The sequence below is a fragment of the Dasypus novemcinctus genome, chromosome 6 (genome assembly GCF_030445035.2).
Source record: "Dasypus novemcinctus isolate mDasNov1 chromosome 6, mDasNov1.1.hap2, whole genome shotgun sequence".
Lineage (NCBI taxonomy): Eukaryota > Metazoa > Chordata > Mammalia > Cingulata > Dasypodidae > Dasypus > Dasypus novemcinctus.
This window is the reverse complement of record NC_080678.1, coordinates 99,283,528-99,354,767: the sequence shown is the minus strand read 5'-3', so window position 1 is coordinate 99,354,767 and position 71,240 is coordinate 99,283,528. Positions and strand designations below refer to the sequence as shown.

Genomic DNA, 71,240 nt, shown 5'->3' with positions numbered 1-71,240 from the left:
AGGCCTTGCTTTCTTTCTGTAGTCTAGACCCTCCTTCAAAATCATCTCAAACTGGGAACTTTCCTAGATGGTGTGTGTGAGTTGATGACTCTTGCTTCCTATAAATATTCTTGTAATTGTAATTCTTTTGAAGGCCCTTTTCAGTCAGGGCAAGAAGAAAAGAGTAGAGAGAAGTGTTAGCATTAGCTAGGAAAAGGAGGGGCCTTGTACTTTTTACTGTGGGCTGCGAAGAGTAAAGTCTGTACTGTGGGTGCATTTTCAGAAGCTAGAGCTTTGCAGTCCAGAAGTTGCCCAATGCTAGAGAGGACCCAGAGTGCCTGCACCTCCTGCAAAGGGCAGAGCAGGTGCTTTGTGATTGGAGATGGGTTCTTATCCATGCTAGCCCCAGAAAGTGTGGCCAACGACTTGACCTGCCTGACCCTCAGTTATCCCATCTGTGAAATGATAGTAACACTGGGTCATCAGGTTGTCCTGGAATTCGAAGTCATGCATAAAAAGTGCCTGGGATATAAATACCCCATAAATGATAGTCCTGATATCTTTAGAACCATCTGCCCTTAGTTTCCTCATTGTCTGCTGGCAGTTTTATTTATTTACATTTTTTTAAAAAAGATAAATATATCACACGACTCTTACATTAAAAAATGCAAGTTCCCATATACCACACTCCCCACCCCCCACCCCCACTCCTCCCACATCAACATCCTTTTTTATCAGTAAGGCACATTCATTGCATTTGGTGAATACACCTTGGAGCACTGCCCTGCTGACCGTTTTAGACACAGCCTAGAGGAGGCAGTAAAGAGGGAGGGGAGGAGAAGATTGCTCTTGGTTGTATAGCAATGTCTGTAAACAGGACATTGATAATTGTTTTAGTTTCCTCATTGCTAAAGCAAATACCATACAGTGGGTTGGATTACACAAAAAGCCAGCTAACAGGGAGGTTAAGAAGGTCAACCACCACACCAGGGAGCCAAGAGTGCTTACAACTGCAAACAGGAGAACTGTATCCATCATCCAAGTGGAAGCTAAGCCCCTTCTTGATACAAAGGTGGAGTGGACATAACCATCCCAGGGTCCACAGGAGGAGGAGTGGAGTATGGATTAGAGCAGACTTGCTGATGCTCTATTCTGGAATTGTGATTAGTGATGGAAGTAAATGTGGCATTGAGGTGGAGAAAGTGGCCATGGTGGCTGCTGGGGGTGGGGAGTGGGAAGAAGAGATGTGATGTGGGGGCATTTTCAGGACTTGGAGCTCTCCTGGGTGATACTGCGGGGACAGTTACTGGACATTGTATGTCCTCCCATGGCCCACTGGGTGGACTGGGGGAGAGTATGAACTTAAATGTGGACCATTGACCATGTGGTGCAGCAATGCTCAGAGATGTGTTCACCAAGAGCAGTGAGTGTACCATGATGTTGGAGGCTGTTGTTGTAGGAGGAGTGGGGTAAGGGGGGTGTGGAGTATATGCGGACCTCATATTTTTTTAATGTAACATTGAAAAATAAAGACAAAAATTTATTGGCTGAGAGAGGTCCAAGCCAAGATGATGCTTTCTTCCCGAAGACTGGCCTCCCAGGGCAGGCTGTCTAGGTCTTTGGTCCTGAGCCCCTATGTCATGATGCAATACACATAGCAGCCTCTCCTGGTCTCCCCCTTCTCTTCTAGGCTCTGTTGACTTTTACCTTCCAGCTGCTCCCTTTGTGGCTTTTTCTCTGTGTCCTTACCTAAAGGTCTTCAGTAACAGGATTAGGACCCATTCTGGACCACATACTATCTGAGGCAACCTCATCAACGTCCTTTTCCTCAAGGGTTCATACCCAGAGTAATGGATTTAGTTTCAGAACATGTTTTTTATGGATACAGAGCTCCAAACTGCCCAATGGTACATTAATTGCTGGAAGGGAAAGGAAGGGCCTCCCTGTGGGTTGGTCCCTCTGATGCATGGCATAGGGGAGACGTGAATGGTCACAGATCCAGGGAGAGAGCCAGCAGGGAACAAGGAGGCCTGGGGCCAGCCTTGCCCCCATGACTTACCTCTGCAGGCCCTCAGACTGCAGGCCTGCATGGAACCTAGGCACCAGCCACTTCCCTCCATAACTTGAGTCATGCCCAGCTCCACAAAGCTGTACACAACAGATCTATGGACATGCAAAGACCTTGAACCCAGGGGAGATACATAGATATGAGCAGCTTCCCACCTGGCCAGAAGGGGCTCTGAGCCTCAGCCTCCTCCAACCACCTCACTTCTTCCAGGCACTGAACACAACCTGGAGAAGCTTCTCCATTTACTCAGAGGGAGAAAGAGCCTGAAAGTGTGGGTGGGAGGGCCTGTGGCTTTCCCCGCTGGTCAGCACCTGATAGGCTCAGCCAGCCAATCCATCACCCCCATTCCTGGCCCTCTCGGCTCCTCCAGTGTCCACACCTCTGTCTGCCTGGGGCTGACTTGGCTTCAGCACTGGAAGGTCCCAGTCCAGGAAGCTCCTCTGACCTGGGCAAATGGGCTGGGGGCGCCCCCCTGCCCTGCTCACCAGATGCACTGTGGGGCCTGAGGGCTGCTGCTCTCCAAGGCTGTGTCTGGGAGGGAGGCACCTGTTAGAGAGGCTGCTGGAATTGGGGGACAGGTAGAAACTCTGCTTGCCCGACAGGGCACCTCATCCCCCTGACCCATGCCCTCTTTTCCTCAGGTCGATGTTTGTGGGAAAAAGCTGGAGGAGCATTTACATCTTTGTTGCTGACATCGTGAATAAATTAAAGAAGTATGGCTTCTCCGAGCTGCGGGCCCCTTGGGCTGTGGGAGCTCGGCCCCGGCCAGGCAGAGCACACATCCCTTGGAGCCTCCAGGGGCCTGCACGTCCCTCGGGTGGGAGCCCTGAGCCCAGGGCTCTGAACCAGAGCAGAGGACAGATGGACAGATGCCAGTGGACACCCCCTGTGGTGGCCGAGGGGTGGTGCCAAGGGGGAGGAGCTCAGTAAAGTCCATCCATGGCCAGGACAGGGAGGTGGTGACCAGCTCCCCAGAGAGGGCTAATTGCTGGAGGAGGGGTGATGGGGGAGGGAAGATGGGGGAGGGAAAGGAGGGACAGAGCTACAAGAATATCACAGTAGAAGGGAGACACCTCAGAGATGCGAGTGCAGGTCTCGATGTCACTGCAGGTGTGTGTAGGTGTGTGCAGGTGTGCACATGTGTGTGCAGGTAGGCGCATCTTCTGGGGTGTTGGGCTCTAGGGGTGGGCAGAATGCCATCCTGGCACCCGCTCTTGCGTGAAGCCTCCAAGTCCTTCACTCAAGTTGTCGGCACTGCCTGGTGGGGAGTGGACCCAGACGTGAGACATGGTGGGGAGGGGGCGGCTGGGCTGTGGCCTGGCCTGGCTGCGTGGGCATGCGGCTTCCAGCTGTGAGTGGCCTCTCATGAGTGGGTGCTTCCTCACAGCCCGAAAATGCGGATTGCCTTCATCACGTTCGACTCTCAGGGCTACGTGTCCATGGACCTCACGTCAGACGAGTAAGACCCCCTGATGCCCTCAGCAGACCCGGAGGCCCCCCAGGGCAGTGAGGAATGAGCCCCAGCATCAGGCTGGCCCTCACCCAGGACCCAGGTTCCTTGGGGATGCCTGGCACCTGGCACTGTCTCCCCCAGTGTTCTCTCCTCACCCCTTCCCCTGTCTCCCTTCTGTCCCAAGCAGCCCCTGGCAGCATGTCCCTTCATCAGAGTCTCTGAAGAGTCCAGGGACCCAGGGGGGCTGGTGGAGACTCGTGCGTGTCCTGTCCCAGCCCTGCCTGTGCTGTGAGCCCAGCTCTGTGCCTGCTCATCCCACTCTAGATTTGGGGGGGCAGGGTCTGAACCAGGTGGGACGATGGGGGCAGTCAGGGTGCTGGAGCAAAGGGTCCAGGGAAGCCAGAGTGGGTCAAAAGAGGAGCCCAAGGGCAGGGTCCCCCAGGCATGGGGTAGGCACAGCTGGGGACACATGGTGGCCTGGATGGGGTCACAAAGCCTGGGGGTGGGGCTGGCAAAGTGCCTGGTGGCCGCAGGGTCCAGGCACATGGGGACGCCAGTGCTGGGGCCCCATCCCGAGTGGGGAGCCCAAAGGAGCCTTGGGTACATGTCAGCCTGGGGGTGGCACCTGGGGATGGAGCAGAGCATGCTGCCCGCAACTTGGAGGGAAGGCAGGGCAGCAGGAGTAGCAGGAGGCAGCACCTGTGGGGGGTGCCAGGGGGGCCAATCCTCCCCATGATGCTCCAGGAGGAGCTGCAAGGGCTGATGCTCTGGGCAGCGTGAGAGTGTGGAGGGGGAGTGGGTGTCATGTGAGTTTGGAGGTGGGAGGAAGCAAGTCTTGGAAGGCCCCTGGGTGGGGCCGTGTTGTCCAGGGGGAGCTGACCTGGGGTAGGAAGGCCCCCCCAGGCAGGAGGCTGCAGGAACTGTGCAGGAGGGACACGTGCAGGGAGCCCCGAGTCCTCAAGCAGCAGCCCTGGGTGCGCGTGGCCTGCAGCAGAGCTGGGGCAGCCTGGGACTGGTGCTCCCACAGGTGCTCCCTGCTGGAGCTGAGGAGGGGTGGGGCAGAGGGGTGGGGTGGGGCCTGAAGGGGCCCTGGGCCTGGGAGCAGAGGGAGCCTGACCCCCTGGGGTGTGTGTGGAGAGCGTGGGGCCGCGGGTGGCAGGTGCAGGGTCCTGGAGGGTCTGCTGTGGGGGCAGAGGCCAGAGCATAGGGACTGGGTGGCCCCAGCTGGGCTGTCAGGAGAGTGAGACCAGAGGGGGGATCCTAGGGCAAGAGGCACCTGCAGGAGGAGGGGCTTGCCCAGGGAGGTGGAGCCTGCACAGCAGCCTCCAGGGGTCCCACCCCACCTCCTGAGCTGGGCGGGCCTGTGAGGCCACCCCCACTACCCCCCCTCTGCCCACAGTCCACCCTCCTCCCAGCTTTCGGCCTTTCTCCCCCAGCAGCCCAGGAACCCTCTTAGGCCTATTTGCTGCTTCCTCTAGCACTGACACAAGCATCTAGTGGCACTGAGCTCCCCCCCAGGGGGCTGCTGAACAGGGGAGGGGGTGGGCAGTGCAAAAGGAGGACAAGCTTCCCCAAACACAGCCTCCAGTGGGCCGCCTGCCGGGGGTCCCCCAGGAGTTCCACAGAAACACTGGTCCCTCGTGAGTGCTGCCTTGCAGCTGCACGTGCAGGGAAGCCCCCACTGTGGAGTGGATGGTCAGATGCAGGGCCCCTGGGGCTGGGTGCTCGGTGCTGTGGGTCAGGGATGCAACCAGCAAGCCAGGCCGAGCCCATGGGGACAGCGGAGCCCTGTCTGCATGTGAGATGCACCCGCGTCCTTTCACGTCCACGCAGAGTGATGGTGGGAGGGCCACGCCCACCTCCACTGCCTTCTCCATGTTGCGTTTCAGAGAATATCTTCAACAAGGTCTCCGGAGACTCATGCGTGAGCGTAATCTGGTGTCATCTTCCTACATGAATGTAGGACTAGAGAAGGTACAGCTGCTGGAGCCCGGGGAGTTCATCCCTCTGTATCACATTCTTGGAGGGCTCCTTGTTCATCTAACCCCCTTGTCCAACATTTCCTTCTTTTGTTGCAGGCAAATATGATGATGAGAAAATCCAGCTCTCAAGGTAAGCCCCCTCCTGCCCTCCGTGTTCTCAGGGGTCGAGGGCAAAGCCGGGCTTGGGCATCAGCGCGTTCGCGTCCCGATCCCTCCCCCATGTTCTAGCTCTGAGCCGGAGGAAGTTCCTTATGGTCTCTGAGTTAGAATCTTCCACTGTACAAGGAGGCTAAGATAATACCCACCTCGCCTTTATGAGAACTAAGGTATCTGCCTGCACCTTTTGTTTTGAGAGGCTGCAGGTGCATCCAGGTGAGGCCACTTCCCTCTCTGACCTGCAGTTGGGGAAAAAAAAGGAAGCAGACGAGGGTCCCACGCAGACATAGGGTGTGATTTATGGGACGTCTTCTCGATTGCCACCCTTTGTTGCCTGCTGCACCCGCTGAGCTGCACTGTGGCTTTCGGCTCTTCTTCCTTCCACCCTGTGCCTTCCTCCCTGATGGTGTTGGGTGCTGTCCACAGACCAGTACTGACGTCCTTCCAGGCTTCTCAGGGGGCTGCACTGGGGTTTGCAGAGCCCTTGGATGGGCACATGGGCCCCGTCCAGGGCCTTGGCCAGGGGCCCTGGGGCCCAGGACACTGGCAAGAACCCCCAGGCCAGCCCAGATCAGGGATCCCTTACCCTAAACCTGCCGCCCACCCATTACAGCAGGTCAGCCTGTGGTCTCCCTGCTGTTCTGGAGTCTTGCACCTGTCAGGTGCACGAGCTGGGTTTCCCTTCCTGGCACAGGTGGTACCATCTGGTGGGGGGGTGGGGCAGTCTGGCAGGAGGGGCCCTTCGATGGGCTCAGTCTCCTGTCTGCCAGGTGGGTCCTGGGCAAAGGCCCTTCTCTGCTGAAAGCCTGCAGAGTAGGGTGCCTGGCACATGCATCCCAGTGAGCTGCCCACGCCTTGCCTGCAAGGACTTGGTGTGGGGCACTGGGCCGTGCCCCAGCACGGGCAGCCCTGAAGTTCTGCCACCGTGGCTCCCTGGTGCACCCCAGGTGCCCTTCCCACCTGACCCCTCTTTGCTTGTCCTCCAGGTAGGAAGGTCACCAGAGTGGTCTATGCTCTGACGGCTGCAAAAATACCTGAAGGGGCAGACTGGCTGGCTGCAGAGGAAGTGAGTCCAATCCATCATTACAGCCATTATGCTGCACTGATTCTGGGGAATTCTACTCAACGCCTTCTTTCTCTTAGGCTCGAAAGGCTCGGAAGATGGGAGCGATCGTTTTTGCCATTGGTGCAAACGAGTTTGAGCAAAAACAGGTAAGTGAGAACAGGTAATGCAGGGGCTGCCCTTGAGCCTGGTTTGGGGCAGGTGTCAGAGGCTGCTTCCCCGAGTAGCCGAGGGATGCCATCCTAACCCCCTGCAATTACTTGGGTCTACCCCATCCACTTTAAAGGATGGAGTTGGTGGGCTCGGTTCCACCCCAGCTGAGGGTGGAGGCTGCCCCCATGAGTTCTGCTGCAGATGAAGGATCTAGTTCCAGGGAAACACTGCCCAGACCCTGACGTGTTGGCCAGGCACTGTCCCATTTGTGGAACCAGCTGCTCCTTCCATGCCCTGGCTGTGCATCCCAACTACCTCCTCTCCCTTGTAGCTGGAAGGAATTGCACATTCCAAGGACCATGTGTTTGGGGTCCCTGATCTGAACTCCCTGTCAAGCATCATTTCCCAGGTGAGTGGGAACTGGACGTGAGAAGCCCGATGGGTGTGAGAAGCTGAAAGTGAGGAGGGGCTTGTCGATAATCTCCCCAGAGCTCACATACTGCCCTTCTGCCCACTGTGGATTCTAGGTAATTGAGAAGAGCTGTATCAAAATTAAATCTCTGGAGCCTACCAGTGTCTGCATGGGAGGTAAGGGCTGAGGTGTCACTGGTGTAGACAGAGGTATATGTGTGCATGTATATGTACATCCATGTGTGTATGTGGATATGCATGGGTGTATGTGTGTGAATATATATGGGTGTGAATGTTTGCATGTGTGTGCCTTTTCATGAGTGTATATATGTGCATGTGGGTGTTGGCATGTGTTTGTGTGTGTGTGTATGTACATGTGTTGTTGTGGTGGTTGAGGCTGTATAGACCCCATAAAAGCATGTTCTTAAAGCTATTCCATTCTTGTGGGTGTGAACCTAATGTATGTAGGGCCTTTCCCTTTTGAGGAGGTTACTTCAATTATGGCATAGCCCAGGGTTGTTCTCTGTCCTATACCAGGACTTGTTTAAAGTGAATGAAATTCAGAAGAAGAGAGAGACAACAACAGAAGCAAGATACTGGAAATAAGGACACCCAGAAGAGAAGGGAGAGATCAGCAGATGCACCATGTGCCATGCGACATACATTGGAGTCCAGGATCATCAGTAGGTGGTCTTCAGAAAGGATACTTCAGAACTGTAATCTGAAAGCAAATAAATCCCCACTCGAAAAGCCAACCCATTTCTGGTATGTTGCTTTTGGCAGCCTAGCAAACTGTAACAGATTTTGGTAATAAGAAAGTGGGTAACTGCTATTGCAAATACCAAAAATGTTTAAAAAGCTGTTAGATGGGACAACCAGCAAAATGGCAACAGAATAAGGAGCTCCTGGAGTCAGTTTGTGCTACAGGGCTGTTAGTAACCCCCCAGAGCTGTCTAAGTCACCTGTTTGGGGCTTCCAGGAGACCAGACAAATATCCTGCAACATCAGGAGCTATTCTGTGTCTAGAACTGGAAGTTCCACTTCCAAAAACCAGGAAGAGATGTTTGGGCACCAAATTCAACTACTAAATAGAAAATTCAGCAGATTCAAATATAATCCTAAGAACTGCTAAAACTTGAGCCAGTCCAAGTTTGAAAGAGGCCAGTAGCCACCATTTTGACTCCATCCCCCTGGATGAGGGTAAGCCAGGTTGACTGAAAATTACAGTGAAGGTAGGGACCAGCTTCTTTCACCAAGATCATCCTGCAGTCCTAGCCTATGCTTCAGCCCCACCTCTAGCAGAGAGGAAGCTGGCAGGCCCTGCACCAGCCTCTCTGAGTAACTGTGGGTTCATTTGGTTGGCACGGACCAAATAGTCAGAAGTCTACCAGGTCATCTGTCATCATTTTGGGCCTGCATGGCATAGATTGCTGCCCACACCTGCAGCTTGATCTCCTCCCCAGGCAGGGAAGAAAGGGGCGTGGAGCTTCATTAGTCTCTCTGGGCAACTGCAGTCTAGGCCTGTATGACTTGGATTATTATACAAGGGTGCGGCTCTGTCCCTACCCCTGGCAAAGGAGAAAACTGGGAGAAGCATCATCAGTCCCTGGGGCAATGAGGGTAGCTTGACCCTCCACAGCTTACAGCACCAATGACATCCTTGGCTTGTACTAAATGACAAACAAGGGAGAAAATACAAGAGCCCTAAAGAGAGAAACTGCACCCAGAATAAATACATTTAGTAGCCACATGCCAAGCAGCAACAAAAATTCCAATCCACACCAAGAAACAGGAAGATATGGCCCAGTTAAAGGAACAAGACAAGCCTCCACATTACATAAAGGAGTTAAGACATCTAATCATAGATATTCAAACAAACCTCAATAAATTTAATGAGATGGCTAAGGAGACTTGGGATGCTAAAAAGACATTGGATGAGCACAAAGAAGAATTTGAAAGCATACATAGAACAATAGCAGATCTTATGGGAATGAAAGGTGCAATAAATGAAATTAAAAATACACTGGAATTATATAATAGCAGATTTGAAGATGCGGAAGGAAGGATTGGTCAGCTTGAAGAAATGAACTCTAAAAGCAAACACACAAAAGAATAGATGAAGAAAAGAATGGAAAAAATTGAACATGGTCTTGGGGAACTAAATAACAGCAAGAGAAGTGCAAACATTCATGTCATGGGTGTCCCAGAAGGAGAAGAGAAGGAAAGGGGGCATAAGGAATATTTGAAGAAATACTGGTAGGAAATTTCCCAACCCTATTGAAGAATATAGATATCCATGTCCAAGGAGCGCAAAGTACTCCCAACTGAATAAATCCAAATAGACCAACTGTGAGGCACATACTAAGCAGAATGTCAAATGCCAAAGTCGAAGGGAGAATTCTGAGAATAGCAAGAGAAAAGCAATGCATAACATGTAAAGGATACCCAAGAAGACTAAGTGCCAATTTCTCATTAGAAACCACAGAGGCAGGAAGACAGTGGTATGATATATTTAAGATACTGCAAGAGGAAAATTTTCCAGCCAAGAATCTTATATCCAGCAAGATTGTCTTTCAGAAATGAGGGTAAGTTTAGAACATTCACAGGTAAACAGAGACTGAGAGAGTTTGTAACCAAGAAATCAGCTTTGCAGGAAATACTAAAGGGAGTGCAGGAGCCTGAAAAGAAAAGACAGGAGAGAGAGGCTTAAGAGAGATTCTACAAATGAAGAACATATTAGTAAAAGTAAGTAAAAGTGCAAAAAGAATAGTGAAAATAAAATAGAAAAGATAAAACCTAAATATTTAGAAATAAACTTAACAATGTAAAGCATTTTTATTCAGAAACCTGCAACTCATTGTTAAAAGAAAAAAAAAAAAAAAGACCTAAATAACTGGAAGAACATTCCATGCTCACAGATTGGAAAACTAAATATCATTAAAGATATCAATTCTACTCAAACTAATAAACAGATTCAATGCAAACCTGATAAAAATTCTATCAGCCTTTAAAAAATAAATGGAAAACACACTTATCAAATTTATTTGGAAAGGTAAGGGGTCTTTAATAGCCAGAAACATCTTAAAAGGAAAAGTGAAGTTGGTGGACTCTCACTTCCAGTCTTTAATTCATATTACCTAGCTACAGTGGTAAAATAGCATGGTCCTGGCATAAAGACAGACACATAGACCGATGGATCCAGACTGATGGTTCAAAAATAAGACCCTCACATCTATGATCTAGTTACTTTTGACAAGCCTGTCAAACACCTCCAACTCGAGCAGAACAGTCCTTTCAACAAATGGTGCTGAGAGAACTAGATTTTCATAGTCAAAAGAAGGAAAGAGGACACCCCTGTATCTCACACTTTCTACAAAAATTAACTCAAAATGGATCAAAAATCTAAATGTAAAAGCAGGAGCCATAAAGTTTCTAGAAGAAAATGTAGGAAAATGTTTTTAAGACCTGGTGGTAGGTGGTGGAGTCTTAAAGGAGATAAGAGGAGGACTGAGGTATACCACTGATGTTTAATGTATGTAAAAGTTTTAATTAACCTTACTGTAAAAGTGTGGAACTGTATAGAGTTGAAGGTACCACATTATAGTGAGTAACAGCTGGTTTATAAATGGGAATGTGGCTGAAAAGGGTAGTCTAGGAATGTAAATGCCAATTGACAGAAAGCTAGAGAATTAACTAGGGACTAAATAACACAGTAAAACCAGAGGTGGATGGGAATTGTGGTTGATGGTACAGATGCAAGAGTTCTATGTGAGCTACAGCAGAAGTACATCACTATTGCAGGTTGGTGGGAATGTTGTGAAGCATGGGAAAACAATTGGAGTGACCTATGTGCTGTGGTTAACAGCAGTGATGTAATATTCATGCATCTATGTTAAAGATGTACTGTGTTGATACTGTTTGAGTATGGAAAAAGTGTGCCAAATATATGCTATGGACCTAGTAATGATCGATGATATTGTCTGATAATCTGTGGCAAATGTTCCACCATGGTGTGATGTGTTGACAGAGGGATGCTGTATAAGCATTCTGTACATGTACATGATTGTTTTGTAAGTTTGTAACTTCTATCATAAAAATACATTAAAAACATAATAGCAGGGTAGTATGGGGGAAAAATATACCAAATAAAAGATAAGGACTATGGTTAGGAGTAAGATTTTGAAGAAATTCTTTCATAATTTGTAACAGATGTCTCACAACAATGCAAAATGTTGGTGGTGAGTTGATGTATGAGACCCCTGTATGATGTTATGCATGTTTGCTTTGTAAGTTCCCAACTTTTCTATACACATATAATTTATGTGTGTTCATGTATAAATGATATAAACATAAAAAATAATAATAGGGTGGGTTAGGGAAAAATAAACCAAATGTAAGATTCTTTGGTTAGTAATATTTTAAGGATGCTCTTTAATCATGAGTAAAAAATGCTCCACAACAATGTAAGGTATTGGTGATAGGATGAGGTATGAGAGCCCTGTATGAGGTTTATATGTTTCTTACACTATTTCTTTATCTATGTTTATGCATGAGTGATATAATTCAATAATGTTAAAAAATACAAAAAAAAGAAAAAAGCTGTTAAATGGGATAAAAATGTAGAGGTGGAAGAATTGGGTGGTGCTTGATAGAAAAGGCCCAGAGTACTTTGAAGAGATTGTTGGTAGAAACACAAATGCTAAAGGAACTTCCGATGAGGCCTTAGTCAGAGATGATGAATGTGTCGTTGCAAACTGGAAGAAAGGCGATCCTTGTTTTAAAGTGGCAGAGAATTTGGCAAAGTTGAGTCCTGATATCATATGGAAGATGATAGAATTTGGAAATGGCAAGCTTGGAAATGTAGCTGAGGAGATTTGAGACTAAATGTAGAAAATGCAGCCTGGCTTCTCCTTGAAGCTCATAGTAAAATGTGAGAGGAAAGGGATAAGTGAGGACTGAACTGATGGGCACAAAGAGAGCAGATATTGATGACTTGGTAAATTCTGAGCTTCTGGAAAGCAAGTCCCCAGAGAATAGTGCCCCATGTGAAAACATCGCTGAACAGGAAGCTGGTCATCAGTGTGCATCAGGACTGGGAATGCAACCATCCAGGGAGGATCTCCAGAAGGTCCTTTGTCTTATGGCCTGGACCCCAGTGTTCTACCTGTGAAACCAACAAGTTTTTTGCAAAATCTGTATGAATGGAGCCATTACCAGTTTGGTCTATAAAGAACAGAAATGGGGTAGATTGATGGAAAAATGACTTCAAAGGCACAACCATGGCAGCCGAGGTCTGCACTGTAGACAGTATTCAGCCAAGAGAGCAGACCAGCCCTGCCATGTAGAAGGTGTGAGTACACCCAGGAGCCTGAAGGTCAGCCGTGCCATGTGGAGGTGTGAGAACGCCTGGGAGCTTGGAGGTCAGCCCTGCCATGTGGAGGTGTGAGTAAACACAGGAGCTTTGAGCTCAGCCCTGCCATGTGGAAGGTGTGAGTACACAGAGAACTTGGAGTTCAGCCCTGCCATGTGGAAGGTGCGAGTATACCCGGGAGCCTGGAGGTCAGCCCTGCCATGTGGAAGGTGTGAGTACACCTGGGAGCTTGGAGGTCAGCCCTGCCATGTGGAAGGTGTGAGTACAATGAGAGATTGGAGTTCAGTCCTGACATGTGGAAGGTGCGAGTACACCCGGGAGCCTGGAGGTCAGCCCTGCCATGTGGAAGGTGTGAGTATGCCCAGGAGCTTGGAGGTCAGCTCTGCTATGTGGAAGGTGTGAGTACACCTGGGAACTTGGAGGTCAGCCCTACTATGTGAAGGTGTGAGTACACCCAGGAGCTTGGAGGCAGCAACCTTTTGTCTTGTTGTTGGAAGAGTGCTACCACCCGAGATTTCTCAGATGCCTTGGGGATGATGGAGAGACTATTTGCCACCCAGATGCTTGACAAGTTGGGGCTGAGAGCTGGCTGTCACCTCAATATTTGATGATGCTGGAGCCTTCACCCCAGTGTTTGGGGTGGGCAGGGATCCTGTCAAACACCTGGAAAGGGTGGGGCTTCTGATGTACTAGGGCCTGAGGTCACACCGTTGTTCCATAATGACTCTCAGACCTGGAAATCTCATGGGTCTTCCCTGAAGGGTTTCGGAATTGTTTGGGACCCATGACCCCTGTTTTCCTTTCAGTTTCTCCCTATGGCAGTGGGAATGTTTGCCCTATGACTATCCCTTCTGTGTCTCTTGAAAGCAGGTAACTTGTTCTCTGAGTCCCCAGGTCCACAGCCAGAGGAATTGTGCCCCATGACAGATGACAGCTGTAACTGATTTTGATAAGAAGTTTACTTAATATTGTTACTGAAATGAATTAAGGCTTCTGGGATGTTGTGATGGAATGAATGTATTTCAATATGGCAAGAACATGTCTTTTTGGAGTTCACGGGGTGGAGTGTGATGGTTTGAACCTGTGTAGACCCCAGAAAAGTACATTCTTAAAACTGATCCATTCCTGTGGGTGTGGACCTGTAGTAAGTAGGGTCTTTTGATGAGGTTCCTTCAGTTAAGGCCTGGCCTTCAGTTAAGGCCTGGGTCTTAATCCTCTTATTGGAGTCCCTTATAAGATAATGAAACCAACACAAAGAGAGAAAGCCATGGAGGGAAGAAGCTGGAAGCAACACAGCCTGGAAGAGGAGGGAGACCAGCAGATGCGACCAAGGACCTTGCGGTGTGACAGAGGAGGCTAGGGTCACTGGCAGGCGGTCTTCAGGAGGAAGGTACCATCTTGATGGTGCCTTGATTTGGACCTTTCCAAGGCTCAGAACAATGAACTTGTATGCTGATAAATCCCCACTGTAAAAGCCAACCCATTTCTGGTATATTGCTTTTGGCAGCCTAGTGGACCAGAACAATTATGTGTGTGCAGGCATGCTTTTGTGCACAGATACGAGTATAAGAGGAGCATGAACCTGTATGTGTGTATGCGTGCATGTTTGTGTGTATGTGTTTCAGACTTCATATGTGTGTGTATGTGGATATCATCATGTGCATACATGTATGTGTATGTGTGTATTTGGGTTGTGTATGTGTGCATGTGTGTGCATGCACACATATCCATTTATGTTTGTGTGTTCATGGGCATGTGTGAGAATCATGTTTGTGTATGTATCTGTCTATGTGCATGCAGTGTGTGTGTGTATTTGCAATGTATGCATGTGTACGTGTGAGCATGAATATGTGTGTTTGGATGTGTGGTGTGTGCACATATGCATGTGTATGTGCCTTTGTTTATATTTGGGTGTCTATATGTGTGTGCATGTGTTTGTGTGTGTGTGAATGTGTGTGGTGTGTGAGTGTGTTTGAAGTGTGCAGGAAGTTGCTCATTTCTGAGTGGCTCTGTGAGGGTGCTTGTGGGTATCTGTGTGCAAGTACATTTGTCCCCTCTCAAAAAAAAATGTTTACAAACAAGAAGAAAGGAAAAGCATATTTAGAGCCCCCTCGACACAGCACCAGCCAGTGGAGCACAGGAACACATGAGACACACATCACACAGAAGCAATTAGCCATAATCCCCGCCGTGCAAAACTGAGTGGCCATTTGAAACCTGCAAGTCACAGCATCAGAGGATGGGGAACCTGACACACGTGGCTCAGGCATGGAGGAAAGACATGGCCAAGCCCGACGTCAAGCATGCCCCAGCTCAGCGCAGGGGGAGAAGGGCCTCCCAGCCTGGCAGGGGCACCCGCTGATCGGCCGGCAGCTGCCTCCTCCCTGAGGTGGAATCCTGAGTCCCGCGCCCACCCGGGAACTGGGCAGGAGCCCTCTCCCCGGCCACGGCCGCAGGCCCCTGCTGAGCGTGGCCAGTGGGGACCTGCTTGGCAGTGACTTTTGGTGCTGGGTCTGCGAGTGGGAGGCCCTCCCTGCCTGGGCTGAGCTCTGCTCTCACCTGTAAAGCAAGGGGTGACTGCCCACTGCCAGCATCCCATGGCTTTAGGGAGCCCCTTGGGATTTCAGGGGCGGAGCTCACCCTAAGGAGAGGCCTGGCAGGGCACAGTCAGGGTTTCTAAGAATCAGTGGTGAGAAGAGGCTGCTTGGAGGTGGTGTCCCCCAGAGGTGGTGTCCCCACAGCTGCTTCCTTGCCTGAGTCCCCTTGGGTGTTTGTTCTGGGGCAGCCTGTCTTGAAAGGAAGAGCCAAGGGAACACAGCCCTGAGTGCATCCTCACAAGCCTGTTCCATATTGTCCTTGCAGAAAGCCCTGATATCATGGTTCACGGAAGAGGCTTTGTGAATGCCCTGAATAAGAAGGACATTATTTGCAGATTCAAGTTCAGCAGAACCAAGTTCAAAGGTAAGTACCTGCCCAGATGCGTCTGAGTCCCGAGTGACCCCACAGCACGTGTTGCTTCTGAGACACCCAGCCTTGCCTGTCCTTGCTGGCCTCTTTCAGTGGATGTAGTAGGGTCAGAGGCAGTGTGCCATGCAGGGTCAGATGGGCCAGGGGCCTGACCCCCTCCCACCCTGACCAGAAACAGACCCCAGGCACCTGGAGCAGGGCTGAGCTCCACCTCAAAGGGCATCCTCCCCAGGGCCAAGACAGTGGGCACAGGAGGCTCTGGGGGCATGGGCAGCCAGCCTGGGCCCTGCACCCTTTCTGGGCCACTGGCCCCTGTAGGGAAGGTGGCTCATCCTGAGCTGAGATGAGGAGCCCCAGCCAGGCATGTGCTCCAGAGTCTGAGGCCCAGGCCCCAGGGCCTTGGCTCCTGAGCCTGTTTTCTTTCCTATAACACGGGCCATGGTCATGGCAAGATCTCATAGTAGAGGGGGAGGTGCCCTCGAGGGCGTAATAATTGTGTGAAAATGTAAGAAGCAGCCTATTACTTGGCAGGACTGAGGTGCCAGGCATGTGGCCAAGGGTGAGCAGCCTTAGGAAGCAGAGGGCCTGGCAGGCAGCCCCCAGGGAGCTGGGGTTGGGTGGGCCTTCCCCAGAGCCTGGGCTGCTGGGCAGCCTTCAGCACCCTCTGCCTGCCAGCTCCTCGCTGCCTCCGGTTGTTATGGTTGCATTTTCCTGAGTCAGTGCCTTGCCTGGCCACCTGGTAGACCCAGAACTGCTCCCTTCTCCAGCACTGGTGGGCATCTGCTCCTCTAGGTGGGCAGAGCACGGGGAGGACCTTGGCGCTGGCTCTCCACCCAGCACGTGGGTGATGTGCCCAGGGAGTGCTGTTCCCCTTTACCTGCCCTTCCCCAGGGGGGGTGGGCCTGAGCCCCCCAGTGCTGACGGCCAAAACCATGGAGGGTGCCTTCTAGTTCAGCTAGAAGAGAGTTCCTGGTACAGGCGGAGCCCATCTGATGGCCCTGGAAATGCTTCTGGGTCCTTCCAAAGAGGGCCAGGGGTTCCTGTGCTCCCTTGGGGATCCCTGGTGTCCCCTCCGAGGCAGTGCTGGGCACCGGGCACCCGGTCACACCACGTGGGCAGAGCCAGGGCATGTGGCACGTCATGAGCAGCTCTGATGTGCTGAGAAGAATTTGTCTTGTTCCTTCCAATCACGTTTTCCTCTTACTAAAACACCTGGGAAAACTTTTGGAAAACTGAGAAATGAGAAGAAAAATTTAATAGCCAGTGTGGCCCCCTGTTCCACGAGTTCTGTCTTTAGCATGTTGTTTTCATGACAGCGGGAAGGCCTGTGAATTCAGGTGATGAGCTCATTCTGGGCGGCCCCTCCCTCCTGATCTGCCCGCCTTGCCCCTCACACAGCTGTCTTGGCCATGAGCCATCTTGGCTGTGACTTGGCAGCACCTGCAGTGCCCTGCACTTCCTGCCCCTGAATGGACATGCTGTGGTCATCCACTCCCTGGGGCTCTGTTTTCCAGTGAATCCCAACCTTCCCACATTGCCTCAGCACCTACCTTGGAGATGAGTTTCCAGATCTGTCCAGATCACCAGTTTCTTGGCTCCTCTGACAATTGAGATGGGCCAACATGCCTGTCCCCATGGAAATGAACCGTTTTGTTGAGAAGAGCCCTGATCCATGGTGGAAAAGAGAAAAACAATCACAATTGTTAGAGATTCTTAATTATAAGATTGATGTGGCCACAGGGAAGTAGAGGAAAGAATAGAGAATAGAACATTACCCTGATCCCAAACCCAAGTAACTATTGTTTCCATTTTCAAATGCAGCATAGTGAAATTTATTTTCCTAAAATTTATGGAAGAAAAACAGACTGAACTGGAATCGAAGAAACTGTAATCCCCTACAGATATTTCTTCATGAGACCTATTCCTTAAATTAATGAAGTGGTTAGGGCCATAACTGAGGGTTCTGTTTCACTTTTGATCCATGTGTTTTAAAAATTAAGTTACTCAGGAAATAACACCTGGATGCCAGTCCCATCAAAATTAGTGAGCATTTCTAAACTGATAACAAACTTAGTTTTTTTTAAACAATTCTATTTTATTGAATCATATTAATAAAGCATAAAGCCTTCCAAAGGATATAATCAATGGTATTATAATCACATAATTGTGCCATTCATCACTTCAATCATTTTTGGAGCATTGTCATCATTCCAATAACAGCAATAATAATAAGAGTAAACAAACAACAAACAAACCAAACTCAACACATTTCAATCTATGCTTCACCTGCCATACACATAGCTGTTCCGCTCCTTCTGTCTAGTATATTTGCATTTATAGTGTGCATGCAGTATCACACATATTCATATTTTACCTGAGGTTTCACTGTTCTACAATCCCATGTTACATTTTTTAGCTTTGTTTCTAGTAATAAACATTATGATAAACATACCCTTTCAACCACTGTCATAGCCATATAATAGCTCTGCTAGTTAAAAATACCATGATGTGTTCTCACCTGTTCCACATTTTCTGTCTTTAGCATGTACTATTTTCACAATAGTATGTGCTAAAGACATTTATTTCCAAAGATTTACAAACAACCTTTTTACCAATTCTGTACAAATTAACCCTCAGCTCTCTATTCTCTAACCTCATTCTATTTTCTGGTGACCTATATTTTAATTATTAACCCCATGAGTTTACATAATACATTTTGTTCATAATAGTGCAGCTGTACAGTATTTGTCCTTTTGTGTCTGGTTTACTTCACTCATCATAATGTCCTCCAGTTTCATCCATGTTGTCACATGCTTTATGACTTCATTTCTTCTTAAAGCTGCTTAATATTCCATCATGTGTACACACCACAATTTGTTAATCCATTCATCAGTTGATGGACACCAGTGTTGTTTCCAACTTTTGGCCATCATGAATAATGCTATGAACATACGTCTGTTCTTGTCACTGCTCTCAGTTCTTCTGGGTATACACCCAGTTGTGGTATTGCCAGGTCACATGGCAAATGTATATTTGACTTCTTTAGAAACTGCCAAACAGTCCTCCACAGTGGCTATACCATTCTACATCTCCACCAACAGTGAATAAGCATTCCTATCTCTCCGCATCCTCTCCAACGCTTTCAATTTTCAGACTTTTTAATAACAGCCAGTGTAACAGATATGAAATGATATTTCATTGTAGTTTTGATTTACATTACCTTAATCACTAGTGCTGTATAACATTTTTTCATGTTTCTTTGCCATGTTTATTTCTTCTTTGGACAATTGTCTTTTCAAGTCTTTTGTCCATTTTTTCATTGGGTAGTTCTCCTTTCTATTGCTGAGTTATATGATCTCTTTATATAGCATGTATATTAAACTTTTATCAGATATGTGATTGCCAACTATTTTCTACCATTGAGTCAGCTGCCTTTTTACCCTTTGGACAAAATCCTTTGAGGTACAAAAGTGTTTAATTTTGAGGAGGTCCCATTTATCTTTCTCTTGTTGGTCATGCTTTTGGTGTAAAGTTTATGAAAATACAGCCTATCACAATATCTTGTAGATGCCTTCCTACATTTTCTTCTTTCTGTCTTTCTTTCTTTATTAATTTTAACAATGGGACATCATTAACTTTATTGACAAAGATTTTCTTACAGCTTCATTGAGACATAATTCTCATTCCATAAAGTTAAATGTTAAAAAAGGTACAATTCAGTGATTTTTAGTCCATTCACAGAGTTGTGCATCCATCACCACTATGAAATTCCACAACAATTTATTTTGGGAGTTATATGGTTCTCCCTTTTGTATGTAGGTCCTTGATCTGTTTTGATTTAATTTTTTAAAATAAGGTGTGAGATACAGATCCTCTTTCTTTCTTTTGGATATGGATATCCAGTTCTTCCAGCACCATTTATTAAAGAGACTGTTCTGGCTCAGCTGGGAGGACTTGAGTGCTTGTCAAAAGCCCCTTGCCTGTAGATGTGAGGATCTATTTCTGAGTTCTTGATTCATTGGTCAATCTGTCTATCTTTATGCCAGTAACATGTTGTTTTTAGCAATGTAGCTAAGTGTATGCTTAAAGTCAGGAAGTGAGAGTCCTCCAATTTTGCTCTTCTTTTTACAGACATTTTTGGTTAAGGAGGGCCCCTTACTCCTCCAAATAAATTTGATAATTGGCTTTTCCATTTCTGGAAGATAAAAAGGGTGCCAGGATTTTTAATGTAGTGTTGAATCTGTAAATCAGTTTGGGTAGAATTGACATCCTAACGATATTTAGTCTTTCAATCCAGGAACACAGAATGTCCTTACATTTATTGAAGTCTTCTTTGGTTTCTTTTAGCAATATACTAGTCTTTTGAATATAGGTCCTTTATGTCCTTGGTTAAGTTTATTCCCAAATATTTGATTCTTTTAATTGCAAATATGGAATTTGTTTTCTCATTTCCCCCTCAGATTCCACATCAGTAGTGTATAGAAATGCTATTGACTTTTGGGTATTAATCTTGTGTCCTGCCACTTTGCTGAACTTGTGTTTTAGTTTTAATAGCTGTGTTGTGGAATTTTCAGGAATTTCTAGAAATAGGATCATATCATCCGCAAATAGTGCAAGTTTTACTTCTTCCTTTCCTCTTTGGGTGCCTGTTATTTCTTTATCTAGCCTAATTGTTCTAGATAGAACTTCTAGCACAATGTTGAATAACAGTGATGACAGTGGGCATCCTTGTCTTGTTGGTGATCTCAGCAGGAAAGCTTTCAATCTTTCATCTTTGAATACAATGCTAACTAGTTTTTTCACTTATGTGTTTTACCATTTTGAGAAAGCTTTCTTCTATTCCTATCATTTGGAGCATTTTCTATCAAGAAAATGTGCTATATTTTGTCAAATGTCTTTTCTGCATCATTCAAAGGGATCATGTAATTCTTCTTCTTCAATTTATCAATGTGGTTTATTACACTAATTTTCTTGTGTTGACTCACCCTTGCATACCTGGGATAAAACCCACTTGATCATGGCATATAATCTTATTTTTTAAAATAAAGATTTATTTATTTGTTTGTTTATTTATTTTTAACTTGCTCCCAGATGGCTCCCTTGTCTGTCTGCCCATTGTGCTTTCTGTGTCTGCTCATCTTCTCCAGGAGGCACCAGGAAGAGAACCCAGGACCTTCCCCTTTGGGAAGCAAGTGCCCAAAGCCCTGAGACACATCCACTCCCTGCTGGCTGTGGTGTCTGCTCATTGTGGTGGTTGAGACTTCTGCTGATTATGGTGTCTGCTGATTGTGGCAGTCGGCTTGCTGTGGCAGTCTGCTTGTTGCAGTGGTTGCAGTATCTGCTTGTTAGAGTGGTTGCGTCTGCTCTTGCGGTGCCTGCTTGTTGCAGCATCAGCTCTCTGTGGTGTCTTCTTTAGGAAGCACTGGAAATCAAACCCAATTTGTTTAGTTCCTCATTGATTTCTCTTAACATTATTTTGTAGTTCTCTGCATGTAATTCCTGTACTTCTTTGGTTAAATTGATTCCTAGGTATTAGAATTTTTTCTTGCTATTGTAAATGGAATTTCCCCCCTGATTTCCTCTTCAGATTATTTAATATTAGTGTACAGAAACATTATTGATTTTTGCATGTTGATCTTATATCCTGCTACTTTGCTGAACTCATTTTCAAGTAACTTTGTCATAGACATTTCAGAATTTTCTAAATATAGTATCATGTCATCACAAATAGTGAGGGTTTTACTTCCTCTTTCTCTTTTGGATGTCTTTTTTTTTTATTTCTCTTGTCTAATGACTTTGGCTAGAACTCTGGCACAATGTTGAATAACAATGGTGACAGTGGGCATCCTTGTCTTATTCTTGATCTTGGAGGGAAAGCTTTCAAACTTTCCCAGTTAAGTACAGTGTTGACTATGAGTTTTTCATATATGCCTTTTGAGGGATTTTCCTTTTACTCTTAACTTTCAAAGTGTTTTTTTAATCCAGAAAGGATACTGGATTTTGTCAAATGCCTTTTCTGCATTAATTGAGATGATCATGTGTTTTCTTTCCCTTCAATTTGTTAATGTGTATTACATTGATTGATTTCTTATGTTGAACCACCTTTGCATACTAGTAATAAATCTCACTTGGTCATGATCTATAAGTCTTTTATATGTTAGGTTCTATTGCAAAGTATTTTGGTCAGAAATTTTTGCATCTATATTGATTAGAGATTGGTCTGTAATTTTCATTTCTTGCAGATTCTTTAACTGGTTTTGGTATTGGGATGATGCTGACTTCATAAAATATGTTGAGGAATTTTCCCTTCTCTTCAATTTTTGGAATAATTTAAACAGGATTGGTGTTAATTCTTCTCAAAATGCTTGGTAGAATTCACCTGTGAAGTTATCTAGTCCTGGACTTTTCTTTGTTAGGAGTTTTTTGATGACTGATTCAATATTCAAATGTGATTTAAGTTCTTGTATTTCTTGTAGCTTGTTGTAGCTGTGTAGGTTGTTTGTACATTTCTAGGAATTTGTCCATTTCATCGAGGTTGTCTAGTTTGTTTGCATACTATATTCTCTTATACTCCTTTTTATTTCTGCAGGGTCATAGCTGCATCCCTTTCATTTCTAGATTTGTTTATTTGCATCTTCTCTCTTCTTTGTTAGTCTAGCTAGGGGTTTGTCAGTTTTATTGATCTCAAATAACCAGCTTTTCATTTTGTTGATTTTCTCTATTTTTTTAATTCTCAATTTCATTTATTTCTGCTCTAATCTTTATTATTCCTTTCCTTCTGTTTGCTTTGGGAGTGGTTTGATGTCCTTTTTCTAGTTTCTCCAGTACAGCCTGTGCTGATTTTTGTTCTTTCTTCTTTTTAATATGGGTGTCTAGGGCTATAAATTTCCCCTCTCCAGACTGTCTTCAATGTAATGCATAACTTTTGATAAGTTGTGTTCTCATTTTCCTTTGTCTCAATATGCTTACTGACTTCACTTGCAATTTCTTCTTTTTTTTAAAGGACTCCCCTTCTTCTTTGCCCCCCTGTCTGCTCTCTGTGTCCACCGGCATCCTCGGTAGCACATGGAAACTGCGTCTCTTTTTTGTTATGTCATTTTACTGCATCAACTCTCCATGTGTGCGGTGCCACTCCTGGGTGGGCTGTGCTTTTTTCATGCAGGGTGGCTCTCCTTGTGCATGGGGCACCCCCATGTAGGGCCACCCTGCATGGCGTGGCACTCCTTGTGTGCAGCAGCTCTGTGCATGGGCCAGCTCACCGCATGTGTCAGGAGGTCCTGGGTATCGAACCCTGGACACTCCCATATGGTAACCAGACACTTTATTGGTTGAGCCATGTCTGCTTCCTGCAATTTCTTCTTTGTCTCATTGAATATTTAGGAGTGTGTTGCTTAGCTTCCACACATTTGTGAATTTCCTGAGTTCCTGTCTATTATTGATTTGAAGTTTCATTCCATTATGATCTGAGAAGGTGCTTTGTATAATTTCAGTCTCTTTGTATTTTTTGAGAAATGTATTGTGATCTACCATGTGGTCTATCCTGGAGAAAGATCCACGTGCCCTTGGGAAGAATTATAACCCACTGAGTTTGGGTGCAACATTCTGCATATGTCTGTTTGGCCTAACTCATATTGTTCAAGTTCTCTGTTTCTTTGTTGATCTTCTAATTGTTCTATCTAATGATATGATTAGTGTGCCAAAGTCTCCAACTGTTATGGTAGAGGTGTCTATTTCTCCCTTCGGTTTTGTCAGAGTTTGCCTCATGTATTTTGGGGCACCCTGGCTAGGTGCATAGACATTTATGACTGTTATTTCTTCCTGGTGGATGGTCCTTATATTAATATATAATGGTCTTCTCTATTTCTTATAACTTTTTTTTTTTGCAATTAAAGTCAGTTTTGTCCAATATAGCTACCTCTGCTCTTTTTTGGGTTACTGTTTGTGTGAAGCATCTTTTTCCAATCTTTCACTTTCAGCTGGTTTGTATCCCTGGGTCTAAGGTGAAGCTCTAGTAAGCAACATATTGATGTTTCTTTCTATTTATTTTTTATTTTTTATTTTTGGATGTTTCTTTTTAAAAAATCCATTCTGTCAGCCTATATCTTTTGACTGGGGAGTTTAATCCATTCATATTCAATAATACTATTGTATGTACATTATTTACTTATACCATTTTATTCTTTGGTTTTCATGTATCAAAGATTTGTTTTCATCTTTTTATTCTTTTGGTTATCCTTTCTGCTATTCCTTCTATCCTGTTTTCCAAACCTCTCTCTCCTGTCTTTTTCTTTCAGGCTATAAATCTTTCTTTAATATTTTCTGCAAAGGTGGATCCTTTTTGTTTTTTTAATGAATTCTCTTAGTTTCTATTTGTTTGTGAATGTTTTAAACTCACCTTCATATTTGAGGGACAATTATGCTGCATAAAGGATTCTCAGCTGGCAGTTTTTCTCTTTCAGTGCTCTAATTGTATCATATCATACTGCTGTCTTCTTACCTCCATGGTTTCTGAAGAGAAATCTGCACTAGGTCTTACTGGGTGTTCCTTGTATGTGATGATTTGTTTCTCCCTTGTTGCTCTCAGAATTTTCTCTGTATCTTTGACATTTGACATTCTGAGTAGTATGACTCTTGGAGTGGGTCTATTCAGATTTATTCTGATTGAGATACACTGAGCTTCTTGGACATGTAAGTTCATTTCTTTTGTGTGAGTTGGGAAATTTTCAGCTCTTATATCCTCAAATATTCTTTCAGCCCCTTTTCCCTTCTTTTCTCCTTCTGGAATTCCCTTGACACATATGTTGTTGCATTTCATGTTATCATTCAACTCCGAGCCCCTGCTCTATTTTTCCATTCTTTTCTTTCTTTCTTCTTTTTTCTCTTCAATTTCAGCTTTCTGTCTTCTATTTGACTTATTCTTTCTCCAGTCATTTTTAATCTACTCTTGTATGCCTCTAATGTGGTTTTGATCTTACCTATTGTGTCTTTCATTCCCATGAGCTCTGTTACATTTCTGTTCAGGTTTTTAAATTCTTCTTTGTGTTAGCTCAGTATCTTCTATTGTAATATTATTTTTATTTTTAAAGAAGTTTGGATTACATAAATGTCACATAAAAATTATAGGGAATTCCCATATGTCCCATCCTCTCCCCCTTCCACATTTTTTTAATTTAACAACATCTTTCATTAGTGTGGTACATTTGTTACAATTGAAGAACACATACTGAAGCATTGCTACTACCCATGGATTATATTTACATTATAGTTTACCCTCTGCCCTGCTCAATCTTATAGGTTATGACAAAATATATAATTGCCTATACCAATCACTGCAGTGTCATGCAGAACAATTCCAATGTCCTGAAAATACCCGCTATTGCACTTATTTTCCCTCTCTGTCCCTTCAGAAACTCTGCTGGCCACTGATTAGTGTTTTCTTGATATTCTTTATCTCTTTGGACGCCTTGTCTTTCAAGTCATTAATTTAATTTTGGAAATTTGTGTTCATCACATTGATTGTCTCAAAACTTGTGTCTCTTCTGGAGTTTTGATATATTCCTTTTCTTGGGTCATTTCTAACATTTTCTTACTATGGCTTGTAATTTTTCATATCCAGGTATCTGATTAGGGTGGTGAGTTTACTCAGATGCTAAATTTTTTCCTCTTTCATAGGGCTTTAGTGGCAAGAGTCTATGTGTTACTGCTATTCTTTGGTTTTTGGTTCAATCTGTTCTGAGTCTCTGGGATTGTCCTGGTTAGTTGATCCAATTGGGCTATGAACCCAGTAATGGGGAGCAGACCTGCTTCCTAGGGCTTTGTGGAGGGAGATTGTGAAGGCCAGAAAAAGCCTCTCTTTCTTATTTAATTTTAATTTTCTCACATGCAAATCCTTGGTCACCCAGCCGATGGCAATCTTTGGTAACCCTTTTTCAATGCCCAGTTGAAGTGTGTTGCTGCAACATGGACTGGATCATTGTGACAAAGTTTCCTTTCTGGAGGCTAATAGCTTTGTAATTGACACTTTCTCAGGGGCAGTTCTCCAAACTTTGCTTCCTGCCCCCTCTCATTTCCCAGGTGGGAAGTAATTTCTCTCCCCTTTGTGACCTACAATACCAGTCCTGGTCAGTAGAGAGGGAGATTGAGAGAGTTGGATCTCTTTAATCTCTTGCTAGCTCTTAAGACAAACAATGGTGTGGCCCTATCTGGCTTGGAAGGGCCCATGGGACACAGCAGAGGCAATTTATGGGTCAAAAACTGAGTCAGCTTTAGGCGGTGTCCTTCTCTCTCCCTTTTTCTGGGGAGGTAGGTCCGTAGGGCCCCATTTGTAGCCATCAATCCAGAGGCCTGAGAATTCAAAAGTTTTTCTATTGTGGGGGAAGGTGCTGGCATTTGCAGCTATGGCTTTTAATGCATAGTTTTGGGCCCCGGCCCGCGGGACGGCAATGAGGGCTCGAAACCTGCCGAGAAAGAATGGTGGGACAAGAGACACAAAGAATGACAGCAAGACAGGGTTCTGATCAAGCTGTGAATTTTATTGAGGGAACAAAGAGTATATACTCTTGGGAAGGGGAAGGGCCAGGTGGGTGGAGGTGGAAGCCAGGGATTGGCTACTTCTGTTGCTGAGGTAGAAGGCAGACTTCAGTTTCACGTCTTGCACCTGCACACTATCTTATCAGTCTGGGCAGTGGCGGGAAACGGAGAACAAAGGAGCAGGGAGGGAGAACAACAAGGAAGTGACAGGGCAGATTTGAGTTCTGCCATGATGTGGGACCCGCCATGTTGTGGTAAACTAATTATAGTTTACTCAAATGAGAAAGTTGGCTCCTCTCTGGCAGCCATGCTGCTGGCTCTGCTGAGTTTGGCGTGTACTTTATTTTGACTGCTCCCAACATCTCCTCCCTTTTTCTTTATTAGCATAGTATTTCTTGTAGGCTAGCTGAGGGAAGTAGAGGCCTCATTTCCCTGATGTAGATGGCTCTGATTTTTTGGGAACGGGTTGTGTAGCAAAGGCAGATGAGGGGAGGCTGTGCCTGTCTTAGGTCGGAACCATACCTGGCGAGCCGTTTCAGCTCACTCATGCCGTAAGCCCCACTCATGCACGTGACCAGTCTTACCCCATGATAGCCGTCGATGATATCCATTGTGGGGAGGCATGGTGGCAAAAGGCCATGTCTCTGTTTGGATTGACTGTCAGGTTGGCTCAGTTGCCCATCATTGGCTAGCCAGCCTAGCTCCCTGAACAGTTAGGTGCTATCGACATACCCCGCCCATCTCTGCAGACTGAATGCGGTCGAAGCACCTTGCTTAGTGGCCTTTGCAGACAGAGCGTATCCCTGTGATGGTGAGGCATACTTCTCAGAGATTAGTTAGGTTGTGCTTACCTCTAACTGTCTCCTGCAGTGCTGTGCCTTGCACTCAGCAGCTTATAGGGGAGGCAGTCAGGATGGTCCATAGACACACCCTGGTCAGCAAGGTGGAGCCGGTGGTAATGCACCTGAATAGGCTTACCAAGAGCGGAGTCAATTTGGTCCTTGACTAACTGGATAATTCCTTTTATGGCCCAAGGCCCAAAAGATAGTATGAGGAGTATGGTTATTAATGGGCCTAGTATGGGGAGGATGTAAGGAAGGATTCCATTGAATCCCCAGGAGAAGTTTCCTTGGGCTTCTCTTTATTACACTTTGCTAGTCCATTTCTGAGCTGAGCCATGTTATCTCTAATAAGGCCAGAATGATTAGCATAAAAGCAGCATTCCTCTCCTAATGCAGCATAAATCCCTCCCTCCTTAAGGAAGAGGAGGTTTAGCCCTTTGCGGTTTTGGAGGACAACTTCAGATAATGAATTTAGGGACTTTTCTAGATGGGAAATGGAGGTTTCGATGCAGGCTATATCTTCATCGACGGCTTGCCTGATAGAGAAAGAAGTTTGTTGTGTAGTTAGGGCTGCTACTCCAGTGCCGGCTCCGGCGAGACCTAGAAGTGAAGCGATTGTAATGGCAGTGATGATTTCTCTTTTTTGTATGTAGGCTGGTAGGAGGTGGCACTGCCAGGAGTTAAAGAAGTGGTTATCATTATAAAAATAAATGCGGGGGAGTATAATAGCAAGCATGCAGGTTTCACGGGTGGTGTTGAGGGCTTGGATGCTAAGACATGGGGTGAGGCCGGTGGAGGAACACAGCCATTTTGTATTATTATGGGGTATTAAGAATGTTGCACTTGAAGCCTTTTAACTTTATTTCGAACAATGCCAGACTTGTTGGCATAAAGGCAGCACTGTTGCTGCAGAGCTAGACATATTCCTCCACGTTCTGCTGTAAGCAGATTTAACCCTCTTCTGTAACACTACCTCAGCTAGAGAGTCTATTTGATCTTGAATATCTTGTATAGTGCTTGACAAAGCCTGGACATCATTAATTAATTGCTTAGATAATTTTGAATATTGGGTAAGAGCGAGTCCTAACCCCGCAGTACCAGTGGCTAGGGCTCCAGAAATGCCTAAGGTAACAAAAAGTGGAATAAGTTGCACAGCTCTTCTAGAGTGGCTGGCAATGTAGTCCATGCTGGGGATAGGTACAGGTTCAGTTCCATTAATAACACTAACATCGGGGAGGAGGATGACTGGGAGGGCAGTATCCCTTCCCGCAATTCTCGTATTTTAACATTTTGCTCAACAATACTAGATTTATTTATATAGTAGCAACATTCTTCCTGGGGAAAAGGCAGGTTCCCCCTTTTTCAGCTGTAAGTTAAGGGCCTTGCGGTTTTGTAAAGCTACTTGGGCGAGGGATGTTAGTTGCTGCTGCATAGAGTTAAGAGACTGCGCACTGGATTCTAGGCTAATTTGTTGTTGTTGTTCAAAGTATTGCAAGCTGATGAGGCCATGACCAAGAGCACCACGTGCTGTGGCAGCTGCAGCGACTGAACCTGTGAGGCTAATTTTTTTTACCAATATAGGGAGGAAGGCGGCTCTCTTTGACACGGATGGGGATAGTAAAATTTTTTAGTTTGCCTTCTCCATAGTATGTTAGTTGTGGGGTAATGGCTACTAGGATGCAAGGCCTCATTTTTATAGAATAGTACATTTTTGGGTTATAGTAATTTTCCAACCACAAACACATAAGGATTTCTTACACATGCCTGAAGATGAATTTGATTTAAATGCAGATATTGACCATTCTTACTATTATTCCCAATCCATTCTATAGTAGAAGCTATTCCTAGAAAAACTTTCCACAGATACTTCTGCTTGTGTATAGATGTGATATTACACCATGGAGAAGGGATTCATTTCCCTTTCTGTTTCCAAACACTATTATTTTTAGTAAAAATTATTTTTTGTTCTTTACTATTTAGACCATGCCAAATAAATTTATCATTATCTTCAATGGGACTCCCCATAGGGCACTTTACCACACTATTCCATAGGAATCATTAAAAATGACAGATTCTCTTCCTATATGGCATTCTTGCCATCCTTCTTTATCCCTACTGTCTTTTTGTGGACAATCATAAGTAGGATTTTTAGTCATGATTAAATCCTAAGAGGGAAATAAAGTCACAATAAACTGAGTATTATTATTTTTTAAGATAGCTATGGCCCGATTTTTAACATACATACAGTAAGGATGATTACCAACGCATAAGCATTGATAATCAAGTGGTAATATGAGATTATCGATTCTTTTTCTTAATAGGGTTTAATTTGCAATCGATTATCAATTGGTATAGGAAATATATGGGTTTTATTCAGATATATATGAAAGAATGGACTTTTCCAGGTTAATACTCTAAGTAATGGGGGGTTAGGTATATAGACCTAATAAGTAATTACTGGCAGCTTCCTTATTACTTATGATCACCATCATCAGAAGTTGTAGAAGACTCCATCTCTTCATTCTGGAGTTTAATCCTTTTTGCAGATAACTAAATTTGTTCTCCGTTTTCTGAAATGATAAGAGCATAGCCTCACCCCCTTACTTTAATCCTGCCCTTTTTTTCCATTCATTGCTTAAAATATCTTTCTAGAATATTGGTTGATCTTCATTTCCTGTGTCTACTGTAGATGTTTGACATTTTCTAAGTGACATTCCACAGGTGTTAATGAATTATAAACATTAAGAGAATGTAAAGTAAATAAAGCTTTTGCTAATTAATCTTTTGGTGTCATAATACCATTATCTCCCCCTTTTTGTTTTAAAATCATAGTTTTTAGAGTATGATAGCTGCATTTAACTATGGCTTGACTTGTAGGATTATAAGGAATGCCGGTAACATGTTCAATACCATATTTTAAACAGAAAGATTCGAAGGATTTACTAATGTAAGAAGGTTTATCATTAGTTTTAATTTTCAGAGGGCATCCCATTACAGCAAAAGCAGACCAGAGGTGTGAGTGAACATGATGAAACTGTTCCCCACTTTGAGCAGTAGCCCGCATAAAATGAGAATAAGTGTCAATATAAACGTGAACAGATTGTAGTTTACTAAGGGATGGTATGTGAGTAACATCCATTTGCCATAATTGATTAGGAGTCAGGCCTCTGGGATTAGTCCCAGCCTGAAAAGACACTGTAGTTAAGGGTCCACAGGTGGGACAGGTACAGATAATTCCTTGTGCCTGTAGTCTTGTTAACTTTTGATATTTATTTCACAGGCCTTTAGCATTAATATGAGTTAAAGCATGGCAATTATGAGCACTTTGTAAACACCTTACCAATAAATCAGCTCGAGCATTATTTGATGTCATAGGACTAGGCATGAGAGATATATGAATAATGTAAAGAGATTTTAACCTAATGAGATGTTGCAAGTCAGCGCAAAGTTGAGATAACTCATCAATAGCAAAGATATGAGCTGTTTCAATATGCTTGACAGTAAGGCATACATATTCAGAATCAGAGACAATACTCAAGGGCTCTTAAAACATTTGTAAAACTTTAATGATGGCTCAAAGCTCTGTGCATTGAGCAGATGAATAAGGAGTTGGCTAAACCTGTTCTTTTTGAAAAGTAACGTATGCTGCTTTTCCATTACTATTACTATCAATAGATACTGTACAGGATGGTTGGGCTATGCACACATCCTTGAAAAGCACTGCAAAAGTTTATTGTTGGGTTTTTTACAGATAAAGGAATGTAGCTGGCTTGATTTGTGTAAGACACTAAAGAGAGTCTCAGCAAGTTTTAAAACAAAGTGATAGCAATACAGCTGGACTTTAACTTTTTGCAACAAACTAGCAGTGTTTGGGATTGCTGCAGAGTATGTTGTTACTTTAGTCTATGATAAGAGGTTGTTTTTGTGACATATACTCTTTCATAATAATTAAAACCATAATCAACCACATTGTACCTTTTTTTAAAATATTATGCTGAAATATTGGTAACTTTATACACTCTTAAACATTCATAGGAATCTTTTACTCATACAACTTTAACAGAGGGTTAAAAAATCCTGTTAATTTTATAACACTTTTAAACACTCAACTTATAACATATTAAATGAACTTAACTTTTTTCTTTCAAGGTAAAAGAACAAATCTCTTGTAATTAGTTTGAAATAAGCTGCTTTTCAGGATCTCATTTTTAGAAAGCAGGTTTAAACATTATTTCCTTTAAAAGAGATAAGACCCTTTCTTCCTTGAACACTGAGGAAATGATGAGGTTAAAGCATAAGAAGCTGTTTTGATAAAACAGACTCTTTGTATACTGATTATTCAGGATATAAACTTTCCATAAACTTTCTCAAAAACAGACTAATGATTTCAGAGACTTTGAAAAAGAACAATATTTTTAACTTTGATACATACTACTTGATACTAAGGCTTTTTCAAACTTTATAGACAGACCCATCAAATTTTACTTAACTTTAACCATAAAATTTTCTTTCCACAAACCTTCTACACTTTCAGTATTCATTTGTCCCATATTTTACTCTTTCTCAATAATCAATCATTTTATTTCAGGATGAAATCATCTCCTGCTTCCTTAGTAATAAAAACACATTCCATATATCCCACATACTAAGTTACCAGGCAAACATCTTACAACATATCACTGCCATCAACACTAAATGAGATTGTTAAAATAATGAACTTTTCCTCACTTTAAATACTTAGTAGCATGTAATACCAGAAACAGTCCCCTAGAAGCCAGTTTGCAGGGAAGACTAGCCACCAGCAAGTTTTCCTGTTATAAAATTACTTTTTATTATTTATCATCATCAATTCAGCTTTATTTAATTTATTTAATAATGACTTTTTGGCATTAGCCATTTAAATACCGTAATTTAAACAATGCTTCATTAAACTTCTTATAATTATCCATAACCATATAGACCATATTATTTTAAGACATCTTTTACCTTCACAGAACACATTCCCTTACTTAAAGTTACCACAATACCTTCTACAACTCGCCACAGGCAAATTAAGTTCCAAGAGTTTCTGAAAAATTAGCCATCCTATTTTAGGACAAAACACCTTTTTGCAAAGACTTATTAAATTTCAGCTAGCATTTTCACAAACTTTTAACCAAATATTCATTTAAGTTTTACATCCTTCATATTATCCTGTGAAGAAAAATAAGTTATTCATTTCAATCTAGGCAAGAACAATTTTTTATGAAAAGCCATAGTAATTTTGTTAATTAAGACTTACAGTTTTTATCATTGTAGATATCTTATTAACATTTAAGCTTATGTATTGATATAATAAACTTAAGTATTAATATAAGTGCTTATTTAATTTTTGGCCATTTGAATAGAGTTCTTTTAAAAATTTCTAGTAATTTATATTTACCATCCGGAGGTATCACAATATACATTGACATTGAATGAACAGACAAACACAGAACAATTACAACCCATTAACAGAAACATATAATTTATTTACAATTGACTCATAATTCTTTACTTTCTTGGTATAGCTGCTTTTAAATCCTCTGTTATATAGCACATCTTAGATTGTACCTTTCAAGATTTCTTCTGGAATTCATGTTGCCTGTAATATGCAAGCTTGTGCTTGGAAACATTTTTATTAGTTATCAGCAATCAGTTAAAATAACTTGAGCAGCAGTTAGGCAGACCATTAGCACACATATTTGGATTATTACTGTAAGACTATACTGAGACTTGAAGTTCTGAAGATAATTATTGATTTAAAACTGAAAATTCCTTTTAGACCTTGATAAAAATTTTGTACTCATTTTATTATCTTGGTTAAATAAGCCCAATCAGAATTAGCATGGAAATAAAACAAAACATAAATGTTGCCACAGTTCTTTCTCTTTGCAGTGGATTAACTATATTAGTCTTCACTAGCCCAGAGCTACACTGTCATGTAGATAGTAGGGAGCTGGAAGAATTGTGAAAGGGGTGGGCGTTTGCTGGAACAGAGTCAATTGCCTTATAAGCTTGTTTGGATTTTGGGGCTTGTGGCTGGCCTTGTTGATAGGTGGGGCCAATTTCAGAACAAAGCCTGATGTAACCAGACAAGTTCTCCAACTTTCTGTAAGGTCTAACTGGGGCCTGATAAGCCGCATTTGCATTTACAAAGGCAATTTGCTTAACAAAGTCTGTTTCTGAGTTGGTATCTCCAAACAGTTTTTCTGCAGCCATGCACAATTTGCCTACAAACTTTGAAAAGGGTTATTCTGGCCAGAATGGGGAAGGCGAGCTGAGGGTTTTTGTCCCTGGTTTTAGGAAGCGAAACACTTCTGAGAGTCTGGGTGAGCTCTCGAATGCTGCGCATTTTGGCGCGAAGTTTGCTAAACTCTGATGTATAAGAGTGAGTGGTAGGGGGAAGAGTTCTGGCGTTAACAAGAGAGGGCATTAAAGCCATTGGATATACAAGCGGGGGATTTATATTAGAAGAGATTCCATATGGGGGGGGTTTAAAGGGCAGGAGTGGGAGCAGCTCAAGGTTGCATTCCATGTTCTTATCAAGAGTCTTTGGGTTGTGTTCGCCATTTCCAACCTCAGGAGAGGGGCCGGAAGGGGTGGCAGGGCGGAGGTGCTCAGTATCTACATCCTTGAGAGAGATTAGGCTAAGAGACGAGCCGGGCATGAGGGGTGGGGTTGCGAGTGATGTTCGGACTTTTTACTGCAACCTGAAGGGGGTTGAGAACTTAATTTTAAAGCAGTCTCCCCTTCTGTAACTAAATTCTTTTTACCAGGAGGTTGGGGGTGATTCCTAGTACATCTTGTACTAGCCGCCAGTAGCTAAAGGTGGTGACGGGGACCCTTTCAGGTTCAAAAGTTTTATAATAGTCAGTTAAACAGTCACCTACTCTACTCCAACACTTTGCGTTTATTGTGCCCTCCTCGGGAAGCCATGGACAGGTTTTGATAATAAATTTGAAAAACTCAGTTAAACTTTTCTTTTTAACCCTAACTCCTCGTGTCTTGAGTGCCTCTTTTACCTGGCAAATAAACAATGAATGCGAAGATTCTGTTTGTCCCATGATTATAAAGAAATGAAGTGAAATGAAGTATTTCACTTACCCATTTGGCCACTGCCAATGACTGAAGAATTCATGGGTTGATGCTGAGGTCCTCCTTTCCACCGCTGAGATGTGGCCTTTAATCGGCCGATATGCAGGGAGTGCTCCCCTCCTTGGATGAAGCGGCATTCTATTCTTGATTACAGGGAATCGTCGAACCCCAACGTTGGGCGCCAGACTGCCCCAGCCCGCAGGACGGCAACGAGGGCTCAAAACCTGCCAAGAAAGAATGGTGGGACAAGAGACACAAAGAATGACAGCAAGACAGGGTTCTGATCAAGCTGCGAATTTTATTGAGGGAACAAAGCATATATACTCTTGGGAAGGGGAAGGGCCAGGTGGGTGGAGGTGGAAGCCAGGGATTGACTACTTCTGTTGCTGAGGTAGAAGGCGGACTTCAGTTTCATGTCTTGCGCCTGCGCACTATCTTATCAGTCTGGGCATTGGCGGGAAACGGAGAACAAAGGAGCAGGCAGGGAGAAGAACAAGGAAGTGACAGGGCAGATTTGAGTTCTGCCATGATGTGGGACCCACCATGTTGTGGTAAACTAATTATAGTTTACTCAAATGAGAAAGTTGGCTCCTCTCTGGCAGCCGTGCTGCTGGCTCTGCTGAGTTTGGCATGTACTTTATTTTGACTGCTCCCAACAATTTTGTAGACACAATTCTTTTCCTTTGCCCCTCTCTCTTCTGAGCAGTGTCCAGCCATCCCCTGGTGTCCTAAACCCTAGAAAATTATTTTCCCAAGCTGTTTATGTCTGCTGTCTAGATATTTTTTAAGGAAAGAAGAGAGGCCGGTGTGTTTTTAGTCTGCCATCTTTCTGGAAGTTCTAATGTATTTTTAAAAATATTATTTATTATAATTGTTATAATTATTTATTTATCAGTTGTATTGGTGTATATAATTCATACATGAACACACATAAACAGTAAGTGTGTAGTAAAAGTTGTGAACTTACAAAACAAACATGTATGACATTATAAAGGTCCCATATATCACCCCACCCCATATATCACCCCACCCCACATCTTGCATTTTTCTGAAATATTTGTTACAAATTATGAGAGTATCATCAAAATATTACTACTAACCATAGTCCATATCTTATATTTGGTGTATTTCCCCCAAAACCCACCCTATTATTATTATTATTTTAATTTGATAAGCTGCTTTTGTCTGTTATTTTTATTTTATTTTTATTCCCCCCTTATGGCTTTTTTTGCATACTGTCTGCTCTCTGTGTCCTTATGCTGCACATTGTTCTGTGTTTGTATGTATTTATTTTTTTATTTCCCCTCCCCCCTTGTGGATTGCTTGCTGTCTGCTCTCTGTGTCCATTTGCTGCACGTTCTTCTGTGTTTTTGCTTGTCTTCCTTTATTTTTTTGTTGTGTCATCTTGCTGAGTCAGCTCTCCACACTGCTTGCGGTCTGGGTGGTGCTCCGCAGCATGCAGGCGAGACTGCCTTCACAAGGAGGCCCCAGGACTCAAACCCAGGGCCTCCCATATGGTAGATGGGAGCCCAAATATTGCGCCACAGCCACTTCCCCCTATGATTATTTTTTAATATATATTTTTTACAGGAGTTGTGCACCTATAAAACAATCATGTGTATGTGTAAAATTGCCATACAACAGCCCTTCACCCTTCACCAACACAACACACCATAGTGAAACATTTGTTACAGATTATGAGATAATATCATTAGACCATTACCACCAACTATGGTCCATAGTGTACATTTGGCACACTTTTTCCATATTCCTTCATTATCAACATAGCAATCTTTGGCATAGATGCAAGAATATTACATTATTCCTGCTAACCACAGTCCATAGGTCACACCAGTTATATTTATTCCATGCTTCTCCACAATTCCACCACCCTGTAATAGTGATGTACATCTGTTCTTGCTCACAGAAGGACACTCTTTCATCTGTACCATCGACCACAATTCTCTTCCACCTCTGGGTTCACTGTGTTCTTTAGTCCCTAGATTAAGCTCTAGCTTTCTTTCAATTGACATTTACATCCCGGGATTACCCTTTCCAGCCACATTCCCATTTATAAACCAGCTGTTATTCACTATAATATGTCACCATCATCTCTGTCCATTTCCATGCTTTAACGGTCAAGTTAATTAAAAATTCTACATACGTTAAGCATCAATACTCCTTCTCAGACCTCCTCATAACTCCTGATAACCTATCCACTAGGGTTTAACTCCATGAATTTATTCTTCATATTTCATTCATATTAATGAGACCATGCAAGATTTGTCGGTTTGTGTCTGGCTTACTTCACTTAGCATAATGTCTTCAAGATTCATCCATATTATCATTGGTGTCCCAATTTCATTTCTTCTTAATGCAGCATAGTATTCCATCATATGTATATACCACATTTTGTTTGCCATTCATTGGCTGTTGGAAACTTGGGTTGTTTCCATCTTTTGGCAATTGTGAATAATGCTGCTATGAACATCGGTGTGCCACGTGTTCTTCTGTTTGTGTCACAGACTTCAGTTCTTCTGGATATATTCGTAGTAAAGGAATTACTGGATCATATGGTGGTTCTATATGTAACTTCCTGAGGAAGAGCCAAACCGTCTTCCACAGAGGCTGCACCATTTACAACCCCACCAACAGTGAAGGAGTGTTCCTATTTCTCCACATCTTCTGCAGCACTTGTTTTGTTTTGTTTTTTAAATTATGGCGATTTTATGTGGTGTAAGATGAGATCTCATTGTCGTTTTGATTTACATTTCTCTAGTAGCTAGTGATATGGAACACTTTTTCATGTGCTTTTTGGCCATTTGTATTTCCTCTTTGTAGAAAAGTCCATCTAAATCTTTTGCCCATTGTTAAGTTGGATTGCTTTGTTTTTTATTGTTGTTGTATGCTCTCTTTTATATAGAATGGAAATCAAGCCCTTATCAGCTATGTGGTTTCCAAATATTTTCTCCCATTTAGTGGGATGCCTTTTCACCTTCTTGAAGTCCTTTGCATCACAGACGTGTTTGAGTTTGAGGAGGTCCCATGTATCCATATTTTCTTTTGTGGCTCATGCTTTTGGTATAAGGTTTAAGCATCTACCACCTACCACCAGGTCTTGAAGATGTTTTCCTACATATTCTTTTAGGAGCTTTATGGTTCTTGCATTTATATTTAGGTCTTTAATCCATTTTGAGTTAATTTTTGTATAAGGCATGAGATAAGGGTCCCTTTTCTTTCTTTTGGCTGTGGATATCTAATTCTCCCAGCACCATTTGTTAATAAGACTGCTCTGCCACAGCTGGGTGGGTTGGAAAGGCTTGCCAAAAATTACTTGACCATTGATATGAGGGTCTACTTCTGAACCATCAGTTTGGATTCACTGTTGTATGTGTCTGTCTTTAGGCCAGTATCATGCTATTATTATTTTTTTAACCATTGTAGCTATGTAATGTGATTTAAAATCTGGAAGAGAGAGTCCTCCAGCTTTGCTTTTCCTTTTTGAGATGTTTCTGCCTAACCAGAATACGATTACCCTTCCAAATAAAGTAAATAATTGTGTTTTCCATATGTTTAAAAATGCTGGTGAAATTTGTATTGGGATTGCATTGACTCTGTATATCAAATTGTTAGAATTGATGTCTTAATGATATTTAGTCTTCCAATCTATGAGCTTGGAATATTCTACCATTTATTTAGGTCTTTTTAAAAATTTCTTTTAACAATGCATTGTAGTTTTTTTAATGCAAGGGCTCTACATCCTTGGTTAAAATTATTCTTAAATATCTGATTCTTTTAGTCACTAATGTAAATGAAATTTTTTTTCCTGACTTCCTCCTCAGATTGCACATTATTTGCATATAAAAACATCACTGATGCTTTTGTGTATTGCGGGTTGCTTATTGGTATAGTATGCTGATTGATTTTCTTGTGGTGAACCACCCTTGCATCCCTGGTATATAACCCACTTTATCATGATGAATAAATTTTTAAATATGTTGCTGGACCCAATTAGCAAGTATTTTTTTGAGGATTTCTGTACCTGTATTCATTAGGGAAATGGGTCTGCAATTAAAAAAAAATTATAATATCTTCATCTGGCTTTGGTATTAGGGTGATATTGGCTTCATAGAATGAGTTTGGTGGTGTTCCTTCTTATTCCATTCTTTGGAAAGAGCTTGAGTAAGATTGGCATTAATCATCTTTGAATGCTTGGTAGAACTCACCTATGAAACCATCTGGTCCTGGGCTTGTCATTTTGGGAGTTGTTTGGTGACTATTTCAACCTCTTTCCCTGTGATTGGTTTGTCGAGGTCTTCTATATCTTCTAGGGTCAGTGTAGGTTGTTCATACATTCCTAGGAATTTTTCCATTTCATCTACATTGTCTAGTTTTTTTGGTTTACAGTTGTTCATCGTATCCTCTTACGATATGTTTTATTGCTGTGGGATCAGAAGTAATGGCGCCATTTTCATTTTTTATTTCATTTATTTGCATCTTCATTCTTTTTTTCTTTGTCAGTCTAGCTAAGGGTGTGTTGATTTTGTTAATCTTCTCAAAGAACCAATTTTGAGTTTTGTTAATTTTCTCTTTGCTTTTTGTTCTCCATTTCATTTATTTCTCTTCTGATTTTTTTTATTTCATTCCCTCTACTTGCTTTGGGATTAGTTTGCTCTTGTTTTTTTCTTCTTGATTTTAGCTCTTTCTTCTTTTTTAGTAAAAGCATTGAGTACCATCAATTTCTCTTTCAACACTGCCTTCACTGCTTCTCATAAGTTCTGATATGTTGTGCTCTTGTTTTCTTTTGTTTTGAGATATTTATTGATTTCTATTGAAATTTCTTCTTTGACCCACAGATTATATAAGAGCGTGTTGTTTAATTTCCATATATTTGTGAATGTTCCCTTTTTCCACCTCTTGCTGATTTTCAGCTTTATTCCATTAAGATCAGAGAAGGTGCTTTGTATAATTTCTATCTTATTGAATGTATTGAGATCTGCTTTTGCAGAGTTAAAATGGCAGCTACTGGCTGCTTTCCAACTTGAACAGGTTCAAAGTTTAACTATTCTTAGGGTTATATTTTAGCCAGCCATGTTTACTAATCACTACCTGAATTCAGGGGCCAACCATCTCTTCCTCTCCCATTTTTGGTAAATGGAGCTTCCAACTCCAGCCATGGAATAGCCCTTGAGGCAGCTTCTCCACCAGTGGAGAATGGACACTGGCCTCCATAGTGTAGAGTGCTCTACTCATGAATCTTCTCTGCAGATGGTAGGTCTCCTCCTTCCATTCTTTCAAGGATGTTGCAGGATGCTCATATGGTCTCCTAGGGCCCCCAAGCAGGTGCTTTAGATAGTTCTGGGTGATCACCAACTGCCTTGTAGGATGAGCTAACTCTCAGAGCACCCTTCTCTGCTGCCATCTTGCACGTCCCTCTGCTGCCATCTTGCACCTCCTTTCTCTAATGTATTTTTTTTTCTAATTTTTCATACTTTATTCCCTGTATGAATAGGTTAAGAAAGTAGAATTTCCCCAAGCGCTGTTTTATAGATAATGTGAAAAAGCAGCACACAAAACAAAACATTGTTTCACAGATAGTTACATTTAATGATCACTTTAAATGCAATTTGAACTCTCATTTTAAGCTAAGTGCAATAATAATTTAATACAAGATAGTTAAATACACACACAACCTGTATATCCTGAACTACAAGTGGTTTCCATGGCCACATATGCTTTTAGGCAAATACACATTTCCACAATGAACAAGTACTAACAAATATGTTAATAAAACACTACCCCAAATGTTTATCCTGCCATCAGCTTTTTAAGCAATGCCATTCATGCTACTGAAAGCATTTCTTTTTAGAGGCTTTAAACTGACTTGGAAAACTCAGTTTTAAAACTTGACAAACAGAATGTATAAACCCCAAAGATTTTAAATAAAAAAGCCTACCAACACTGAGGCATTTACATGAAACTTAGTTTCTCAAAAAAAAAAACAAAAAAAAAAAAAACACTCATGCTATCTGAAGAAAATTAAAACAAATGACCACTTAAGACATTTAAGCAATCTTTAAAAATACTGTAGTTTCCTATATCATCATCTACTTAAGAGAAACACAAACCAGTTCACTTCATTAGTAATATCAGAGTTTTGTCTAGAAACTTAAGAAAACATAAAAAACATAAAAAAAACATATCACAGGATCAAAGGTGCCATTTACTTGTCACATATAAAACAGCTACAATATAGCCTACAGTGACAAAAAAGGACACCTAACACATAAGTACTACTTCATCATCTAGTCAAAAGTCAGAAGGAATTACATGAATCGCAAGGAACTTTAACTTGTATATGATCATTAAAACCCAATGGCAATATAAAGACAGGCAATTAAAGACTCAAAAACTCTAAAATTGAAGACAGGAAAATAAAGGCTGAAACCTGTATGTTTCTCCAGCTTTCATTTTAATGGTTAGATATCTGGACCTTACTATAGGAAATATGCAGTTATTGTATATAGTTGACCCAGAAGATAAGGAAGCTTCAAGAAGTACAAAAAACATCAAGACCCATAGTTTGTGTCATCAAATGCTTTTCTAGCTTGTTTCAATTCTTCATTCATAGTAAGTAAGTCTTTAACCCTAGCAAACTTCCTTGGGTCCTTTTGAATCAAGAAGATGATATCTTCAACTTGTACTCGACCTTGTCTTCCAATTCACATTGCCTTGTGAGTCATTTCAGTGATGAACTCTATGACAAGGTCTTCAAGAATATCCACTGACTCAGTATAAGGATTCTGGTCATCCCCAAATCCATACATCATACACTGTAGTTCCTTAGAAAAAAGGCTCTTTCTATTACCCTGTCCACCTTCTGCACCTCCTCCAATTTCTTCATTTTCTTCCTCAAATGTGGGATCTTCCTCTTCATCTTTCTATTTTTATTTATTTTTTTTTACATTTCTTTTTTTTGTTATTTTTTATTGACTTTGTAATAATATTACATTAAAAATATATATATGAGGTCCCATTGAACCCTACCACCCCCACCCCACCTCTCCCCCCCTGTGAATGCCCCGGCCAGCGGGGCTGCAAACAGGGGCTCGTGGCTTGCGTGGAGGAGAATGATGAGACAGGAGACGCGAGGAATGACAGCGAGACAGGGTGAGGATCAAGCTGCAAATTTTATTGAAGGGAACAAAGCATATATACTCTTGGGAAGGGGAGGGGTAATGGGTGGAGGTGGAAGCTAGGGATTGGCTACTTCTGTTGCTGTGGTAGAAGGCGGACCTCAGTTTCACGTCTTGCGCCTGCGTATTATCTTATCAGTCTGGGCAGTGGCGGGAAACGGAGAACAAAGGAGTGGGGAGGAAGAATAAGGAAGTGGGCTCCGCTCTGGCGGCCATGTTACTGGCATTGCTGAACTCAGTGTATACTCATATTGACCGCTCCCAACATCTCCTCCCTTTTTCTTTTATTTGCACTGTTTTTCTCGTATGGCTAGCTGAGGGAAGTAGAGGCCTCATTTCCCTGATGTAGACGGCTCTGGTTTTTAGGAAAGGGGCTTTATTGAGTGCGCAGCAAAGGCAAATGAGGGGGGACTGTGCCTGTTTTAGGTCAGAACCACACCTGGTGAGCCGTTTCAGCTCACTCACACACGTGACCAGTCTTACCCATCATGGGGAGGCATGGCAGCAAAAGGCCATGTCCCTGTCTTAGGTTGACTGTTAGGTCAGATCAGTTGCCCGTCATTGGCTAACCAGCCCAGCTCCCTGAGCGGCCAGTGATGCTGTCGATGCATCCTGCCTATCTGTGCAGGCTGAATGTGGTCGAAGCACCCTGCCTAGTGGCCTTTGCGAACAGAGCGGACCCCTGTATCAATGAGGCGTGCTTCTCAGAGAACAGCTAGGTTGTGCTTACCTCTAACTGTCTCCTGCAGTGCTGTGCCTTGCACCCAGCAGCTTATTGGTGGGGGGAGTTGATATCCTAGGGCAGGCAGTCTGGATGGTCCATAGATATACCCTGATCAGCAAGGTGGAGCCGGTGGTAATGCACCTGAATGGGCCTGCCAAGAGCGGAGTCGATTTGGTCTTTAACTAACTGAATAATTCTTTTTACGGCCCAAGGTCCAAAAGACAATATGAGGAGTATAGTTATTAGTGGGCCCAATATGGGAAGAATATAAGGGAGGATTCCATTAATCCCCCAGGAGAAATTTCCTTGGGTTTCTCTTTATTACGCTTTGCTGGTCCATTTCTGAGCTGAGCTACGTTATTTCTAATAAGGCCGGAATGATTAGCATAAAAAAAAGCATTCCTCTCCTAATGCCGCATAAATCCCTCCCTCTTTAAGAGGAGCCTTCTGCAATTTTGGAGGACAACCTCAGATAATGAATTTAGGGATTTTTCTAGATGGGAAATGGAGGTTTCGATGCGGGCTATATCTTCATCGACGGCTCGCCTGATAAAGGAGAAAGAAGTTTGTTGCGTAGTTAGGGCTGCTACTCCAGTACCAGCTCCAGCAAGACCTAAAAGTGAAGCAATTGTAATGGCGGTGATAACTTCTCTCTTCTATACGTAGGTTGGTAGAAGGTGACGCTGCCAGGAGTCAAAGAATTGGTTATCATTATAAAAATAAATGCGGGGGAGTATAATAGCAAGCATGCAGGTTTCATGGGTGGTGTTGAGGGCTTGGATGCTAAGACATGGGGTGAGGCCGGTAGAGGAACACAGTCATTTTGTATTATGGGGTATTAAGAATGTCGCACTTGAAGCCTTTTAACTTTATTTCGAACAATGCCAGACTTGTTGGCATAAAAGCAGCACTGTTCCTGCAGAGCTAGACATATTCCTCCACGTTCTGCTGTAAGCAGATTTAACCCTCTTCTGTAACACTACCTCAGCTAGAGAGTCTATTTGATCTTGAATGTCTTGTATAGTGCTCGACAAAGCCTGGATATTATCAATTAATTGCTTAGATAATTTTGTATATTGGGTAAGAGCGAGTCCTAACCCCGCAGTACCAGTGGCTAGGGCTCCAGACATGCCTAAGGTAACAACAAGTGGGATAAGTTGCACAGCTCTTCTAGAGTGGCCAGCAATGTAGTCCATGCTGGGGACAGGTACAGGTTCAGTTCCATTAATAGCACTAACATCGGGGAGGAGGATGACTGGGAGGGCAGTATCCCTTCCCGCAATTCTCGTATTTTAACGTTTTGCTCAACAGTACCAGATTTATATAGTAGCAACATTCTTCCTGGGGAAAAGGCAGGTTCCCCCTTTTTCAGCTGTAAGTCAAGGGCCTTGCGGTTTTGTAAAGCTACTTGGGCGAGGGATGTTAGTTGCTGCTGCATAAAGAGACTGCGCACTGGATTCTAGGCTAATTTGTCGTTGTTGTTTAAAGTATTGCAAGCTGATGAGGCCATGGCCAAGAGCACCACGTGCTGTGGCAGCTGCAGCGACTGAACTTGTGAGTCTAATTTTTTACCAGTATAGGGAGGAAGGCAGCTCTCTTTGACACGGATGGGGATAGTAAAATTTTTAGTTTGCCTTCTCCATAGTATGTTAGTTGTGGGGTAATGGCTACTAGGATGTAAGGCCTCATTTTTATAGAACATTTTTGGGTTATAGTTAATTTTCCAACCACAAACACATAAGGATTTCTTACACATGCCTGAAGATGAATTTGATTTAAATGCAGATATTGACTATTCTTACTATTATTCCCAATCCATTCTATAGTAGGAACTATTCCTAGAAAAACTTTCCACAGATACTTCTGCTTGTGTATAGATGTGATATTACACCATGGAGAAGGGATTCATTTCCCTTTCTGTGGCTGAGCGTGAGGGTCTCATCCTTGCTCAGGCCCAAGAGTCGGGGGGGGCTTGCTCCTGCCAAACCACCGGCGGGGGGTGCCCCAAGAGGGAGCACCGGTTCTCCAGGCATGGGGGACGCGCGGTTGGGGAAAAACCACGGAGACCGCTTGAGCGCAAGAACAGGTCTGCTATATTACGGAAGTACACTTGGTTATATAGGGTTGGGTAGAGGGAGGAGTAAGATATAGGGAGGGCTAGCTACGGGGTAGCAGTGGACAGGCTGAAGCTGATGGACAGCCCCGAAGTAAGCAGTCACCGGGGAAGAGGGCAGACTGTACGCCGGCAACATGGGCAGGACTGGCGGAAAAGATAGCGAGGGCTGGCTGAGAGGTTTGGAATAGGGGAGGGGAAAGGGGGAGTGAGAGCTGGCCGGATGTTGGGCTAGGCGGGAGATAGAAAGGGGGAGGGCAGCGCCGGCCAGCCGCTAGCAGCAAAGGCCCAGTCAGGCGTAGTCACCTTATCTAGGCCCAGTGGGCAGAGGCGGTATCACTTCTTGCCGCACCGTTTGCTACTGTGGCAAGCCGGGCACCCTTCCTCCCACACCCCCCCAGCAACACTCCCTCCCATCATCATGACACATCCATTGCATTTGGCAAGTACATCTCTGGGCAGCCCCACACCCCATGGTCAATGGTCCACACTATGGCCCACACTCTCCCCCATTCCATCCAGTGGGCCCTGTGAGGATTTACAATGTCCAGTGATTGCTCCTGAAGCACCATCCAGGGCAGCTCCATGTCCCAAAGACCTCTCCATCTCTCATCTCTTCCTGCCTTTCCCCATACCCATCAGCCATCATGTCCACTTTTCTCAATCCAATGCCACCTTTTCTATGTGGACATTGGATTGGTTGTGTCCATTGCACCTCTATGTCAAGAGGAGGCTCAGATTACACATGGATGTTGGATGCAATCCTCCCACTTTCAGTTGTAATCACTCTAGGCTCCATGGTGTGGTGGTTATCCTTCTTCAACTCCATCTTAGCTGAGTGTGGTGAGCCCAATAAGTCAGATTGTAGGTGCTGGAGTCTGTTGAGGCTCAGGACCTGGCTATCACATTGTCAGTCCAGAGATTCAAATCCCCTAAATATATCTTAAACCCCGACACTAACTGCACCTCCAGCACATTAGCATTAAAGTCTTATGAAGAGAGATCCCATCTGAGTCCAGATTCATCACACATAAACACCAGTTCCAAAGAGGGGCCATCTGACCTGGTAGTTAACCCCATCGGCCATGACCATAACTCCCATGGGTCTCTTTAGCCCTCGAAGGAACCGATATCTAGGGGTTGTATCTGCTTTATCTGTCTCTCAGACTCTGCTCAGTTGTGCATAAGGGCAATCCTTCTGACAGCCTCCAGACTCTTTTTTAGAGACTCATAGCCATATAAACTCATTTCTCCTTTCCATTTCCCCCTTACATTAGGTCAAACAGCATTTTAAAGTCATGTTATTTTATGTAGACAGGGATATTCCGCTGATTCGTGTTGAACCTTCTGTATGAGGTCATTTTCCAGTTGCATAATCAGTTGGTAGTTGATAGTGGTCCCTCAGTGCCAGGGAGGCTCATCCCCGGGTGTCATGTCCCACGCTGGGGGCAAGGCATCTTTCTATTTTTAATTTCATCCATTGTGTCTTTAATTCCCATAAGCTCTGTTACTTTTCTTTGCAGTCTCAAATTGGTCTTTATGCTCCCTCAGTGACTTCTTAATACTCTTTATCCCTTTAATCATATTTTCTTTCAATTCTTTGAAGTGATTTAGGAGAGTTGCATGATTATCATTCATTAATTTTCTTAAATCCTGTATATCTTCAGGATATTTGGTCTGTTCCTTTGGCTGGGCCATCTCTTCCTGCTTCCTAATATGGCTTGTAAATTTTTGCTGATGTCTAGGCATCTGAATATGTCAATCAATTTGCTCTGATAGTCAATTTTTCTGTTGCCTGTTTCCTGCCCCCAATCCCCAGCTCTTCTTTGATACTTGGTTCACCTTATTCTGAGTCTTTAAAATTACCCAGCTTAAGTTATCAAAACTGGGCCAGGGATTCACTAATGGTGTGCAGATTTTCTCCCAGGAATTGGGGTTAAGAGAGTCCTTAAAGCAGTTTTTGCCCATGCAATTTCCAGACCAGCCAGCACATGGTGTTTCTTGGAAAACCTTTCCGTGGAAGTGTTTCTTTCGACCTCTACTTTCCTGTGTGGTGCAGTCAGAGCTGAAACTCACAGCAGGCTTTGCTGGCTGAATTCATGGAAGAGAAGCCTTCTGACGCCCCTTCCCTTTTCCTTGAAACAGCTGACAGGGAGGAGGATGTCTGTTCCCCTCCCACTGGGCTGCAGTGAGCCAGGGCTTTTACCCCAGCTTAATATCTTGGGATGGGGGAGGGGAGCCCTTCCCAGCCATGGTGGGCATTTGATAGCTGAGGTTTGTTGTTTTGGGTTCTTCATCTCTCTGTCCCTTGCCCTCCTGGGAGTTGCATAGCACTGTCCTGGTCTGTTGACTCTGAAAGCAGGTCCCTAGGACAGCTTTTGGCGCTTTCTCCATTATTTTTTGTGAGAGAGTTGAGCCCTGCCTGCCTACTCCAATGCCATCTTCCTGGAACTCAACTATCCTAGTTGAAATGAAAACATTCCACAAGAGCCACCCCTGTGAGGGGGCTGGCCTGCCACCTCCAGGGTCCTTCTGCTGGAGAGGGCAGTGATGTCAGCAGCTCTGAGCACAGCCCTCATGGGCTGCAGGTGACAGCAGACATGGCCTCCGTCCTGCAGAGAGACAGTGGATGCAGCTGCTCACCCTCCTCCCCGAGCACAGCTGGGCCCAGGCCTTGGGAAGCTGAGGTCCTGCTCCTCCAGCCTAGGGGATGACCATTAGGCTGAGCCCCACTCAGAGGGTGGCTTTGCAGTGCCCTTCACCCCAGTTCAGGGGCCAGTGAGCATGCGGGCTGCAGGCTGAGAGGTGCCCCCACAGCTATGGGCCTGCACTCAGCCTCCTGTGCCCCAGTCCCAAACCCCACAGAAACCGAAGGCTAAAGGAAAGCCAAAGCATCCAAAGTCCTCTCCCATGTCAGGCTTCCCCATTGCGGGATAGGGCGCCCCTAGCCACTCAGTCCTCTGCTCGCAAAGCTCATGGCCCACTTGTGCCTCTTTGCTTCCCCCACATCCAGCCACCAAAAGTCCTGCTCCCTTCAAGTCCACACCACCCCGGGATCTGTCAGGCCCTGGCACACTCGCTGTCCTTGGATAAAGCCCATGCTGCCCGTCCTGCTCCTTCCCTTCCTCCCTGCACAAGCACGAGTAGTTCTGACCTCAGGACCTTGGCACAGGCCCCTCCACAGCCTGGAAGATTCCTCCCTAAGACCTCTCCCTGGTGGCTTCCTCACCTGTTGGGGCTCAGAGCAAGCATTGCCTCCTTGGAGAGGCCTGATTTTTAGTGAAGTTTTAACAGCATACAATCGTTGTGAGAATCGTAGAATGAACTTGAAATACTCATCACCTGCTGTCAGTAATGGCCCACCCATGCCAAGCTGGTGATGTCAATATCCCCACTGCCCCTTATTTGAAGCAAATCCCGGACATCAGGTCAGTTCATCTGCAAATATCGTAATGTCTCAAAACGAGAAATTGTACCTGTAAAAGATGATCCAGGCCACCCGTTCTGAGTAGATGTCCCTTCACTTCCATGCTCTGTGCCTTCCTCATTTTTGTTGTCATGAACTTCACACTCCCTGACATTTATTTTGTTCATGATTATATTTTATGGGTTTGCCTCCCCATCCAGTCACGAGAATGTTCCTGCCTTGAGAACATCTCTCTGCCTGCCTTGTTTCTTTTAAATACCATCGGCTGCCCAGTGCCTGGGGCAAGGCCAGAGATCCTACAATTTCTCTGAGTAGACGATGGCTGAAGGAGAGGCTGGCCACCTGCCAGGGTCCACTTGTCTGGCTGAGGGCAGCAGGAGGTGGTGGATAGATGGACGTGCACTGACCTTCTGCTGTGGGTTTTCTCTTTTAGATAAAGCAGCAAGCTCTTCTGGAGACAATGTCATAACTTGTCCTGGAGTAGAACCTCAGATACTTGGAAAGTAAGTGCCCCGACCTGGGGACCCTTGTGGCAGGAGACCAGGTCAGCAGCGGTTTAGGGGTCCTGGGTGAGGACACCCTCGGCCGGGGCACCCGGGAAGCCCTCTGTACCTTCCTTGATGGGTGGTCCTGGAGGTGGTCAGGGATCCGTGTGGCCTGGCTCTGCTGAGGACAGCAGGAGGCAGAGGGTGCCTGCCTTAGTTTCCCCATGCTGTGACATCTACCAAGCCATGGGTTGTCTTGACAAGAGTGATTTCTTGGATGCCAGTGTTGGGACTGGAAGCTGGCTCCCTCCAGGGTGGGCAGCGCTCTGGTGCTGGCAGCCGGCAATCCTGGGGTCCCGTGTCTCCCCCACCACAGGGCCTTGTGCTCTCCTCTCTCTGCCAGGTTCCCAAGGACATCCAGCATCTTCTCCTCCAAGTGGCTTTCCCTTGAAAGCCCCCAGTCACAGCACTAAGGGCAGTCTCATTCCCCTGACTGCAGCGTAACGATGTCCTCAGAAGGTCCACTGATGCTGGGTTACACCCCAGAACTGGGTGCAGGTCGGGAACATGGTTTTTTCTGGGGCACGCGCTTCAGCCCATCCGGTTCCAAAGGCCTCCTGTCGCTGGCTGGAGCTGAGCCCACGTGCCCTGCCCACACGGAGGAGCTGAGTGAGTCCCCCATGGCTGCCACTCACGTGGCATGTGGCCACATGGCGGGCAGACGATGCCGGGCTCCTGGGGCCGGCCATGTCCCTCGGGGCCTCCAAGCCAGGCCGACCTCATGCTCTGGGGAAGGAGAGCTCGCCCACCACCCCAGTACCTTGCTGGCAAAGTCACTGCACCCAGGAGAGCTGGGGGCCAAGGTTCAGCCACGGGGGAGACCTGCTTGTCACCGGCCCACCCCCTCTGTGCTTTAGGCCCATCTTCGTTGAAATCAGCCTCAACAAAGGCATAACCTTCATCGCCAACAACCTCAAATTCAGAGGAAAGGACTGCGTGAGTACTGGGTGGGGACACCCCTGTCACGGGGCCCATTGACCCAACTCTGATGCAGACACACTGGGGGGCAGCTGGCAGCCAGGGTGAGTGGGTGGGGCAGGGGGCCCACCAGGACCAGAGTCCAGGCCTGCAGCACCCCTGGCTGTGTGGGTCCCAGGGCCCACCCCTCAAGGTCAGAGTTCAGGCAGGGGGATGTGGCAGCCTCTGCCACACGTGGCGTCCATGGCCCTGGGCGCTGCCGAGGTGGTCTGGGCATCTGGCCATGGACTCCTGGCCCCCCTGGGGTCCCTGGAGGTGGGGCACCTGAGGAGAGGAGGAGGCCGGGGGTGGAATGCCAGGGGATGGGAGCCAGGAGGGGTCCACCCAGCCCCAGCCCAGCCCTAGGCCACACACGTTCTCTGGCAGCCAAGGCTGGATGGTGACAGTGGCCCTTCCACAGGGGGAGAATCCTGCTGCCAAACCCATTGAGGACAAGGCTGGGAACCCAAGCAAGGTCAACAACCAGCGCCTCACTGCACAATCCCCCGACACACCCCCTGAGAAGAGCCCCACAAAGCCCTCCAAGAATGCTGCAGCCAGCACTCCCAGGAAGTCCCCCGAGCAGTCCCCCGAGCAGTCCCCTGAGCAGTCCCCCAGCATGCCAGCAAGGACACAAATAGAGAAGACAAGGGCACTGATGAGGAGGAGGACCCCAAGGAGGACGCTGATGAGGAGAACCAGTAGGAGGATGAGGACGACGACCCCACCGAGAGCCAAGGCAGCTCCAAGCTCCCCTGGATGCCTGTCGTGGGATGGCGCATCCGCCCTGCTGCTCCTGCTGCTGCTGGTCTGCCTCTGCCACTTGCACTGGCCGGTGAGTGTCCCTGCTGCCTGAGCAGGCAGGTGAGTGCCCCTGCTATGGTGGCAGCTCCTAAGACTGACCGTGGCTCAGGCTCCGTTCCCCCCTGGAACCTAGAGGCACCCTGGCCTCCTGCCCCACCTGCCACGGGGTGCTCACAGGGAGGCTGCGCACGCTGGGCCAGGCTGCTCCGGTGCCCATGGCCCTTCTAGGGGTGACCAGAGGCCAGCGTACAGCAGGGCAGCAGGAGGACAGACAGGAGTGCTCCTGTGTTAGGAAGGAGGGGCCTTCGAGGGGCTGGAGGACTGCCCCAAGAGCAGCAGGAAGGAGGAGGAGAAAGGGGGGCAGAGAAGGAGCAGGCAGATCCCTTCCCAGGGAGCGCTCGAGGGAAAGCCTGCGGGGACCATCCCACAAAGGGCTCTCAGCTTGGGATGGCCTCAGCCTGCCTGGACTGCCCCAGCCCTCCAGGGAGGGGCGGTGTCCCTGTCACAAAGGAGGAAACTGAGGCTCAGAGGCAGCCGTGCTGGCCACAACCCCACAGGCATCGGTCTGTGCCCCGCGGCTCCAAGCAGAGTCCCCACCTCTCCCAGGGGCTGAGACTGAGCCCAAACCACACCTTCCAGCAAAGGTTATGTCTTTTTATCAATCTAGACAGAAAAGGAGCTGCCGTGACTCCTGCCGGAACCCTCTACTGTAAGTCCTAAGTGCGTCCTGACTTCCTGTGAGCTCATCTGCCACACACTGAGCCTCCCGCAGCCCAAGGAGGGGTCCGCTCCCACCCCAGGAGCTCCACCGCCTATGCCAAGAGCCTGCAGAGCAGGAGGAAGAGGGCGCAGGGGTGGGGGGAAGGGGGCTACTAGTGAAGCCAGGCGTCGCCCTTCCTGGGCTCCCACCAAAGGGGCAGTGTGGGCAGCCTGTGGGGGTCTACCACGGACACTCCTGAGACAAGTGGGGCACTTGGGCCCCTGCTGGCTGGCAGGATGGTACTTGCCCAGGACTCAGGGAAGCTTCTGGAAAAGGAGCCTCATGTTGCAAGGACCCAGCTCTGGGATCTGCCGTGCCCTTGTCTTAATCATGGTCTCCTGGTGGGCAGAGGGGCCTGGCCAGGTCAGCCCTTGGGGCCTGCAGGGCTGAGCGTGGACAAGGGAGCTTACCTGGCATGGAGCTGTGAGGCGCACCCACCCGGGGGAGCCCAGTGCCAGGTTCAGGGCAGCAGCAGTGGGACCAGGTGGGCCTGAGGCAGTTGCGCTTTCAAAGCTGGAGCCTGGTGGATGAGGGGTGTCCCCTGCCCATGTGCAGACCCCTGGCTGGCCCAGCAGGTGGTGTCTTTGTTTGCCAGGGCTGCTCTGACAAATGCCATGCACCAGGTGGCTTGAACCTGGAGGTCACTGTCTCTGGGTCAGGAGCCCAGAAGGCCAGCTTTCTCCCAGATCCGCAGGGTTCCAGTGCCAGCCACTGCAGGGCTCGGGGTCCTTGGCTGTCCTTGTGTCTCGGCCACATGGCGCCATCCTTGGTCCCCTCCATTCTCTGCCTTCAGGCTCCTCCTGAGTCACGTTTCCTCCTTCATGAGGCTCCTGGAGTGGACAGAGCCCCCGCTTCTCTTTGGCCACCCCTCCAATAGTGACGTTCTGGGCATGTCCTGTTACAGATGGTTCCCCCCAGAGAGCATGGCTGCAGGCGTGAACCCCTCTCTTCTGGGGCCCTCAATCCAAGCCCCACACAGGGCACAGCCTCAAGGAGGCTCTGCCAACAGGGACGTCAGAGGAGCTAGGGGACAGGGGAGCTTTGCAGCACTTTGGGGATGAGCCAGATGCCATCTTGTTTGCCCCAGAGGATGCTCCCTGGGTGCGTGGGTGGTGCTGATGGAATCCGGGGTCCCTCACTCGATCGTTCCTTATTCACCCCACAAACATTGGCTGAGTGGCAGCACCAGCCCCCTGGTTGTGCCGCCCTGGAGCAGATGCTTTCTCTTCCTACAGACAGTGTGCTGCAGCCTGCCCATGGTGATGCCCGCCCGCTGTGACTGCCCGGGCACTGGGCATCTGAGCCAAATGAGGTGAGGAGGGCTGGGGCAGGGGAGAGGGCGATGGTTCAGGTGCAGAGGCCCTGCTGGAAGGCTCCACCTGGGGGAGTCCAGGGTCCGGGATGCTTTGCTTCCTCCCTGGGTGCCAGGGGCCAGGGGAGGGCATGAAGCTGCGGGGCCAGTGTCCCAGGTGCTCCAAGTTGACTGAGCCCAGCTGCCCCTGCCCCACCTGGTCACTGGGTGCTGGCGGGTGGCCCACAGCAGGCAGGTAACTGGTTGCCACCCAGGTTTCCTCAACTCAGGGGTGGCTCAGGTTTCAAACCCCAGCCAGCAGTGGAGGGAGAAAAACAGCCTGAGCCACAAAGAGGGGTGAATGAGTCAGAGAAATAGAGACATTCTGAGCAGCCACTGTTAGCACCTTCTCAATTCTCTGGAGACACCGCAGCTGTGCCTGGCCCAGCAGCAGCCTTTTTGGCAGAATGAGGACAAGAGTTGCTGGCTGCGTGGCTGGTGACACGGGGTGCAGGGCTGCAGGGAGGAGGAGCCCCAAGACCCCATCCTTGAGTGACCAGTGCTGGGCCTTGAGTCCTGGGAGCCCAAGCCTCACCCCTTTGCCCCTCCCTGGACATGCTGCTGCACACCTGGTTGGGAGATCCCTGCCAGGCCGAGGGTCCTGGGGTGAAAGGGCCATCTGGAGGACAAGAACCCCAACCTCCTCCTGGCCGGGCCCCTCCGTCCTGCTCCTGCCTCTGCTCCATGCTCCTCTATGGCCCAGAAAGGCACTGGAACAGCCAGCCCCAGCCCTGTCCTGACACAGTGACTTGTTTGGCCTGCTCGGCCCAGATCCATCTGCCCTGGTGGCTCAGGCCAGCCAGGTGCTGCCCTCCACTGGCCCAGGGCTCCTTCTGGACTGTTCTCTGCCCTTCCCACCCCCATATCAGGGACCTGCCCCTGAGCCAGGCATGGGACCTCCCACCTGGCCCCTGCCAGCCCCCTCCTCCTCCACCCTGGCGCAGGGCTCCCTGCCCACCATGGGCTCCTGCCCAGCTCCCCGCACCCCCCGACCACCCCGTCAGGGTCCTCTCCTGGCTCCTGGTATAGCTCGCCCGGCCTGGGAACTTGTCCCCTAAACGAGCCACTGACCCCTCATGCCAAAAGGGTGTCTTGTTCCAGATTCTGACACTGAGCACAGCGACCACCATCCCAGCAGGCATGCAGGCCGCCAGGCTCCACCTCCGAGCTCATGCGGGTTCTTGGGGCTTAGCAGGGCCTGACCCTCTCTGGACACGTCGCTTGGCCGTGCCGCGTCTTCAAGCCATGTCTGCTTTGCAGGGCAAGCTGGAACTCCTGTGTGCCCTGTTCAGTCCACGTTGCAAACCAGTGCACCAGATGCGGCCCCCGTTCCAGAGCACGGTGAGCAGGCGCGGTGCTGCACCCGCGGCGGGCCGACGCCCCAGTGCTTTTCCCTTGTGACGCCTGCTGACAGACAGGGCCCAGCCCTGGGAAACGGCCTCAGGAGCACGCAGGCCCCAGGGGCCGGCTGTGGCTGCCCACACTCTCCTCCCTGTGGTCTCAGATGGGTGGGGACTGTCCAGGCTGGAGGCTGAAGGGCCACGGCCAGAGCCAAGGGCAAGGGGCTGCAGAGCAGGGCTGGCCACCAGCTCCAGCGCTCCTGGCCCATGAGTCCCCTGCACCTGCAGCCCTGGGGGTCAGCTGGCTTTATGCCACCCAGGAGGTGGCCTCTCACCTGGGGGCCTTGGGGTACAGCCCCCATGGGCTCTTCCAGGTAGCCATGGTCCCCTGGAGTGGGCTCTCCGGCATGGGGGGTCAACGGCAGTGCTGTGTGTGCACGTGGAGCCAGGGCGGTGCTGCACCCATGGTGGACCTTCTGGGCAGCTGCCCTCAGGGGGCCCTATAGTCCTCTACTCCGGCCCCTCTTCTGGCCCCAGCCTTGGTGCTGTGGTAACGTGCAGCTGTACAGGCTGGGAAGCTGGAGCACAGGGAGGTTTGTGCCTTGTCCCACCTCACACAGCCACTGTGGGGCGGGGAAGGACCAGGACCAGGCAGCCTGGCTCTGGAGCCCAGCACCCTCCTCGCCCTGCACTGCCTGTCCTCGGAGCAGCACTTGGGATCTTGTGTGGTCATTCTACATCACCTGGCAGCTGTCCGCATGTGGCCATGGGCCCCCTGACACTGCCTGCTGCCCACCTGGCACGGCCTCCCTCCTGTCACACTTCATGCAGGTGGGGCAGGGGCCCTGGAGGTGCCCGGCCCTTGACCGCCGCATCTGTGGCTCTGGTGGCACTCCAGGACTGGTCTGGGCTGGGGCACAGGCTCACTTTGGGTGCAGCCTGAGGCCCTTAAGGTCACTCACCTGGCATCCTCACCTGTGTGCAGGGAGGCAGCTGCGCACCCCTGGCCGGCCCTCGCCCCTAGCCTGGCCACCTCCTCTGCATCTCCCAGGTGTGGAGACAGAGGCTCCACCTCAGCGAAGGGCTGGGTGCTGCAGGGGGCAGCTTCTCTCGCCGCAGAGCCCCCGGCTGGCCAGCATCTAGCCATCAGGTGGTCCCTGGGAACAGCTGGAAAATGTGTCTCTGTAGTGGACTGGGCTGTACGTGCAAGGCTCTCATGGGCACTGGTGTCTTGATTTCCACCCCACACGCCGGCAGACTTCCTTCTCCATGGGAAGCTGCCTGTGTCTGTGGGCCGTGGTTGGAGTGTGTTGGGGCGGGTCTGAGGCTGCACGGGTGCCCAAGGGGCAGCTGAGTCTTGTTCTTCTTGCCCTGCCCATGATGGAGCTGGGCCAAAGGGGGCACAGACGTAGGGCTGGGGAAATCCTAATGAGACAGTGTCCTTCCACCATTGATCTTTAGGAAAGTCTCTGCTCATGCCTCTGGACTGTGATGGCACCTGGCTCCCCTCCCTCCTACTTCCCCAGGAGATCCAGAAACAGAGTCCAAGCCCCAGAGCCCTGGACACTGAGGCTCCCTATCAGCTCTGCCGGTCCCTTCAGGAAAGGTCCTGAGCTGTGCAGTAGTGAGCTGAAGAGACATAATGGTAGTTGGCTTCACTTGACAATTGCTGATGGCCAGAGAGGAAGGAGAGCCACCCCTCTGAACCTCAATCCCTTCACCCCCTCATGCCCATGCCATGGACTCAGGATCCCTGCAGCCCCCAGAGGGCTCCTCTCCTGGGTGGAGGTGTCCAGGCACTTACATCTGCCCCTCTATCAGCACCTGTTCAGATCATTCCTGGGTGCCCCTGCAGCCCCAGGATGGGCATGATTGGGGCAAGAGACTGCAAGTGTCCCGTAGACCATGCCCTGAAGGAATGCAGAGGGACCTGCAGCCCTTAGGGAGCACCAGCCCCAGAATCATTTGCTCATGTTCTGGGATAAATGAGTGGAAATAAAGGAGCGAGAAACAAAGATAAAGATTCCATTCTATGCCCAATAGCAACAAAACCCAAAGTTCCCATGAATGAGTAGAACTCGATGAATGTTATCCCAGGGTGGCATGCTCTGGGTGAAGAGAGAGGCAGCGAGTCTAGAGAGAGTGGGAAATCAACATGATCTTCATCAACCCAGTGGTCAAGTTGCCCGTGATGATACTTAGTGTTGGCACAGAGAGAGGGTGGGGGACGGACACCTGCCTGCCCTGCAGGCATCAGTGTGGACAGGATCGGCTTTCTGAAGCACTTCTCATCCTGTGCCTGGGCCTGTAGATGCAGCACTCTCTGTGGATGGAGGGATAGATGGATAAATGGGAGGATGGATGGATGGATGGATGGGTTGATGGGTGGATGGGAAGGTGGAAGAGTGGGTGGATGGATGGATGGATGGGAGGATGGATAATGGATGGATAGATGGGTAGATGGAGGTGTGATGGATGGATGAATGAGCATTTATGGTTGGACAAGGGATTGCAATGATACTTTTGGTCATTTCTCTGACACCAAGAGGCATGTTTGGATCTGGCATGTATGAAGGCACAGAAAGCCTCTTTGGGGGACAATTGTGGAAGGATGGAAGGGGTCCCTGTAACATTTTCAGGGGTGACCATAGGAAGAACTTTGTTTAACCAGTTATTACTTGTGTAAACTTGGCCTAGTTTCTTAACCTCTCAAAGCCTCACTTTTCTCATCTGAAAAACAGGGAAAAATAATAAAACTCCCTTGTGCTGCAAAATACAAAGGCCACACACCAACCAGGCCCCGGCGGGAGCCCCTCCCCAGCCCAAGAATCACAGTCCCCAGGCCAGATGAGTAGAGGGTCTCGTGGCTCAGGGTCAGTGCTTGGGGAGTACTGTGATTGCAGGAAGGATTGGGAAGTCCCAGGAGGCACAGGCATTTTATTTTATTTTTTCATTGATTGAAGTACATCACTCATACATAAACATTCATAAACAATAAATGTATAATAGTTGTGAACTTACAAAACAGACATATATGACATCAAACAAACATATATAACATCTCACCCTACCACCAATAACTTGCATTGTTTTTAAACCTTTTTAACTGATGATTAAAGAGCATTGTCAAAATTTTACTATTAAACAAAGTATTTTTCCCCTAACCAATCTGATTATTATCTTTATATCATTTATATACAAACATACATAAACAATTAAGTGTATGGTAAGAGTTGTGAACTTACAAAGCAAACGTGCATGACATCATACAGGGGTCCCATACATCAACCCACCACCAACTCCTTGTATTGTTATGAGATGTTTTTTACAAAATATGAAAGAACACTGTCGAAATCTTACTACTAATCATAGTTCCTATCTTACTTTGGTGTGTTTTTTCTCCCAACCCACCCTATTATTATTTCTTAAATGTATTTTTTATGATAGAAGTTGTAAACCTTTAACACAATCATGCACATGTGCAGAATTCCGAAACAAAGCACCCCTCCATCAATACACCAAAATGTGGTGTATCATTTGCAACAGATAAAATGATATCATCTGATTACTGCCATGTCCATAGTGTACATTTGGCTCACATTTTCCATACTGCCTCAGAATCAACACAGTACATCTTTTGCATAGATGCATGAATATCGTATTATTCCTACTAACCACAGTCCATAGGTCACTCCAGCCATACATTCCCATGATTCTCCACATTCCCATCACCCTGCAATAGTGATATACATTTGTTCTAGCTAACAAAGGACACTCTTGAATCTGTACCATCAACCGAAGTTCTCATCCACCTCTTGGTTTACTGTCCTATCCAGTTCCTAGATTATTCTCAAGCGTTCTGTCAGTGGCATTTACATAAGTAGACTACCATTTTCAGCCACATCCCCATTTATAAACTAGCTGTTACTCACTATGTGTTACCATCCACTCTATACATTTCCATAATTTTACAGTAAAGCTAATTAAAACTTCTACATACATTAAACATCAGTAGTCCACTCAGTTTTTCTCTTACCTCCTTGAAGAATCCACTACGTACCACCAGGTCTTGTGCTACATTCAGCTCACAATAGGTTGGCTTGAAGGGAAGGCAACACAGAAATAAAGGTAGAGACACAAGAGGGGAGAGAAACCTGAGACCAGGGGCCTCACAGCTTCTGGAACTGAGATCCTCAACCCTGGTTTTCCCATCGCATTTATTGGGAAACTACCAAGCAGTTGTTTGCTATCTGAACTAGAACATCATTGACAAAAACAGGAAACAACTGCAACATCTAACAACAGCTACATTTAACAGGTGTAACATTTACAGTAACAAACAGGTAAGCCAGTTTCCCACACAGTCCTGAAGATATTTTCCAATAATTTCTTCCAGAAGTTTCATGGTTCTTGCTTTTAGTTTTTGTTTTTTGATCCATTTTGAGTATGTGTCTTGGAGTTGGTCTATTTGGATTTTTTCAGGTGGGGGTTTTTGTGCTTCTTGGACAGGGATATCTATGTCCTTCAATAGGGTTGGGAAATTTTCTACCATTATTTCTTTAAATATTCCTTCTGAATCTCTGGACTGACCATGTGATAGCCAGGCCCAACAGACTTGCAACTCCTACACTCTGGTTTATTGGACTTACCCCACTCAGGTAACATGGAGGTGAGAAAGGTCAGCCACCACACCAGGGAGCCAAGAGTGCCTACAACTGAAAGCAGGAGGATTGCATCCAGCATCCATGTGAAATCTAAGCCCCCTCTTGATATAGATGTGGAGTGGACACAACCATTCTAAGGTCCAGAGGATGGAGGAATAGAGTCTGGATTAGAGTGGACTTACTGATATTCTATTCATGAACTAATGTGATTATTAGTAATCAAAGAAAATTTGTCATTGGTGTGGAGAAAGTGGCCATGGTGGCTGCTGGGGGTAGGGAGTGGGAGGAAGAGATGTGATTTGGTGGTGTTTTCAGGACTTGGAGTTGTCCTGGGACTGTGCAGGGACTGTTACCAAACATTGTATGTCCTCCCATGGCCCACTGGGTGGACTGTGGGAGAGTGTGGACTATGGTGTGGACCATTGACCATGAGGTGCAGTGGTGCTCAGAGATGTATTCACCAAATGCAATGAATGTCTCATGATGACGGAGGGGGCTATGGTTATGGGGGAGGAGTGGGGTAAGGGGGGTGGGAGGTATATGGAGGCCTCACATTTTTTTAATGTAATATTAAATAAAACAAATAAAGACCAAAAAAAGTAAAAAAATATATTCCTTCTGCCCCTTTTCCCATCTCTTCTCCTGCTGGGACACCTATGACATGTATGTTTGCATGCCTTTTGCTGTCATTTAGTTCCCTGAGACCTTGTTCAATTTTTTCCATTCTTTTCTTCTTCTCTTTTGTATGTTCACTTTCAGAGGCCATTTCTTTAAGCTCACCAATCCTTTCTTCTGCCTCCTCAAATCTGCTATTATATGATTCCAATCTTTTTCTAATTTCATTGATGGCACCTTTCATTCCCACACGATCTGATATTTTTCTATGTATGCTTTCAAATTCTTCTTTGTACTCATCTAAAGTTTTCTTATTATCCTTAATCTCTTTAGCCATCTCATTGAATTTATTAAGATTTGTTTGAACATCTATCATTAGTTGTCTCAACTCCTTTATGTCATCTAGAGGCTTATTTTGTTCTTATCTGGGCCATAGCTTCCTGTTTCTTGGTGTAGATTGTAATTTTTTGTCAGTGTCTATGCATCTAGCTTACTAGGGTATTTTTTCTGGGTGCCATTTTTCTCTCTAATTTAGGGCTCCCTGCCCTTTCTCCCTTGCTGGTAATGCAGTAGGAGCCAAGCATGTAGTTGGTCCTGTAAGCTGTGGAGGCTCAAGCTGCCCTCATTGCACCAGGGACCAATGAAGCTTCTTCCAACTTTCTCCTTTGCCAGGGACAGGGACAGAGTCACAGCCATGTGAAATAATCCACGTGCAGGTCTAGACAGTAGTTGCCCAGAGGGACTGATGGAGCTTCACATCCCTTTCTCCCCTACCTGGGGCAAGGATGGAGCTGCAGGTGTGGGCAGCAATCTCTGCAGTGCAGGTCTAAGATGACTGAAGTTGCCCTGGTAGTCTTCTGATTTTCAGTCTATGCCAGCCAGAGTTCCCTGCTGTTGCCTGTCTAGGCTGGTGCAGGGCTCCTCAGCCTCCTCCCTGCCAGAGGTGGGGCTGAAGCCTAGGCGGGCTACAGGCTGATCTATGTGAAAGAAACTGTCAGCCCAGCTTCCCCTCAGGCTGGGGGTGGAGTCAGAATGGTGGCTACTGGCCTCTTTCTGAGATGGGCTGGTTCTCACCCCAGCTGTTCCCAGGGTTATCTCTTAGCCAGCCAAATCTCCCAATCTGTAGCTGAAATTGGCAGCCAACCATCTCCTCCTCCCCTGTCTCTGGGAAATGGAGCCTCCAATTCCTGTCACAGAACAGCTCCTGGGGCGGCTTGCACCACCAGAGTAGGATAATCACTGGTGTCCGTGGTTTGGCCAGTAATTTCCCAAAGAGGTTGGCACAGGTCCCTGAAGCTTCCTCCCTGCTGGAGGTGGCACTGGGGCCGAGCTGGAGCTGCAATCGGACCTGGAGGGAAAGAAGCCGGTCCCCACCAGCACTGGGATCCTCAGTCCACCCAGCTTCCTCTCGTGCCAGGCATCGAGTTAAGATGGTGGCTCCTGGCCTCTTTCTGACCTGGACAGGCTCAAACCTTAGCTGTTCTCATCATTATACTGTAGCCCACTGAGTTTACCCATCAGTAACTGAAGTTGGTGTCCAACCATCTCTTCCTCCCCCATTTTGGGGAAGTGGAGCTTTCAATTCCAGCCACGCAACAGCTCCTGAAGCCCCCAAACAGGATCTTCAGCTAGCTCCAGAGAGCTCTGGGTGTTTGCTAACTGTCCTGTAGCAGGAGCCAACTCTAGGAGCTCCTTACTCTGCTATCATCTTGCTGGTGATAAAAATGACCCGGCACAGTCATTTTTGATGGAAATGAGACTTTGTGGAGGAGATAAAGTTTGGGTTGTCTTTTAAAAGATGAGTAGATGAGAAAAAAAAAGGACATTCCAAAGAGAAGAAGAGTGTGTATAAAAGCTTAGAGATGGGGAGAGCTTAGTGAATGTAAGATTTGGCCATATCCTGAGCCTCCTGTGCAGGCTGCCCTGGCCTCTGCTGTGATGGAATTGCTGCAGGTCAGCACAGGCACTGCAGGGCCAATGAGTGACCACAGCCAGGGGATGGCAGGTCTCCAACCCAGGAGGTGTCCACCCAGCAGCAGCGTGTCCATGTGCTGGAAGGTTCTCCAAGGGTTCGTGGGTGGCTCATGGCCCCCAAATCTGATCCCCACTGTGTCCTGGTTTGGGGGTCAGGCCCTGTGTCTTCCGGAGGAAAGCTCTGTGCTCTCTGATGTGCCAGGCCCCTCCTCAACCCCAGCTGTGCGGCATTGGCTTCTGCCTGCCTTCTGTGTCCTCCATTGTCCCTTGTGCGTGAGGTTCTGAGGTGACCCCACCACACAGGACAGGCCCCAGCATGTGCTAAGGATGTGGGGAGGGATGTGTGAAATCAGCAGGGCCCGGGGACCTCACGTAGTTCCAGTGGCCTTTCCTGGGTGGCTTGGAGGCTGTGACGTGACCGTTTCCTGGGGCCCCTGCTTCGCCATCCTGGGTGGTGTCGTAGCTTCCTCCAGCTGTCGTGGAAGTTTCCTGAGCTCCGTGGCTTTGGGCGCGCACACTGGCCCATCCTCCATCCACAGGCTGGAGGGGGTCTCCAGGCCCCATGGCCTCACCTGGTGACATGCACAGCTCTGCAGGCCCTTCAAGGACCTGGGCGCCCCGGGCTCACTTTCCAGCAGCCGAGGGGCCACGTGCCCGAGAGCAGGGCTGTCTTGATGGCAGGTGTCTGACTCAGAGTGGGGCATGGGCAGGCCCTCGTGGAAGGCCAGGCGGACATGGTGCGGGTGAGCTGGAGGATCGCGGCCCCAGGCCAGAGCCGAGGGTGGTGGCCGAGCACCCGCTGGAACACTGCTGTGCCTGTCCTGATAAGGCCAGCCTCCAGGGCACCGGGGGTGCTGGGCTCTAAAGGCAGATGCTGGGGTCTTGAGGTGCTGCCCGCTGCAGGCGAGCAGGTGTCCCGGAAGGCCGGCGGTCTCCCTTCTCCCAGGGGGCTTCCCGAAAGCACGGGGAAACCCTTCCTCGCTGGAGAGAGGGAGGGGCTGATGTGTTCTGGTCGCTTGCGGGGGTCTTGAGTGGAGGGTGGGGGTCCTTGGCAAGCCCGGGAGGGAGGACCAGAGAGGACAGAAGCGCCAAGGCAGTGGGTGCCACAGACAGATGCAGGGTCTGCACGGGCTTCCTCACACAGTGGGTGGGGCAGTCCCTCTGCCTTCAGGGGCCACCTGTAGCTCCTAGCCTCATATCTCACAGTGGCCCAGGGCCATGGGGAGGGGTCCTCCTTCAGCAGACACTCGCTGAGGCCCAAACCAGGCAATGCTGTGGCCCCAGGGGAGTCGGGCCACAGGGGAGAGGCCAAGGTCAGAGGTCAAGCCTGGAGAGGGCAGGGGAGCCCCTGAAGAGGAGGTGACAGCCAAACCTCACCACCAAGTGGAGTGGAGGCTGGAGGCCAGCACCCAGGGAGAGGTCCACCGATGGCTGCAGGTGTGCTGAGCCCAGCCCACCGTGCCAAGGGAACTGCAGCCTCAGCTCCCAAATCAGACGACCTTTCTGTGACCTACTCTCTTCTCTGCCCTACAGGGAAGGTGCCTCACCTTCGCCCCAGTGAGAGCCCCATGCATGCCGGTGTTCTGCGACCCAACCCTGTGCGCCCCACCCTGCCGTGAGGGGGTCCCCTTCCCCGTGTGCCCGGGATGCTGCCATCCCCCCCGTGCATACTCCCCGTCCTCCCGGATGCTGCCCCTGGTCTTGCCCTACTCCCGGGCACTGGCCGCCTGCCCTCCACGAGCCCTGACTGCAAAGCCCCATCGCTAAAGCACCGAAGGGCCAGGATTGTTGACTTGCTAAGGTTGACACACAGAGTTTTGGTTTTACAATAAAAAAGATGTTGGCATTTGTTGCTGATGATTAAAAGAGTTTATTTCCTGGTGAGTTTCTGTCCTCTCTGAGATGCATGTACACTCCACCTGCTAGAATAACTCATCCCGGGGCCCCGTGGGGGATGGGCATGGATTGTGCCACTCACAGCACCTCATCTTCATCCATCTGCCAAATTCTGCTCCATGAAAAAGCCCAAAGAGCCTGTTTCATGTGAATCCAGTCCTAACTTCATGCAAAGAGAAGCCTTTGAATTTCTCCTCTCCTTTCTCCATGTCCCTGGTTTCCCACTTTGGAGTCCCACATTCTGAACGTGTCATAGAAGGTGGTGAGGAGCCCCCAAGGTCACTAGCTGGAAGCACAACTTCTCCATCCAGGTGCCCCGAACTGTGCCCAAGCCCAGAAGGATTCCACTGAACCGTGTCCTCTCCACTAGAGAAGAAAATTGAGTCCCCATCTGATTCCATCTGCCCCTGTTGGAGAATCCACACTCAAAAAGGATGAGTTTTAGTGAGCAGCATCCTCCCACGAGGTGTAGCCCATGGTCTTTCTGTGTCTGTGAAATCGCCAGGCCCACGGGCCCCCGGAACCTGGTGTGGGGTCCCTGAGCACCTCAGAGGGTCTGCAATGGCAGCTGTGACTGAGGGCACCAGGCATTCATTTCATTAGGGAACTAGGCTGCTCTCCACCTCAATCCTGTCTTCCTGAATGCTACGTTTCTGCCTTTCAATTGAGTGCATGGCAAGAACGGTGAAAACTATGGCAGGTTTTGGAGTTTAATATCGATTGAGTTAGATGGCTAGTGAGGGAAATAACCATAATTTTTTCCATGTTTAAAAAAATTTCTCTGGAGGTGCCCATTTTTGTGTATGTAGCTTTTATGTGCAGGGTTGCCCTGGGACAAATAAACATTGGCCTTCAAAGCCTTCCTGTCTGGCATTGCTGCTGCTTGAGGGAGTCCCCTCTTCCCCTTCCTGCCCCTCACCCTCCTGTGCAGATGATTCCCCCGTCTGTCCAGCCAGCTCCCAGGACGGGCTTGGGGAGAGCATTCCCCACTTGCCTCCCAGGCCGTCTCTGTGCCAGCAAATCCTCTCCCAGGCTGGTGGTAAGAAGGTTGCTCCTGTGACAAAATCCTGCATAAGGTGAGGCCGAGCAATGGGCCAACTCAGAGCCAGGAGCGAGGGAGAGGGGCTTAAAGCCCTGGGGAGGGGCTCAGTGGTTCAGTTTAGGCCCCATTTGGAGACTCAATTTCAGATTAACTGTACAAGGGGCTTCCCCACACCGCACATTCTTTCTTTGTAAGATGTGAAGGCTGACTCGGTCAACATTTTTTTAAAATTTTATTTTATGAAGAGTAAAAGTCTATAATTATGTAAATCCAGAGTATTAATAAATTAATGAGCCTTTGCGCTTCACTGTTGCACCATTAGATTTATTCACTCCTGGTTCCTGGCTGGTTGGTCCTACCCCAAGAGCATGGTCCGAGGGGAGAGGGTCTAAACACCCCATGAAGAGGTGGGAGATAGAGAGCACTAGCAGTGCCCCTGTGTATCTAGATGGCTTTTGCTGGCTCATGTACAAATATGCCCAGGACAGCCACAACAGAAAGCACAGAATGCTGGAAAAGCAGGCTGGGGGCTATGGGGGTTTTACAAAGCAAGGAAAAATGTTTATTGTACTCATGATCTTAAGAAAAGTGTGTGATGCCTTTTTATTAAGCATGAAGGGGTTAAGAGCAGTGATGTCAGCAAGCTGATAGGGTGGGCACTCTTGGTGCACACCACCCCTTTTCCCACAAACAGTGAACAAAACAAGATGAAATGGTTAAAAGCAACTTCCCCAGAATTCTGGACATCATTCAAAGGTGAATGGTAGTTAAAGAAGTGAAGGGTGAGTGTGGTGGTGCACTTTCATGGGGTGGGTCCCATTTAGTGCATCTGCATGTCTGCACACACCTGCTCCTGAAAGATTGACTCAACATGATCACTGGTTTTGCCTAATGTGGAAAGTATGCAAGGCAAAGAAAATGGGTGGAGAAGCAGGGCAGACGGATCATGGGGAAGAAATAAGCCACAGTCACTGGCGTAAAATGTGGGAAGATATAAAAGGTGCCTGGGACACAGGAGGAAGAGCTGGGGAGTTTCTCTTTAGGATGGGAAGCTGGGACACAGAAGAGAATTTGTGCATGCCAGAGAATTTTGGAAGGCTACTACACATGCCCAGGGCAAGATGCATGCTTAGAAAGACCAGAGAGGATCCAATTCTTCATTATGGGCTGGTTTATGAGAGCTCAGTACAAATTGGCCTAAGTTTGGAAGGAGACCCTCAACACAGAGTTGATCCACACTACAGCCTTCAACAATCACTAAATAAACATTACAGAACCCAGGAAAGTGGCAGAATCTGATCTTAAAAGTTTACACATGAAAATATCCAACATTTAGACTTCAACAACAAATCACGAGTTTTACAAAGAAACAGGAAATCATGGCCCATTCAAAGGAACAAAATAAAATGATCGAAATTGTCCCTGCATCAGGCCAGACATTGGAATTCCTAATCAAAGACATTAAGTCAACATTACTAAATAAGATTAAATAAGCTCAATGAGATAAAACAAGGACAAAGAACTAAAAGAAATCAGAAAATAATGATACACGAGCAAAAGGAAGAATTAAAAATGTTAAAAAGGAAAGCAACAAATTGTGAAGATAAAGAGTACAGTAACTGAAATTAAAAATTCACTAGTGGGTATCAACAACAGATTTGAACAAAGGAGAAGAAAGCATCAGTGACCTTGAAAACAAAATAAGTGACATTATTCAGGCTGAAGAGGAAAAATGAAAAAGAATGAAAAAATGTGAGCAGAGCCAAGAGACCTGTGGGACAAAATGAGACATACCAACATATGGTTGTTCCAAAGTAGAAGAGAAAGAGAAAGAATACTTGAAGGAATAATGGGGAAAAATTCCCAAATTTGATGAAAGATGTGAGTATAACATCCAAGCTCAAGAAACTCTAAATATGAGAAACTCAAAGAGATCCCCACTGAGATGCATTATAGTCAAACTGTCAAAAGACAAAGACAAAGAGTATCCTAAAAGCAGCAAGAGAGAAGTGACTTATTATGTACATGGAATCCTCATTAAGAATAATTGCTGTTTTCTCATCAGAAACCATGGAGGTGAAAACACAGTAACTAGACATTCTTAAAGTGCTGAAAGAGAAAACTTGTCAACCAAGAATGCTGTATCTGGCAAAACTGTCCTTCATAAAGGAGGGAGAAATCAATATATCCCTCAAAACACAAAAACAGAGGAAGTTTGTTACACTCTACCTTCCCTACAAGATGTACTAAAGGGAGTCCTCCAGGAGGAAAGGAAAGGACACCAGACAGCAACTTGAAGCAATATGAAGCAATAAAGATCTACAATCAAGGTAGCTACACGGGTAAATATACATGCCAGAGTTATTATAATGTTGGCTTATAACTTTACTTTTAATTTTACATGATTTAAAATATGAAAGCATAAAAGAATAATTCTATGATATTGGGTACATGATATATAAAGATGAAATTTGTGAAAAAACAAAACACTATGTGCAGATTTGGAGGGGTATAAGAGCAAAGATCCTAGATCCTATGGAAGGCAAATTATTAGTATCAATTCAAATTAGATTGTTATATATTAAGGATGCTAAATGTAAATCCCCATGCTAACCACAAAGAAAATATCTTAAAAGTATCCTGAATAGGAAATGAGAAGGGAATCACATAGCTTCACTACAAAATATTAACTATTAAAAAGAAGGCAATGGAGGGAATATAGGACACAGAAGGTATAAGATTTACACACACAAAAAGGGAAATTATCTATAGTTAGCCCTACCATATTAGTAATTACATTGGATGTAAATGGATTACACTAGCTGATTAAAAGGTAGTGATTGACAAAATGGATAAAGAGCATGACCCAACAGTATGCAGTTTACAAGAGTCTCACCTTAAATTCAGAGACAAAAGGGTGAGTGAAAGGATAGGAAAAATATTCCAAGTGAATAATAGCAGACAAAATAGACTTTAAGTAAAAAGGAGACAACAAGTACACTATATACTAATAAAAGGGTCAATACATTAAGAAAATAGAAAAATTAATAATAATTATGCAGCTAATAACAGAGCCCCATAACATATAAAACAAGCATTGATAGAATTGAAAGGAGAAATAGTTCTACAATAATAGTTGGGGTCATCAATACATGACTTTCAATAATTGATAGAACATCCAGACAGAACATCAATAAAGGGAACAGAGGACTCGAACCATATTATAAAACAGGGGTTCTTAACCTCTTTTGTTCCATGGACCTCTTTGCCGGTTAGGTGAAAACCACGGACCCCTTACTAAGTCCACATTTTACTGTGTATTATTTAATAAATATACAACACCCCGACGAATCCATGCCCACAAGAATGTTTTTGAATTTCAATTTAAGCTCAAGGACCCCTTGTTAAGAACCCCTGTAAAATAATGGGACCCAGGAGACATATGCAGAACCATCCATGCAAGAACAGCAGAATACATATTTTTCTCCATTTGGTTTGGATCAGTCGTCAGGGTAGAATGTATGTGAGATCACAAAACAAGTCTTAACTTTGACAAGATTGAATTCATGAAAAGGTTCTTTTCTGATTAGAATGGAATGAAGCTAGAAATTGGTAATAGAAGGGATGCTGGAAAATCCACAAATATGTGGAAATTAAACAACACACCCTTAAACCATTTGGTCACAAAAGAAATTACAAGAGAAATAATAAAATTCTTGGAAATGCATAAAAATGAAAATGCAACATAACAAAATTTATGGGGTGCACTGAAAGCAGTGTGTGGGGTGAAAACTACAGCTGTAAATGTGTACATTAGAAAAAAAGAAAGCTTTCAAATATGTGACCGAACTTCACATCTTGAGGATCAAGAAAAAGAAAAGCAAACTAAACCTGAAGTTAGCAGAAATAATAAAATAAGTATTAAAGCAGACATGAATGAAATATAGAACAAAAATATTTGAGAGAACCAACACAACCAAAAGTTGGTTCTAAAGGATAAAATTTACAAACATTTAACTATACTGTCAAAAAGAGGAAGGACACACACACACACACAATAGAAAAATCAGAAATGAAAGGGGGTACATTCCTACTGATCTTGCAGAAATTAAAGATTTCAACAGACTACTATGAACAATGATACACCAATAAATTGGGAAGCCTAGATGAAATGGTCAAATTCCTAGAAAAACACAGTATGCAAAAATGGACTAAAATAGATCTTAACGGATTTATAACAAGTAAAGAGATTGAATCAATACAAAAATCTCCCGCAAAAGAAAAGTCTAGGACCAGATGCCTTTATTGGTGAATTCTACCATACGTTCCAAGAAGAATTAACACCAACTGTTCTCAATCTCTTCCAAATTTGAAGAGATCTCTTCCTAACTCATTCCATGACTACCATTATTCTGATACCAAAACCAGAGAAAGCTATCACAATAGAAGAAAATTACAGACCAATTTCCCTTATAGATGTAGGTGCAAAAACCCTCAACAAAATGCCAGCAAATTGACTCCAATGGCATATTAAAATGATTACTCACCATTACAAAATGACATTTATCCCAGGAATACAAGACTGGTTCAGCAGAAGGAAATCAAAGAAATTCACCACATTACTAGAATGAAGAAAAAAATACACTGTCATCTCAATTAACACAGAAAAGATATGTGAAAAAATTCAACCCTCATTCATGATGAAAACACTCAGAAAAATAGGAAGAGAGGAGAATTTCCTTGACATACTAAAGAGCATTTATGAAAATGCCATAGCTAATATCTTACTCAATGATGAAAGACAGAAAGCTTTCCCTCTGAGATCAGGAATAAGATAATGGTTTCTGCATTCATTACTGTTCTTCAACATTGTACTGGAAGTTCTAGCCAGAGCAATTAGAGAAGAATAAGAAATAAAAGTCATTCAAATTGAAAAGGAAGAAGTAAAACTCTGTTCAAGATGACAGGATCCTTTGTATAGACAATCCCAAAGAATTCACAAAAAAAGTAATAGAGCCAATAACAAATTCACCAACCTTGCAGGGTACAAGATTAACATGCACTGGGACGCCTTCTCCTCTGCCTGGGAGAAAGGGAGCCTCCCAACCTGCTTCCCAATCCTACAAGGTATACACTGTTTTTCCTGCCATTTTGCAGAGGAGAAAAGTAAGGCTCAGAGCTGAAGGCCTTGTCTAAGGTGAAGGAGCTTCTGAGGAGTGGGGGATGGGGCAGTCCAGACCCTCCCAGGTGCCTCTCAAGGACTGACTTTGGATTTATGGCTCTGGGGGACTAGGGCAGAACTAGAATCAAAAGTATGGAAAGCCATGAGTCCTCTAAGGTATCAGCTCCTTTCATCTTCACAATTGCCTCCATTCTCTCAGGCCTTCCTCGCTGGTCGTCCTGCACCTAAAATGCTGCTCCCCAAGATGTCTGGATTTTGGATCTTCTCAACATTCAGATTCAGATGCTATTTCCTCCGGAAGCCTGCTTGAACCTGCTGTAACTAAACTGTCCCCTTCCTGCTTCACTGGGTGTCCCACTGACTCTAATTTACTAGGTTCTAGTCTTCTGGATTGGGAGCTATACCATGTTGATGCCTCGTTGCACAGTAGGCACTCAGTAAAGATGTGGCAGATGCTATAGGTTTGCCTCCCCATGTCCCCTCAGGACCCCACTGTGTACCCAAACCCTAAAACAAGACTTCCAGCTGCCAGCACCTGCAGGTCTCCCCTGGGGGTTTTTCAAGTCACTTGAGCCTGTCCTGTCCACACACTGGGCATGCTGGAAATGTCAGGGAGCCAGTGCCCCTTGCAGGGAGGCACATGGGACACAGTAGCTGGTGGGCCACTGCCCCAGCCCTATCCACCTCTGCAGGGATAACTCGGTCAAGTGGTCTACACTCTCCTAAGAGCCCCAGGACTGAGCTCAGGGACCCACAGCAGTTATCTGCTAAGACCCACTGCCTTATACTCTCTGTCTCCTCCTCACAGTCTCCACCCCCCTTCTTGAGGTGCTTCCTGAGATCAGCCCCCAAACTACATGCACTGAAAAAAGTATAGCAAGGGGGTTGCAATCACCTGGAAGCATAGAGATGCTCTCTTTTCCTTCACTGGCAGACACATTGGATCGTCCATAATTGGTGCCCCAAGGCTCGGTGTGCCTCAGCTGACTGTTCCCAAGGCCCGGTGTAACTCAGAGCCGGCTTTCCCCAGGCTCGGTGTCCCTCAGCTGGCTGTCCCTGAGGCTTGCTGTGCCTCAGGTGGCTGTGCCCCAAGGCTGGGTGTGCCTCAGCTGGCTGTCCCCGAGGCTTGGTGTGCCTCAGAGCTGGCTATCCCTGAGGCTCGGTGTGCCTCAGCTGGCTGTGCCCGAAGGCTTGGTGTGCCTCAGCTGGCTGCTGCGCTCCCCTGACCCTGTGTGAACCGAGCAGGCTCCTGCCCATGCCTGGGGCTCTGGACTCTGGAGGAATGGGTCTGTCCCTCCTAAATGCTCCAGGCAGTACCGCTGAAGCCACCACGTCTTCCTACAGTGGAGGCTGAGGGCACTCTTAGTTTAACCAACGTGAGCTTGGCGTGGTCCCTCATGCCTTCCCCGTCCCTCCACACAAGGACACAGCGGCAGTGTAGGGCTTAGGTCAGAGGTCATCTGTGAGGTCACTGGACCCCCTGACGGCCACACCCGGGACTTCAGACCTCGGCTTCTGCTGAGAACTGAATACGAGGCTTCAGAAAAATGGGATTTCATGGACAGTCCCTCCCTGGCTCTCTCCCACCCTCCCTCCCCCCAGCTGACCCTTGGCTGGGGGCTTGATTGGGGGCCCCTCAACCCTAGTGAGTGGGGAAGGGGTGCAGCCCTCTGTGACACCCCCTGCCTGAGTCCTCGGGGCTGGAGAAAACAAGCACCCCTCTGAGCTGCCCACATCTGAGAGGAGTGAAAGGAGGACTCTCCTGGGGAATTCTTCCTCTTTATTTTAAATCAGAGCAATAAACACATTTTCCAAGAGGCAGAAATGAAGCAGACCCTGCAGAGTCAGAATGAGCTGGAATGGGCATGGGAACAAATAGCCCCACTCATGAAATGCCACATGGGAGGACTCCCTCACCCCGACAGGGCAGAGGGGTTCCTGGCCACGGCAGGTGCTGAGCCGCCATGTGGTTAATCGAGGCCAATGACAGTGGCATTTCTGCCAATTGGAACGTCACCCAGGAGGCAGAAGAGCTGGAGAGGCTGGCAGGGGCCTGCCTGGCCACGTGCCCTGATGTGAACTCAGACATGGCCCCACCTGACCATAGGCCCTGAGGTTCAGTCCAGCCACGAGCCCAGGTAGGCAGGAGGGATGCGTGTAGAGTCCCCAGGCTCTGGCACAGACCCCTCACAAGCGGGAGGACCTCAGGGCCGGCCTCCTGGTATCACCCTGGTGTCCACGCAGAGGGGCCACAGCAGTGACACCCACAGGGCCTGCTGGACCAGGTCAGCACACCTGTGCTAGCTGACCTCTTCCAGGTGGCTCACCTGAGCTAGAGGAGACCTGGGGATGCAGGCTGGCCTGGGGGCGATTAGTGTGTCAGGACATGCTCTGGGAACAACGCTGAGGGGAGGCGAAGTTGGAACCCAACCCCGTGGAGAGGTGGTGGCAGGATGTGATGTGGCCGTCATCCCAAATCACCTGCAAGGGAAGGGGCAGTGGGGGACGGGGGCTGCCCTGTGTGGAAATGTGGATGAAGGGGCTTTTCCTGGGCCCTGC

The 71,240-nt window shown here is 46.5% G+C and overlaps 1 protein-coding gene and 3 long non-coding RNA genes across 4 annotated transcripts in view; all 4 read left to right on the top strand.

The window, feature by feature from the left end:
* LOC131278997 (uncharacterized) overlaps positions 1-3,518 on the top strand; it is an 18,238-nt gene extending 14,720 nt beyond the window's left edge. The window contains exons 2-3 of the long non-coding RNA XR_009186342.1: positions 2,689-2,760; positions 3,435-3,518. This is a non-coding gene — a long non-coding RNA (uncharacterized lncRNA). The remainder of the gene's footprint in view (positions 1-2,688; positions 2,761-3,434) is intronic.
* A 1,902-nt stretch (positions 3,519-5,420) lies between these two features.
* Positions 5,421-7,453, top strand: LOC131278898 (anthrax toxin receptor 1-like). Its single transcript, XM_058299534.2, has 6 exons — positions 5,421-5,474; positions 5,579-5,612; positions 6,625-6,704; positions 6,782-6,850; positions 7,186-7,263; positions 7,382-7,453. The coding sequence occupies exons 1-6, from the start codon at positions 5,421-5,423 to the stop codon at positions 7,451-7,453; spliced, it is 387 nt and encodes a 128-aa protein (XP_058155517.2).
* A 40,529-nt stretch (positions 7,454-47,982) lies between these two features.
* LOC139439120 (uncharacterized) lies at positions 47,983-49,882 on the top strand. Its single transcript, XR_011648954.1, has 3 exons — positions 47,983-48,054; positions 48,954-49,032; positions 49,475-49,882. It is a non-coding gene; the product is annotated as an uncharacterized lncRNA (long non-coding RNA).
* Positions 49,883-51,852: 1,970 nt separating this feature from the next.
* On the top strand, positions 51,853-62,445 carry LOC131278996 (uncharacterized). The gene is made up of 3 exons (XR_009186341.1): positions 51,853-51,929; positions 53,229-53,309; positions 62,095-62,445. It is a non-coding gene; the product is annotated as an uncharacterized lncRNA (long non-coding RNA).
* The last annotated feature ends 8,795 nt before the right edge of the window (positions 62,446-71,240 follow it).

Coding starts and splice junctions, on each gene's coding strand:
- LOC131278898 (XM_058299534.2), top strand. CDS start 5,421: ATGCGTGAGCGTAATCTGGTGTCATCTTCCTACATGAATGTAGGACTA. Junction 5,475..5,578: donor TGAATGTAGGACTAGAGAAG/GTACAGCTGCTG, acceptor CTTTTGTTGCAG/GCAAATATGATGATGAGAAA. Junction 6,851..7,185: donor ACGAGTTTGAGCAAAAACAG/GTAAGTGAGAAC, acceptor TCTCCCTTGTAG/CTGGAAGGAATTGCACATTC.